The sequence below is a fragment of the Marmota monax genome, unplaced genomic scaffold (genome assembly GCF_021218885.2).
Source record: "Marmota monax isolate L192 unplaced genomic scaffold, Marmota_monax_Labrador192_F-V1.1 WCK01_AAM20220418_F8-fsc00030, whole genome shotgun sequence".
NCBI lineage: Eukaryota > Metazoa > Chordata > Mammalia > Rodentia > Sciuridae > Marmota > Marmota monax.
Genome location: NW_026691988.1, coordinates 4,794,335 through 4,866,423, shown reverse-complemented (window position 1 = coordinate 4,866,423; position 72,089 = coordinate 4,794,335). Strand labels below are relative to the sequence as shown.

The following is a 72,089-nucleotide window of genomic DNA, read 5'->3' as shown; positions in this document are numbered from 1 at the left end:
ATGATTGATTGATGAATGGATAGCAGAAGAAATAAGGGAGGAAACAAAAAATACTTAGAGGTAAATGAGAATAGCAGTACAAGATATCAAAATCTCTGGGAAACTATTAAGGAAGTTCTAAAAAGAAAGTTCACTGCATTGAGCTCATTCATTAAAAGAATAGAAAATTGCTCACAGATCACTTAACATTACATCTTAAAGCTATAGAAAAAGAACAACAAATCAACATGAAAAGCAAAAGACAGGAAATAGTTAAAATCAGAACTGAAATCAATAAAATTGAAATTAAAAAAATTCTATGAAACAAAAAGTTGATTCTTTGGGAAAAAAAAATAAAAGTGATAAGCCCTTGCCAAGATAATGAAGAGAAAGAGAGAGAAAACTCAAAGTACTAAAAATTTATGATGAAAAAAGGGAATGCCACAGTGGACACTAAAGGAATACAAGTGATAATCAGAAACTATTTTGAAAATTTATACTATAATAAAATAGAAATCTTGAAGTCAAATTCCTAGAGACATATGAACTATACAAACTGAATCAGGAGGACACATAAAATTTAAACAGATCAATTTCAAGCAATTAAGTGGAAGACACCATCAAAAGCCCACCAACAAAGAAAAGCCCAGGACCAGATGGATTCTCGGGCGAGTTCTATCAGATCTTCAAAGAAGAATTAACAACAATCCTACTCAATTTATTCCATGAAATAGAAAAGGAGGAAACCCTTCTAAACTCATTCTATGAAGCTAGTATTACTCTGACATCAAAACCAGACAAAGACATATCAAGGAAGGAAAACTTCAGACCAATATCCCTGATGAATATACTAAATACAGAAATCAATAAACATAATTCATCACATCAATAGACTTAAAGACAAGAATTTCAAGAGATGCAGAAAAAGCATTTTACAAAGTTCAGCATCCATTCGTGTTCAAAACACTAGAAAAACTAGGGATAGTAGGAACATACCAACATGGTAAAAGCTATCTATGTATGTTAAACTGAAGGCTGGCAACATACTAAATGGAGAAAAATTGAAATAATTTCTTTTTAAAACTGGAACAAGAAAAGAATGCCCTCTTTCACCACTTCTCTTCAACATAGTCCTGGAAACTCTATCCAGAGCAATTAGACAAAAGAAAGTAAAGGGATATGAATAGGAAAAGAAGAGCTCAAACTATCTCTATTTGCCCATGACATGATTCTATATTTAGAAGAGCCAAAAAAATTCTATCAGAAAACTCCTAGGACTCTTGAATAAGTTCAGCAAAGTAGCAGGATATAAAATTAACAACCACAAATCAATTGAATTTCTATACTTTATTGATGAATCAACTGAAAGAGAATTAGGAAAACTATCCCACTCACAATAGCCTTAAAAAAAAAGTGGGTGGTGGTGGTGGGAATCAATCTAACAAAAGAGGTGAAAGCTCTCTATAGTGAGAACTACAGAATACTAAAGAAGAAATCAAAGAAGACCTTAGAAGATAGAAAGATCTCCCATGTTCTTAGATAGGCAGAATTAATATTGTCAAAATGACCATACTACCCAAAGTATACATATTTAATGCAATTTCTATTAAGTTATAATGAAATTTTTATAGAAATATAAAAAGTAGTAATGAAATTCATTTGTAAAAATAAGAGGCCCAGAATAGCCAAAGCAATGCTTAGCAAGAAAGGTGAAGCAGGAGACATTACAATACCAGACCTTCAAGTATATTATAGAGCTTTAGTAACAAAAACAAAAGCATTGGCCCCAAAACAGACATGTAGACTAATGGTACATAATAGAAGACACAGAGACAAACCCACATAAATACAGTTATCTCATACCAGACAAAGGTGTCAAAAACATACATTGGAGAAGAAATAGCCCCTTCAACAAATGGTGCTGGGAAAAACTGGAAATTCATATGTAATACAATGAAATTAGACCTCTATCTCTCCCTCTGCACAAAACACAAAGTGGATTAAGAATTTAGGCATTAGACCAGATACTCTGTACCTAATAGAAGAAAAAGTAGGCCCAAATCTACATCATATTGGCTTAGGAACTAACTTCTTCAACAAGACTTCTATAGTGTAAGAAGTAAAATCAAGAATCAATAAATGGATGAAATCAAACTAAAAGCTTCTCTACAGCAAAGGAAACAATCAAGAATGAGAAGCGAGAGCCTACAGAATGGGAGAAAATCTTTGCCACCTGCACCTCAGATGCAGCACTAATCTTCATAAAGTACTCAAAAAACTTAATACCAAAACCAAAGCAAAACAAAAACCAAATAACCCAGTCAATAAACAGGCAAAGGAGTGAACAGACCCTTCATAAAAGAAGAAATACAAATGGTCAATAAATACATGAAAAAATGTTCAACATCCCTAGCAATTAGTGAAATATATATTTAAACTACACTAACATTCTATCTTACTCCAGTCAGAATGGCAATTATCAAGACTATAACTAACAATAAATGTTGATGAGGACGTGGGGAAAAGTACATTCATACATTGCTGGTGGGACTGCAATTGGTACAAACACTGTAGAAAGCAGTATGGAGATTCCTCAGAAAACTTGGAATGGAAGCACAGTTTGACCCCTTTATTCCACTCCTTGGTATATACCCAAAGGAATTAAAATCAGCATACAAAAGTGATGTGGCCACATCAATGTTTATAGCATTTCAATGACAGTAGCTAAGTTATGGAACCAACATAGGTGCCCTTCAAAAGATGAATGGATAAAGAAAATGTAGTATACACAACCATAAAGAAGAATGAATTATGGTATTTTCCAGTAAATGGATGGAACTGGAGATTATCATGCTACATGAAATAAGCCAATCCCCAAAAAACCAAAGGTCAAATGTTGTCTCTGATATGCAGATGCTAACACCCAATAAGGTGGGGGAGAAGAAGAAGTTCATTGAATTAGACAAAGAGGAATGAAGAAAAGGAGGAGGGAGGGGAGTAAAAAATAAAAAGTAGAAATGAATCAGATTTTACATTCCCATGTTCATATCTGAATACGTAATACATGACCAGTGTAACTCCACATCATGTAAAACCACAAGAATGAGAAGTTAAATTCCATGTATGTATAAATATCAAGAGTCAAAAGACACTCTACTGTCATGTATAACCAAAAAGAACAAATTTCATAAAAGAGAGAAGGAATATGGTGGTTAAGTCATGCTGTTTGTTTATTTTTGAAAAGAGCTTATATGTTCCTATGTTCAACGTTGGGACACCGATAATGGTAATTTGAAAGTTGTGGTGCATACAGTTCCAATCACGCGATCATCAAAATTGTATGTTCTCGTGTCTTTTCACAACTTTGGATTTGCAAGGTTCTGCTTAAGGAAGTCAGATGTTGTGTAGTGGCTTTGTTGTGTGTATTTGTGACTCTTGAGCAACGATGTCATATCTAGAAGGTTAGAAGCTTACTGGAAGTTAGCAGTTAATCTTGAACCCTTTGATTTGAGTTAGATACAAACAAGGAACTCCTCATAGATTCCACAATACAGTTCTTTTGATCAAAGCTTACATCTGTCAGTGGGGCCTCAACTCGTTAAACAAAATCAAAAACCACCAAATCTCAAGGAAAATAAAGAACACTTATGCTCAATTGTGAAATTGCTCTCACTAAAACTTTTTTTTTTTCTTTTTGCAGTGCTGGACTTAAAATCCAGGCCCACACTCATGCTAGGCAAGTACTTTATCACTGAGCTACACTCAGCTCTCCCACTGCAATATTTTAACCCATGTATCCACAGTGGTTTCACACATGCACATCATATGTTATCAGACAACCCCAGCATGGTTTCATCTGGCCTTAAATTAGGGAAGTGAAATTGTGAAGCAGCCCCTTAGTTTCTAGAGTCTAATGTCACAGTTCAGATTCTTTGATAACTCAGTTTTACTTCCCTTTAAAACTTTGTGTTAGTTCTTAAGCCCCTGAGGTTCTGGGGATCAAAAGCAAAGCATTCCTGTTCGGTTTGTACTAGATCTTTTCCCCGCTTGATGTTCTTTTACAATTTCCTCATTGGCAACCTCCTGCGTGGCTAACCCACATCCTGTGGCAGAATTCTCCTAGGGTTTTCTTCACTCTCCACCTTGCTTCTTTCATTCAGGCAAAGTTTGTGTCCCAAGCCCTAGATACTAGGGCAGTGGTCTGAGCATTCTCTGCTTTCTTTTCCACTCTGTAACTCAGCCCTGTGATGCAATTTCTGCAGTAATTTTTGTGATATACTCAAAGCCATGACCTCTGCCCCTACTTTCTACTTTTGATTCCTTCATTGCATTATTATTAGTATTTTATCTTTTTTTTTTTCAGGGCTTCAGGTTGTTCTACACAGGTAATTTCTAGTGCCATTCTTTCTGTTTTGACTCTTTTTCTAAATTCTGTACTGACCATATCTCCTAGATGTTCCGTAAATAAAAATATTCTAAAAGAATTCGGAAGGCAAATACTAGCTAAAATAAGGTCATCACACACAAGCATGTGCGAACCTATCTCACATAAAGGCATTCCAGAAAGGACATTTGGATATAGAAATAATTGATAGCTGACACCAGTCAGAAGGACTGCTTGAATACACAAGTGGGGGTAGGGAGTACTTGGAATAGGAAAGAAGGTATTTCTTAGAGAGTTTCCAGACCATTTGAATACAAATCAAGAGAGAAAAAAAATGGGAATGAAATTGTATATGTTGATAATAATATGAAATTGTACTTGTCAGATCCAGACAAAATTAGTCTGAAAGCTATGAAGGAGTACCTTCATCCATGCTTTACACACCTTGCAAGTATGCACAGAGTTCTGTAGCCACATGTATCTTTAACGTTCTTTAAGACTGTAGCAATTCAGATAAGATGCTCTGAACAGAACATTTGCCTAGCAACTGTACCTTCATCAATGAGCTGGAGCCCACCCCAGCCTCCAGTCTACTAGACCAATGAACTCTGTATCCAAGTAGCTGAATTAACTTTATATTTTTGCCTTTAAAACTTCACCTTGCCTCAACCTCTTTGAATATGTTCATATTTCATTGTGGCACATGCCATTCCCATCATGATACTCTGCTTCTCCCAAATAAATGTTATTACTCTTTGGAGAATTTTTCTGTTTACTATGCTTGACAAACTGAGTGATTTTGATTTACCTGTCTTCAGGAATATTATGACATTTTGTTTTATGTAAATATGCATTGAACAACTGGTGACAGCTTTGATCAGCTACATGTTATAAATCCTTGTTCCTTCATCATCTATGTACTTTGAATTTTGCAATTCAGAAATTAATTTTATCTTCAAATGATGTACCCGTCATCAATCCCTACTGAATTCTTGAATTTCAGTCCATTGGTTGGAGACTCAGAATGTTTTAATAAGGCATTTTGCATGATAGTTTCAATATCTGCTATTATAAATAATTAGTAAAAAACATTTTAGGAGATTGCCAATTATAAGATTCCTATATATGTTGTTTAAAGATAAAATCTCTAACATATATTTTTTTGTTATTGTCTTTCTTTCTTTCTTTTTTTTTTTTAAAAAATTTTTCCAGTGAGTTTCATCTCTAGTTAAATCATGTTTTGGAGTCCCAAGACAGAGATCACAAAGTACCCAGGTCCTTCTCTATCACTTTGGTAGAAGTACAGAGGCCAGGGGAGAGGTTGGGTGGAGCTGTCTGAGATCTTCTCAGGAAACACACCTCTGTCCATTGGTCGTCTTGGATTGAGACCCTGGTGGTTCTGCCAGCAGTACTTAGACTGGCTTTGACTGAGAAAATGGCTATCAAAAGGGACAGTCTTATAGGGTCTTCTGCCATGGTGCTGAATTCTAAAGATGCCTCTGAAGTAGTGCACAGTTCAATGTCATAAACACTCTTATGTGTGGTGAAGAAAAATGACAGTTCATAGATCTCCTAGAATTAAATGTAAACATTTTGAATATAGTTACCTATAGTGATTAATCAGCCCAAAAGTCTTGATAAATTAAAAGTAGACATAACAGATACCTGGAGTCTGGTAGGCCAAGATGGAGGTGTTCATAGACTATTTTATGAGGATACTCACATGGTTAGGAATTACAGAACAGGATTTCACTGTATTATTTTTGGCATCCAACGTTACATAAGATATGTTTGTCCTTTCATCACGTTATTCATCTACATCTAGCCTGCTCCTCTTATAATCTTCTATAACCAGGCAGTAGACTGTAGCAAATTTTGGGTTACAGAAAAGTTTCCATTTGCTAGAAGTAATCAAGAAAGGCAGAGCTAAAGAAATAAATAATAAAAAAACCACGTGATTATATAGATTCTTATTTGACTTAAAATATAGAAAATACTAGATTTTACAGAAAACAATGTGAAGCCTAAAGTATTTTATTTTCTACAAAATTTTCTATCTATTTTAAATTCCTGTAACTCTTATGGCATTGGTATTAGTGGCCTCATTTTACAGACAAGAACACTGAAGTTCAGAGGTCTGGACAGATTCCCTAAAGATGGATACAACTAATCAGTAGAGAACTACTTATTAACTAATTACTTGACCCTAGCTCAACTGAACCAAAACCCTGGCACCTACTGAAGACAAAGTACTACTACCAAATGAAAAGCAGCTATTTTGTGTTCCTGCCAAATCATCACATTTCATATATTTACCATTAAATTGAGTTTCTTGAGGATATAAATTAAATTTCCTCATCTTTGACAACTTTCTAATGAATAGCTCAGTTCCTGGAGCTGAATGAAGGGAGAAAATCACTAAGAACAGAGGTTTAGGCAGTGCCCAGAATGAATATTGGCTCTGACTTGGGATATAGTAGTTCTATAGACCCAATTAGATGAAATAAAAATCTTTGTTTAAATTATACTTCCAATGTAACCATAGAAGAATTCAAACTTAAGTATTTTAGTGCTCTGTAGAATTTTACTCATGAGTTAGTGAAAGCGCTGTCATTTGGAGTTGACACATACACAATTACTTCAAAGCACTCCTGTTGGGAGACATCTAATCTAACCATACCCTTGATCACATGAAAATGGAAGAAGAAAGCATGTAGTTAGCAGATGTGTGCCTTCCTCTCAAGTCCTGGGTTAGGAACTCATTCATTGGTTAAACATCTCAATGATTTGAGAGTAATCTACATAGATTGGAAAAGATGATAAAGAGTCTAAGAAGTTAAGTGGGAGAATAAAATTTCTAAGAAGGAATGAAAAAAGTGTTAGTAGAATAGATGTTGCTGCAGTCCGGCTGCAGCAGAATAATCAGGGGGTGATGAGGAACTTGTGTAGATTGATACAGCAGGAGTGGGAGCCGTTTATTGCAGGACAGGAGCAGTATTTATACATTCCACACAGCTTATCTAATTAGCATAAACTAGATACATCAGTCAACCAATAAGGAATCTCCACACTTAATGGCTTGCTTTTGTTACTTCTCAAACCACTCCCTCTGGCATTTTGCCAGGCACCATCCAGACTTGTTTACAAACTCTAACATTTCCCCCTTTTGTTTGATTTAAATAACGACCATAGTGATTTTTACAGAAACACCATAAATAACCTGCTACAAACAGAAAGGGAGGATACAAAATGCCACAATACCAAGCCAATTGATGGCTCCATGCAAGAAGCCCTTGGAAAAATTATACCAGCAATGACACTGTTAGCAAAGATACCGAGTTACAATTTGTTATAGATTACAGTTTGTTGTCTCAGTCCAGGTAAAGCAGTGTCTCAATAGATTAACTCACAGTCCAGGTAAATCACAGTCCAGGTAAGTTCTGCAGGCAGCTAGCTTGATCTGAAGTCTCGTCCGGTTCTCAGCAACACTGGAAATTCTTCCACCTTGGTCTTTACCAGCACTGGGACGAAGGCAGGAACTCCGGATGGCTAAAGAAAATCCTATAGCATTCAACTAAGAAAACAACCTTTTGAACAATTTAGTACATTATCTCAAGGTTTTTTTTGCATTTGAAATAAGCATTAATAGTGCTCATTACTCATCAGCTTTCAGGTGTGGGAGAACCATTGTAGCTTAGTTATTGGCATTGAAAATGACCAAACATCAGGGATGCCTGTAGCATCTTCTGCCAGCTGTAGCGTCCTGGGCAGCCCCAGATGGCCCTGGGGAGTGTCCCGAACTCAAACTGCTACTGGGCACAGGGAGCAAGAGCCTGCGAGACTGTGCCTCCAGGTCAGGTCTAGATTTGGGCTCGCGGCAGTGGAAGAGCCAGCTCCCCGGCCAGGAGGCGGGGAAGGGCCAGTCGCCGCTGCCTCTTGGAAAATCCTTGCTGCGCTGTGACCGGCTTGCACACTCGGCAGCCGCCTCTCCTCTTCACGCACCCTCCGGTAACGAAAAGTATTTAGTAATAGCCTTTTGCTGCAACTTTTTTCCTGATAATTCTTCTTCTTCTGAACTTTCTTTTTCTTTCTGACTAGAGTTCCTGGGCTCTTATCAACACATGCCCTAACTATTCTTGGTTCCACTGGGGTGCCTCTTTCCCTTAGTAATTTACTTCTCACCCCTTCCATATTTTCATCACAAAGACAATACAACATTTCAAGACAAAACAAGACACAAACATACTGTATCAATCTTCTCCATTTTCTCGAAATGGCCATTTTTCCTCTCGCCCTATCTGCCTAGGGACGAGCAGATTGCTCCCGTCCTATCTATGGACGGGCAGGTTTTTTTTTTTTCGTCACTTACCCCCGAGTGTCCCGGGGCTCCCCGTAACAGGCCACCATCTGCCACAGTCCGGCTGCAGCAAAATAACCGGGGGGTGATGAATAACTTGTGTACGTTGACACAGCAGGAGTGGGAGCCGTTTATTGCAGGACAGGAGCAGTGTTTATACATTCCACACAGCTTATCTAATTAGCATAAACTAGATACATCAGTCAACCAATAAGGAATCTCCACACTTAATGGCTTGCTTTTGTTACTTCTCAAACCACTCCCTCTGGCATTTTGCCAGGCACCATCCAGACTTGTTTACGAACTCTAACAGATGTGAGGAAAGTTGACAGGCAAGGCAAATTATTCTGCCTGGTTGCATTGATTCTCCTAGGAAGAGAAGGCCGCAATGACCCAGGGAGTCAGGGATTGTACTCAGGAACTCTTACAGCTTCCTGTAGTGAATGCATGTTGTTTCCCCCAGCTGGGCTTCCCTTCTCTCTCTTTCACAAAGGGAGCTTATTACTTGTAGTCTGGTTGTGGATCATACTTCTGGGCTGCAGGGTGTGTGGAATATTGTCCAGGCCTTGCCAATCACAGACCAGGCCCACTACATTCAGAGATTCATGCAAGGCTGAGCACATGTGTGAAGCCAGGTCTGTGAGAATCTTGCTTAAGACTATTGATTTAACAATTGAAAAATAAACACAGTCTTCCTTAACAGAACTTCAAATACACATTTGTTTAAAGTAGTTCTTTTAAAGGAACAATTAATCTGGAGTTCCTAACAGCTATCTTCAGTGCAAATTGAAAAAAGTCCATGTCCAAGGACAACTATAATGGAAAAAGGAGCTCTGAAGATGTCACTTAAATACTGGGGTCCAGACAGGTAAAGTCAGTGTTCACCTGGACTTTCCAGTTCTGTGAGCCACAGAGTGTCATTTTTTTGGTTCAAATTGTTCTGAATTGTATTACCATTACTTGGACAAATGCACTTCCTCATTTTTGTTACCCTTACTTAATAGCAGAGCAAGTTGCACAAAACTTTGAAATGCAAATGCCTCATGAACTTCCTTTCAGGGAGTGGTATTTTGAAGGCCTGTTGCCACTCTTCCATCAGTCCTGAAAATCAGGAATTGATGTCAATATGAAAAAACAGAATTGCATGGCTTTTGTGATATGGAGAAAAAAAAAGGAGAGAGGCCTTATTACCCTTAAAGAAGGATGGCATAGCAATTGTTACTGTCTAGTGGTGCTGGGTGAGTTGTCTCCATTCAGTGAAGAATTGAAGAACAGAGCATAGAGATAGCAAGCAAGAAGTAGGTTTATTGCAAAAGCAACAGAGATGCAGAGATAGATTTCTCAGAAGAGAAGAGGCCCCAGAGCTAGGAATCCAGTGGGGGAGCTTTGGCCTGTTTTTTTTTTTTTTTTTTTTTTTTTATGGTCTCTGGAACTTCCTTATCTTATATCCTATCCACACACTCCTCAATATTATTGATCAGTGTCCCCTCTGTCCATGTGTCTCTTTTATTTTCTCTGTTGGATCCCCCACTTAGGAGCACAAGTGTCTGATTGGGTCTCCGCTTGTGTCCACAAGTGCTTTCGTCAATCAGGAAGTTGAAAAGTGAAAGAAATAAATTCAGAAATCAATAAATGGGATGGATTCAAACTAAAAAGCTTCCTCTTGGCAAATGAAATAATTAATAATATGAAGAGAGCCCACAGAGTGGGAGAAAATCTTTTCCATATGCACCTCAGATAGAACACTAATCTTCAGGATATATAAAGAACTCAAAAAAACTTAACACCCTCCCCTCCCCTCAAAAAAACTCGATCAATAAATGGGCTAATGAACTGAACAAACACTTCTCAGAATAAGATATATAATTGATCAACAAATGTATGAAAAAATTTCAACACCACTAGCAATTAGAGAAATGCCAATCAAAATTACTCTTAAGATTTCATCTCACTCCAGTCAGAATGGCAATTATCAGGAATACAAGCAACAATAAATGTTGGCAAGGATGTGGGGGAAAAGGTAACACTCATACATTGCTGGTGGGACTGCAAATTGGTGCAACCACTCTGGAAAGCAGTCTGGAGATTCCTTAGAAAATTTGGAATGGAACCACCATTTAACCCAGCTATCCTAATCCTTAGTCTATACCCAACAGACTTAAAATCAGTGTACAGTGACACAGTCACATCAATGTTTTTAGCAGCTGAATTCACAGTAGTTAAACTGTGGAACCAACTTAGATGCCCTTCAATAGATAAATGGATAAAGAAACTGTGGTGTATATATTACTTAGCATTAAAAGAGAATAAAATTATGGCATTTTCAGGTAAATGGATGGAGTTGGAGAATATCATGATAAATTAAATAATCCAATCCCCAAAAGCCAAATGATAAATATTTTCTCTGATATGTGGATGCTGATCAATAAAGGGGAGGTGCATGGGAAAAATGGAGGAGCTTTGGATTGGGCAGAGGGGAACCAGGGGAGCAGGGGTATGGTGGTAGGAAAGATGGTGGAATGAGATGGACATTATTACCCTACGTAAATTGGATGAATGATGTGACTCTACAATATGTACAATCAGAGAAAAGTTGTTCTCCATTTGTGTACAATGAATCAAACTTCATTCAGCTGACATGTATAAGTAATTAGAACAAATACAAAAAATACAAAACAAGAATACAGCCATTTCAAAATAAAATGCAAATAGCCATATAAGAAATAGTAGAAAAACAGTCAATTTCATCACCAATCAAGGGAAGGTAAATTAGAATTATGAAAGAGATTTTCTTCCATAAAATATGTATTCATATATTTGGCCTAATATAAAAGACTAATAGCATTAACATTTGTGTTGATGTGGGGAACTAATCTCCATCATAAACTAGGGATCACTATTTTCATTATACACCTATTTTTGAGAAAAATTTGGGCAACATATAATTTTTAAAAATGATTGAATATATGTATATATTATCACATGAGTGACAATATAACACCATGAATGAAATAAACACATGAAAAGCATGTAAAATACAAAAATCTCATTTTTAATATCTTACTAAGTTTTCGTATGCATGTAGTACAGTACAATGATTTAATGTTTAGTACTCAATAAACCATACAGATATCTATGCCAGTGTAACCTCCACATCTGCCGAGAATAGCATATTTCCAACACTCAGAGAAGACTCCTATATGTCACATGGTTGAAAACCATCCAGAGGATCACCATCTATTCTAATTTCTAACAATCTTAATATAATTTCTGTGAGATATACCCATGTCTTTTTGTCAGTATCCTGTTATTTTTATTGCTGTGCAAAGTGCATTTAATAAACACAATGTTTTCACTAAAAAAAAATAAAATAAAAACGCTTCTCCATGCTCATTTGTTCTGGCCCTGCCCTTGACCTCCTCACTTGCCATCTTTCCCTGGTTTCTTAGGCCCTCCTACATTTCCCTCACCATCACTCATGTACCTATTGTGTCCAGCTTATGCAAAAACAATTTCCAAACAAAGCAGAAATCTCTTGTGTCATCTTGTCGTTTTAACTCCCCCTTTCCCTGAGAAAAATCACTATCCTAAGATTTTCATAGATTATTTTATGACTTCTTGGTAATTTATTACATATGCATGTACCCCCTTTTTAGTACAATTTTGGCATCTTTTGAAATGTGAAAATTATACATATTTCGTTTATTTCTTCTTTTTATACCATGGAGAGCAGTGACTTGGATTATGGTCTCTGACTGCCTCATGACTGTGGCTGCACTTGTGCTGGAAACTTTGTGTGCAAAGGTGGATGACAAGGTTGCCCAATTGATATGGTGACACCCTGCCTAAGGGAGCTCTGGGCAAAGGCATTGAACTATATCAGTCTTGACCTTGAGCTCAGACACCAGCTTCTGGGAATAAAGAATTCTGGGCATAATAAGATAACACGATGTCTCAAAACTGCCAAGACCTTCAAATCTGTCTGCTTTGCGGAAACTTTTTCCACAAATTATCTTTTGATGATAAAACCTATGTAATAAAAGTGCTGTTCCAGCTCAGGTCATTTTTCCTCCATCAGAGGATGCTGTCACATCTGGTCTCAGCTTTCTCTTTGTAAATGTTTGTGTGTCTTTCTTTTCTTTTCATTTTTTTTTCATTTCTTTCTTGCCTGGTATTGAACTCAGGGGCACTGTGCCACTGAGCCAAATCCCTAGCTTTATTTTATATTGTATTTAGAGACAGGGTCTCACTGAATTGCATAGCACCTTGCCTTTTCTGAGGCTGGCTTTGAACTTGCGATTCTCCTGCCTCAGCCTCTGGTCTAGTGGGATTACTGGAGTTATCACCAGGCCAGCCTGCTTGTCTTTCTTAATCCTCCATCGTCCCTTTCGAGTTTCTAAAGTTCAGCAGTGCGAGTCGATGCATTATACCCTACCTGAAAGGTCTTCCACTACAAGATGTCTGTTTCTTGACTCAAATTCCAGAATATTTTACAAGCTAATTTCTTTCTTAGAAACCATTCATTCTTCAATAATTTATGTCCCCCCAATACATTTCCTATTTTCTCCTTCTCCAAAGAAAAGATATGAACTGAATCCGTGTGATTAAGTGTTGCTTTATTTCATTCATTGTTCCTTCTCCATAGTGCACAATTATATTGGTGTGCTGACTGTTAAGCTACTGTTTCTCATTTCCAAACCCACTCTTCTGTATGTAAAATTATTTCTTGTGATCTAAAATTATTTCTCCCTTGATGGTTGAATTCCTAAATTCTGTTTGCGTTAGCAAAACAACAATGGCTAGAAGAAGAAAGGACTTGTTCCTCCGCTCACCTAACAGAGTCTTCTTCCCATCAAGGAATTGTGCATGGCGCCACAATTTGTGCCATTAGAAGTTGATTCTAGTCAATAGTTTTCCCCCAGCATCGTTACTAGTCTCCAAACTGCTGGCATAAGCCAGTGTCCTGAGAAGAGGTTTGAATTCCAGTCTGAGCTCCTTGGGGGCCTCATAGCGCAACCCTCAGCACCAGCTGCAGAATGTACCTCCTCCAAGGTGGGAGTCTCACCTCCTCAGGGTCAATCCTCAGGCAAGTTGCTAGCTTCCAGCAGTTACTTTCTTTGTTATCTGGTGTTCATATGTTGCCCCTCATTCATCAAACAATGTTTAGCCAAATCTGTATATTGAATTTTCTTAAAATAACTGACGTAGAGTCTGGTTTCTTGATTCCATTTTACTCAACACAGTGGTTAACACTTTAGGATGGAGGCTCAGAAAATGATGCCCCATAAATATAGGGTTGTTTTTTTTTTTTTTTTATGCTGAGAAATTTGATCTAAAGGAAATTGAAGACCTTAAAAAGAAGTTCAGAATCAATATCCTCTCATCCTGTATTGCTTCTCCCCATCCAAGTGTAGGTGGAGACTCTCCCTGGATTGCCTGCATTAAGACCAGACTGCAAAAGGAAACACTCTTGCCTTCTATCCCACTTTATCTCAGAAAAGGAAACTGAAATATAATAACCACACCTGACTGGTCTTCCATTACAAGATGATATCTGTTCTTTTGACTCTGTCAAATTTCAAAGAGAACTATTGTACAAGTTCATTTCTCTCTTGGGGACCCTAATAAATAATTCGCAATCCTTCCAAATTGTCTTCATTTCCCACTTCCTCCCTCCCATGAAGTAAAGGCGTGTATAAGCTCCTGAACTGTGTTGGGCATGTGGCTAATTACACTAGGTGACTGGTTCCATTCATGTAAATTTGTGTGTATTTTCTCCAGTTAATTTGTCTCTGCCAGTTTATTTTAACAAGACTTCAGAGGGTGAAGAAATTGTTTCCTTTTCCCTTGCACCTCATTCATTTGTTATTATCTGTGCACCTGTATGGCACCTGTATTCATTTTCCTATTAATACAAGTGGCAAGTATGTCCAGTCTTGTTGCATGGATATTGTGGGTAGACTGGATGATGTAGCAAACAAAGTGTGGATGTATTTGACCTTGATATTGCGGTGGACCAAGGGATATTCTTGGCCCCTAGACCAGCCATCAATAAAAGGACTGAAAACCCTTGTCAGACTTTCTATGCCCTGGAATGTCTTCACGTGTTGAAGCCATGAAATTTGGGTGTGCCTCTGTGAAAGCACAGACTTGTCGGCTACTTGTATCCTTGAACTTAAACGTAAACTTGGTGATGCTTCTGTGATTTCCTGGTTATAAGCTGAACCAAGAAGCAAGGGTCACTGATTCTGAGTTATCATCTTTAACAGCCTTTGTCCCTGTACCTGCTTACGTGGTTTGATCTAGTTCAATAGATATTTAGGTTTTCTACTTTTTTTTGTTGCCTATAATTATTTTTACTATTATTACCTATTATAAAGCTTCTTGGAGCAGAAGCATGCTGGTATGTGCCTCTTTCTGCATCTTAAGAAGTCAGCTGACTTTTGGGATGCCAACTTGAGCTCAGGCCCTGTGCCAAATGGTGATGGTAGACAAAAGTTCAGTTTCTTAAGGTCTCAGCCTAGAAGAGGAAACAGAGCATCTCTACCATCACATCATTAATAAACATTTAAGAACATACCTCCCTCTGCACTAAGAATTTTGAAACATCTCAGTTAATGCATAAAATAAAAGTTTTGGAATGTGATAGTGCTGTGATCAGTACAAGAACCAGGAATGGAGCAATTCCATTTTGGTAGACAGGAAAAAATATTGTAGACAGCCAGATAATTGAATCAGGAGATTTTTGGTGGACATGGAAGAGGAGCATGCTTCAAGCAGAGTCCAATATATTGAGGAGGGGGAGGATGCAAGAAGGCAGCCTAGGGAGGGACGGTGTAAAAAAGAAACTGGAGAGATAGGCAGGGACCAGATCACTGAAGTACAGGTTAACTCTGGACTTTCTCCTGGAGCTCAGAGAAAGACCTGTTGAAGAGTTTTAGAATCAAGTAGACATGAAGGACTCAATAGTTAAGAATGCATAAACTTGATGGTAATTTGAAGGATGGAGTGGAAGAAGGAATTTTAAAGGAAAATGGTCCGGGACTAAACAATTGTAATGGTCCCCGCAGGTAGTGAAAACAGAAGAGCACCTGGGAACGTACTTGAGGAACAGCAAATAGGTCAACACAACCGGAGCAAAATGTACATGGGAAAAAGCAGTAGGACCTGTTGGAAGTTACGGAATCAGTAGGCTCTATAAGCAATTGGCTTCTTGATTTGAGTGGAATAAGAAGCCCCTGAAACATTTTGAGCACAGCAGTGACCAATGGGTCTTAGGTTTTAATGGGCTCAGTCACTGACTGATGTTGTGTAAAAGTAAAAGTAAAAGTAAAATACAAAAACCAGGTGGGAGGGTAGTGGAGTAATCCAGGCCAGAGATCATGGTGACTTGCACCAGAGATGCAGGAGGGACAGAACACCTGATTTAACATATGTAGAGTGAGAGATAATGAGAGAGGGCAAGGCTAACTCCAAGGACTTGGGTGCAAGCAACTCCAATATTACAGAAATCATTAACTAAGATAGGGAAGGCTGCAGGTCCAAGGGCACCAGGAAGAGAATGTCAGGATTTCTGCTTTGTTCATGTTGTTTGATATGACTTTCTACTCCCAGCAGACTGTTGTGGGACACAGGAGCCTAGAGCTCAGGGAGAAGTCTGAGCTGGAGATATAAATCTGTGAGTCACTAATGTAGAGACAGACGGTATATAAAGTCATAGATAAAATCACCTAGGGGATAAGTGTAAATAGGAGCAAGATTTCCATAACTGGGCCCCACAGCACATACACTGATGTGTGTAAAAAGTTAGGGTTGGTGATAAGAAATCAGAACCCCCTCGCCCCACCCCCCCAAAAAATATAGTAAAAAGCAGAACAAAATTCGAAACGAGGAAAGAGGAAAGTCAAGAAATTGTGGGGAAAAAAAAACTGCATCAAGAATGGGTTAGTAGCAGTTTATCAAAAGCTGCCAGGATATCATGTAAGATGGCACTGGGAATCAATTACTGGATATAGTAATGAGGCGATCAGTGGTGACATTAACAAGGCAGTGAAGTTGTGGGGTAAATCCTGTTGAGAGGAAAGGACGTGACACAGGGATCATATAAACTTCTGTAAAGGAGTTTTACTGTGAAATCAAAGTGAGAATTAGGACAGGAACTGGAAGATGATGTCAGATTCAGAGAGTTCTTTGTATTTTGTATATTTGTATTTTGTATTCATTTCAATACAGAAAGAAAAATTAATTATAACAAGCCTTAAGAACAGACTTCTAGAGCAATGTCTTTGGGATCCAGTGCACAAAGAAAGGAGATAGACTTATGTAGCACATGGGTAGTTATTTGTAATGTGACAATGAGAGAAAATGACAGGTGCTGGCAGCTGTGTTGAAGCTTGTGGGAGCTTATAGAAGGTCTCTATCTAGGTCTTTAGCTGAAGCTAAAGTCAGAGATAGTAGTTATATGTTTGTGGATATGAGGAAGAAAAAGATCTGCCAAGTGGGAAAGAAAGTAGAGTAGGAATTTAAAGACAACAAAACAGCTGCAGACCATAAGTCCATTAAGAGCTCAGAGAAAGGAACAGAAGTGGCAAGGCCCTTGAGCCAGAAGGACAGGATTTGGTAAGGAATCATTCCATATTCGAGCAGTACATATCAGAGCAGAGAAAGAAGCATCATCAATGGCGCTAGAATCATTTTGTTAGTCAACTGTTACTGTACCAAAATATCTGAGATAATTAACTCAAAAGGAGAAAAAGGTGAATTTTGACTCACAGTTTTGAAGATTTTAGTCCATGGTCAGTTGCCCCATTGCTTTGGAGCCTGTAGGGATGGAGCATATCATGGTGAGAGTATAAGGTGGTGCAAGCTGCTCACCACATAGCAGATGGGAAGCCAGAGAGGAATAGTAGGGGCGCTGGTAGCTGTGTTGAAGCTGCCAGGATCCCATGATCCCCTAAGGGGACATGCTCCAAATGGCTGAAGCCACCAACTGGGCTCCATATTTAAGAGATTCCACACCTCCCAGCATCTCCACTGTGGAGACCAAGCCTTGTAACATGGGCCTTGGGGAAACATCCAAGATTCATATCACAAGACTGCTCATGTTAAAATACAGTAAGAAAAGTGGTTTTAGTTAAAAGTAGGGAACATAAAATAAAACACAGTAAAAGAAGGTTTAATTGTCTGTCCTGGCTCTGCATGCACAGTGGAAGTATCTTAATTAATGGAAGCAAAGACTAAGGCAACTTAAATGGTTTACAGTGTCGATTTAATGCTATTGAATGCTAGGACAAGAGAACGGACCCAGAAACTGTAGGAGCAATTCTTGCTCACAGAGTCAAGATCCTGATAATGGGAATGGAGAGGAGGTTTTACAATAAATAATAGAAACAAAGATGAGGGGGACTATTAGAGATTTTATTCCAAGATTTCTTATCTCCTTTAAAAATTTCCTCTACATATTTAAAAGAAAAAAAGTTATATTAGTTTTAATACAAAACATCAGACTCTCAACCTTCTAATCCTGCAATGATTCCAAACTGTCATTTAGATTACATACAAATACCTTGTTTCAAATAATTTTATCTGCAATTCTGCTTCCTGATAGGTATATGAAGCAAAGGTACTAACCACACCTGATAACAAAATGTTTAATTTCTATTGATTTCAACATAATGAAAGGTTGGTACCTTTCCTGGAATTAGGGACTGGGAAAATGAAGGGGAATTCCCAAATGCTTCCTTTTGATTCTGCTGGGAGCCATTAGCCAAGTAAGTAGGTATGACAATTTCCTTGCCAGCGTACTCCATGTTGCAGTGACATTGAATGTACGTGACCTTGCTCAAGGACCAAGGCAGATTAGGGTGTTCCCGGTTTTAAGATAATAGTGTTTAGGGCGTTCCCAGTTTAGGTTCCAGGTTTAAGGTTTAAGATTATTCCTGCTGGGAATAGGGCGTATCCTGCTGCCTGAGTTCCCCTTGAATGGTCCTGGCTATACCTCTACCTCTTTTAAACAATTTTGCTCATCATTTGGTATTACTCATATAACAGGAATCCCATACAATCCACAGGGACAAGGCATAGTTGAAAGAGCTCATCAAACTATTAAAACATACTTATTAAAGCAAAAAGAGGGAATTGGAAAGGGGAATATATCCCCCAAAGATAAACTTAAAATAACGCTTTTTACTCTAAACTTTTTAAATTTGGATTCATCAGGACTTAGTGCTGCGGAAAGACATATGTATCCAAAAAATGTACATAAGCCTAAAGTACTTTGGAAAGATATTCTAACAGGACAATGGAAAGGTCCTGACCCAGTGATTGTCTGGAGTCGGGGGTCTGTTTGTGTTTTTCCACAGGGAGAACAGCAGCCCATTTGGATTCCAGAGAGATTAACTAAAACAGTTTCTACAGATGGAAAAGAAGATGATTTGACTCAAATCCATAACAGCTGATATCCAGAGCTCCAGCTTGGCCATTCTTACATCTGCGACAGTGATTAACCAGGATGCTTTTTTTCAATAGCTATTTTATTATTGCATTTTTCTACATCATAAGGTTCTATTTTTATTTTTTGAGCTCATACAAACCTAGGTTAATGTTTTTCTGATCAGTTTTATTTTTTGACTGTGGAGTTTTTAAACATTGCAATGGAGATTTCACCTAGGTAAAGCTACAAGGCCTTTACTATTTTCTTATGTGTTGTACGTTTGTGTACACTCTTGTGTTTTGTGTTGTATGTCTGTATGTGCGTATGTCCGTATTTATTATATGAGGAGCGCTCATGAAAAAATGGATCCGAATTATTATTATTTTTTTTATTCACGTGATTTAAATGGTTTAATTTAAATTATGTAAACAGCTGTTAAGGATTGTTTTTAAAGGTGGTTAACAGATCTGTTTGTTTACTAGTTTAAATTAGGTAAAAGGCTGTTAAGGATTGTTTTTAAAGTAGGTTAACAGATCTGTTTGTTTACTTTCACCTTTCCTTTTCATTATATTTAATAATTCTTTTCAGGATAATGTCTCTTTAGCATCATTGCCAGAATTCCTATCTCCATCCCAGTGCCGGTGAAGAACTCAACAAGTAATGCTCAATCAAAGAGTCAACTTACTTTGGGAGGAAACGGATTTTGGGAGGAAATGGACATATTGATAGATTCCTCTGCTTTGAACTGCTTGCAGAACTTGCCTGGACTATGTAACTATCGTTTGGTGCAGCGAATTGTGGTAATGCTGGCATATCTTTGCTGATGGTGTCACTAGTGATGCAATTTTTATTTCCTTGCCAGCACACCCATGTTAATTGTGGTAGTGCTGACATATCTTTGCTGATGGTGTCACCAGTGATGCAATTTTTCCCAAGGAGCCGTCAATTGGCTTGGTGTCGTGGCATTTCTGTATCCTCCTCCCTTCTGCTAGTGATGGTCTAAAATTTGGGGGCCAATGGCTTATGCTGGACCGGTAGTCAGTGACGGGTATGATCCAATTGCAGTGGTATCAACCTAAGACAGGAGGCTGACGCCTAAAGGTCAGTTTTCCGATGACGGGTAAGAACCATATGTTGAATTGGACAACCTACCAGGCACGGTCCTTAAGCCACATTGCTTGTTGTTTAATTAATCAGAAGGGGGGAGATGCTGGGAGCCATTAGCCAAGTAAGTAGGTATGACAATTTCCTTGCCAGAGTACCCCATGTTGCAGTGACATTGAATGTTCGTGACCTTGCTCAAGGACCAAGGCAGATTAGGGTGTTCCCGGTTTTAAGATAATCGTGTTTAGGGCGTTCCCAGTTTAGGTTCCAGGTTTAAGGTTTAATAAGATTATTCCTGCTGGGAATAGGGCGTATCCTGCTGCCTGAGTTCCCCTTGAGTTCTCACGGGATTCAGACAGTATATTTTGGAGATAGAAGCCCAGTGGAGGTGGATTTGGGCAGAGAACGTGGATTTGGGAAGAGAACGTGGATTTCCCCAGAACGTGATTGTAGACGGCTGGTGTGAGTTCGGGAATAAAGAGTTGCTGTTTGAATCTACAAGCTGTGTGGTGGCTCGTGATTGTGTGCCCAGCCAGACTTCGGCATTTGTGCCCAGCCAGACTGCGGCAGATTCTATTCCGAAAGTTAGGTGAACCAATACAAGTTAGAGTGACAAACAGAAATAAAAGTTTCCTTATTCTCTTTGTAAAAGAAGACTGTTTTATCCAGTCTTCTTATTGTCTTCAGATAACTTTTTTTTCCTGAAATAAATTCATATCTGATAGATGTCCTTTCAGCATAAGAATGTGAAAACACATACATACCAGAGGCCCTGGGAGAAGGCATATTCAGACAGTAGAAATGTTTATTGGAACCAAGGGATTTTGAATTGTAGAAGCAATCCAAACAACAAAATGACCCAAATCTCCATAATCTGTCCCTAGATCAGACAAAGATTTGAAAGTATTCCAAGAGAAAGAAGTATCATCAATGGCGCTAGAATCAGTCATTCATTCAACTCATGAATGTGAGTTGAAAGTTAAATTTCTCTCAAGGTTTAGAATCAATTAACAAATGTCCTTCAGGTTCATTCATATTGGTATAAATGACAAGATTTTGTTACTTTTATGGGTGAATAATATTCCATGTTGTATATTTATAACGTTTTCTCTATCCATTAATTTATTGATAGTCACCTAGATTGATTCCACATCTTACCAGTTGTGACTAGTGGATGTAATAAACATGGAATGAAGACTTTTTTTTTTACATACTTTTGGATATATACCAATAGTGGAGTTGCTGGATTATATGGTGGTTCTACTTGTGAGAGAAACACCATGTTGTTTTTCTGTAATAGCTCTACTATTACATTCCCACCAAGAGCATATGAGAGTTACTCTTTCTCCACATTCTTGCCAACATTTTTATTATTATTTCCTTGTCCTTTTGATAATAGACATTCTAACTTGGGTGAAATGATATTTCAGTATGGTTCTGATTTGCATTTCTCTGATAAAACATTCTTTCACTTATTGGCCATTTGTATATCTTCTTTTGAGAAGTGACTATTCAGTTCATCTGCCCATTTTAAAAATCTGATTGTTTTCTTTTTTATTGTTAAAGCTTTTGAGATCCTTATATATTTTGGATGCTATGCTCATGTCAGATGAATAGTTTACAAATATTTTTTTTTTCCATTCTATAGGTCATCTCTTCAATCTGTTGTTACCTTTACTCTGCAGAAGTTTCTTAGTTTAATATAATACCATTTATCTATTTTTGTTGTTGCCTGAGCTTTTGAGGTTCTTACTCCATACCACCAAATCTTTTCTCATACCAATGTTTTAGAGTATTTCTCACAGTTTTTTTTTTTTTAACGTTTCATGTCTTACACTTAGGTCTTTGATCTATTTTGAGTTGTTATAGTGGTTGTCATTTATGATGAAAAATGGAGGTCTACTTTCATTCCTCTGCACGTGGATATTCAGATTTCCTAGCACCTTAATCTCTTTAAGAAGACAATACATAAATATAAAAAATTATGTATAAGATATAAATTAAAGATCAAAAGAATATCAAGCAGTGAGAGACATTAAATAGCACTGAAAAAATGCTATAAAAATTCAGAAATATTGGGGCTGAGGTTGTGGCTCAGTGGTAGAGGGCTTGCCTACCATGTATGAGGCACTGAATTTGATCCTCGGCACCACATAAAAATAAATAAATAAAATAAAGGTTAAAAAATAAATAATTCAGAAATATCACCTGGGCTAGAGTGCATTTGTGAGAATTACAGGAGGAGCTGAAACTTAGATAAAGAGCAATGGCTTTCCAGAGAGAAATGGGCCTATAATTGTCTAAGCAGATGAGTGCATAGAATACTGATTGAACAGGGAAAGATTTTCCATCACTGAACAGAGTGTATATAGAAAAATTGAAGAAGTAAATCCAGAGCATTTCCCAAATTTCAGCCAATCATGTCAGGTCATTTTCATGATTTTTGCATTAACTATGCACCAGTTTTTATTTACTTGATTTTTTTCTCCTCTTTTCTTTCTTTTTCTTCCTACAGTGCAGGGGATTGAACTCAGGGCCCTTCACATATTAGGCTAGTGCTTTAACCCTGAGTCATGCCCCTAGCTCTACTTATTTTTAAATTTTAAAAAGATGTTTGATAAACATCTTTTATATTTCTTCATCCCAAACTCTACTAACTGTGAGTTTGATGAAAGATTTATATATTTTTTCCCCAATAAAAATATTCAGCCTCTGACATTTTGTTATAGTAGCCAAAACAGATAATACATCTGGGAAATCAGCATTTTTAACTAATAGAGAATCATTGATTGTTTTGGAATATAAGGGATGTAATATGAGTTGTAATTCAGAAGGAAATTTTCTGGTAGTTATGTGTGAAATGGGCACCTTCATTGTGGAGATAAGAAGATAAGTAAAAAAAAATCTGACAGCTAGCTTAGTATAATAAATTAAAATAGACAAGTTTAAAGGAAATATTATGAGGAATTGGATGAGGGAGTAGAGGGAAAGGAAGATATTAGAGACTCTGGTTAAATAACCAGACAACATTAAGGTAGGACCAATCTACATCTAATGTCTTAAAATTGTTTAGCTTACTCAAAGATACAGAAATAACCTCCTGAAAATGGACTTTTGAGTTATATAATAGTGCACATATTTAGGGAAGAGGGCTTTATTAAAAATATAAACATTTTATAAATAAAAAGATAATGTATACTGCTGAAATCTTGTCTCCTCAGTTTTCTACACATAAATTTCAGATCTCTCCAGGTTCAGGAGAGACCCAGAGACTCAGCCTTATTCATGTCACAAACCATCCAGGTTTTCACAAAGTACTCAGCTTAAGTTTTTCATATTTCAGACTATTAGGCAGTCTTCTTGAGCAACTATTGATTTTTAAGATATGTGCCAATAGCACAAAAACTATGTCCAACCTTGATTTTCTGCAATTTCCTTAACAATTGGTGTAGACACATTTTTAATATAACAAACATGGTTAATTGTGTTTTAGCAAGCAAGAAAGTTGCACTATCTAGGACTTATGTTGTCAGATATAAGTGAGTTGATCATCTGTGAACAACTTTGCCCTTCATAGGAATGGTAAAAAGGAGAGTGAGTCTATATTTCCAAAGGGTGATGCTGTCACTGTGATTTACAGCATAACTAACAAGGTGAATGGAAATTGCATGAGACTTGAAGCAGGAAGCACTCTTTCTCTTTTTTTAGTGGGGTGGGGGTACCAGGGATTGAACTCAGGGCACTTGACCACTGAGCCACATCCCCAGCTTTATTTTGTATTTTATTTAGAGACAGGGTCTCACTGAGTTGCTTCATGCATTGCTTTTGCTGAGGCTGGCTTTGAATTTGGGATCCTCCTGCCTCAGCTTCCTGAGCCACTGGGATTATAGGTGTGTGCCATGGCGCCCTGCAGGAAGCACTGTTTCTGATTCCACATTTTACTGTCTCCTATGCTGAGTGATGTGAGGTGTATAACCTAAATGCTTGGCATTTCTGTTCTTTTCTTTATTTGTAAAAAGTACACACAAAAAATTGTAAAAACCACACAAAAAAATTGGGTAATAAAATTTCTTCTCTACTTCTTTTACAGAATAGACAAGAGTTTCAAATGAAGTGACACACAGGGGACCTGTGCACTACAGTGCTCTCTTCAATGTCAGCTATACCATAGCGTTTTTTTTTCCTAAACAAAAGGAACTGAATCCAAACTTTTGTAGTTTGTCCTGATTAATAGTTGTGGTTTAGGCATAATTTTCTTAAAAGAAAATATGTACATTGAATAAGAAATATTTATGGAAAAGTATATATTAGGTGTAGTTGTTTACTTCTAAAATGGTTCCTATGTAATTTCTTTAAATGGTAAAATTTCAAAAGTAATTTCATTTGATAATTCTAAATTTACATGCACATATATGCATAAAAAGAGGAATTTAATAATTTTGACCACATGGAATCAATGGGAGGGCAAATCCCTCCCATTGCTATGATGCCCAATCTCCCATGTGGGTCAAGCCTCAGGATTTCCACTACTGAGAAGATATTCTGTAAACATGACATACTTTGTGTTTACAGAAACTATGTAACTATGATTCACATCTACTTGCCTATGAGACTTTCAAAGCAGAAAGCAGTTGCTATTTGTCATAATTCAAAAGGCTTATATTTGACTAGTCTAGACTGGTAAAACTAATTTTCCTAAGAGAAAGATGGCTGCCGCGTCCGGCCAAGGGAGCCGAGTCCGGCGAGGGACGGCGAGGTTAAAAGACACACAGGACACCAAGGTTCTTCATCCAGGAGTCAATAATAATCTTTATTGTTAACACACCTTTTTTTATACCCCAAGCAGCAGAAGTGGAAAACTACCCAAAAGCAGGAGGGAGGGGGGAGAAATTTAGTTTCAACATCTATTATTGTCAGGTACCGAAACCTCCCTTAACAATAAGTCCATCAGACCAGAAAAGGTCAAGGCATTCCCGTGGGATACATATGTCTCAGACGGATAAGCAGGAACAGAAAAACCGCAAGTTCGCCATGGCCTTGTGAGCTGGCCACACTGGCATGCAGAACAAACTAGTGGAGGTAGGGCTCCAGGGGCCAAGGTGGACCTGTTGCCAACAAGTCCCCCTCTTTTGTTTTTTGCATGCCAGTGGGAATCAAGTAGCCCCTGTCTTAGGTCGTTCACAGCCCTTGCGATGCTTACCCGTCTCTGGGAAGGCCCCGATTCCCTGTCTTAGGTCGCACAGCAAGCGTGAAAGTTGCCCGTCACTGGGTACTACAAGATCAGCTCAAGGTGTTATGACCTATCAAGACATTATTGCGGTAAACGCTTAACCGTCTCCACCCACGGGACCCATGACCATCACCACCGAATGGCAGATGTGATTGGACCGAGAGATTAGACAGCAAAGATCCTAGTACAGGAAAGCAAGAGGGAGAGGTATGCATAGAGAAAAGATATGGCAGGAGTTCTTCTTTTAAGGAGGACACTCATCTTCGGATAGGTCTGAAGTATATCTCAGAGAGGCGATCATCCATCTTCAAGCGTTGATAGTGAACCTGTATTGGCTTAGAGGCTAAGATATTAATTTGATCCTTAATGAATTGTACTATCTTATTTATAATGCAGGGTCCTATTGCCACTACTAGAAGGAGGCCTAACAATGGTCCCAATAAGGGAAGAAGATAAGGCAAAAATCCATTAAGTCCAGTCCAGAGAGGGTTCTCAAATAATTCCCTCCTCCTTTTTTCTAGGTCTTCTTGGAGTTGTTTAATTTTTGTGCGAACTATGCCAGACTTGTTAGCATAAAAACAGCACCTCTCCCCAAGGGCTAAACAAATTCCCCCTTGATTGGCAGTAAGCAAGTCTAAACCCCGCCTGTTCTGAAGAACTACTTCTGCTAGAGAGTCTATCTGGTCTTGTAGGTCCTGAAGAAGTCTCCACTTCCCAGACCCCTTTTGTATAACAAAAATAGGGGTATTCCGAGGGGAGGTAGAGGGCACCACATGTCCTAACTTAAGCTGGTCTTGAACTAAAATAGGGAAGCGGCCTGTAATTTGTCCTTAGTTAGGGGCCACTGTTCTACCCACACAGGGTCATCTGATAACCAAGTAATGGACAGTGGAGGTGGCCGCACTTCAGTGGCCCCTAGGATAAATTTCCCAGTCCTCTCCGGTCTCTTCCCCGCCGGGTAACCTGTTCTGCTGGATCCACGGGTGATATTCTGCCCTCATGTCTCTTTCCTAGTCCCCTTCCAGGGATCCATCCCATGTCTAGCATTACATCATTAACAAAGTCATTATTTTCTTTCAAAGTCTGGGTAGTGAGAATAGCCCCCATTTGATGAAGCAAGTCCCTCCCCCAAAGGTTCGTGGGGAGTCCAGTCACTACATAGGGCTGGAAATGGCCACTATGTCCTTCACCATCTCTCCATTTTAAAAAGGAAGCACTTCTTTTTGGTCGGGTCTGTCCTATCCCCTGTAATATGGCCGAGGGACTCTGGAGGGGCCAGGCAGGTGGCCATTGTTTTTCAGAAATGACAGAGACATCCGCCCCTGTATCTAGTATTCCCTTGAAAGCCTTGTCCTGTATCTCAATGGTCAGGTTGGGACGCGAATCCAAATGAGCTACCCAAAAGGCCTGGGGAGTTCCAGTGGAGCCAAAGCTGCCATCGCCCCGGGACCCACGGAGGGCGTGCCCAGGAATGGAAGCTAAGGGTAGCAGCAGCAATTGAGCTATACGCTCCCCGGGGGGAAGAATAACAATTCCTTGGGTAGCTTCTACTACTATTTTTATTTCTCCCTGATAATCAGCATCAACAACCCCCGTAAGAATCTTCAAGCCCCACTGAGTTGCGCTACCTCGTCCCAACACTAGTCCCACCGTCCTCTCTGGCAGGGGTCCAAAAACCCCAGTAGGCAGCGTCTGAGGTCCCATTTGGGGAGTTAATACTGCTCGGGAGGTGGAACTGAGGTCCAGTCCTGCGCTTCCTGGTGTTCCCCTGGGGAGTTCCCAGATAGAAAGGGGTTGGTCAGTGGGAGGCGGCGGCGGAGACGCCCACTCCCTGGGGCACTGTTTCGTTCCTGCATTGCCCCGTACACTTTTGCTTCCGGGGCCCGGGGCGGGCCCCTGCTCCCGTTGTGTATTGGGTTACCCTGGATGTCAAATTTTGATCTGCACTCACTGCTCCAATGATTTCCTTTATGACATCTAGGACAAATTCCAGGCATCCCTCTGCCAGCACCCTCGCTCCTCTCCGGGCAGTTTCTCTTTATATGTCCCTCTTTCCCACACTTAAAACACCCCTTAGAGCGGGTTCCCCTGTTATCAGCTTTTTGCATTCCAGTCTTAAGGGCAGCAGCCAAAACCTGACCAGTAATATGAGGCCCATCTATATCTTTGCATGCTCGAATCATGTCATCTATACTTTTGGCCCGGGAGGACTTAATAGCATTTTGGCAGTAAGTGTTAGCGTTTTCATATGCCAGTTGTCTAATAAGTGGCATAGCCTGTTCCAGATTAGGGAATATTTTTCCAGCAGCCTGCATTAGGCGGGCTATAAAGTCTGAATAAGGTTCAGAGGGTCCTTGAGAGATCTTGGAAATTTTTGCTTCAGTCTTAGAAATGGGCAGGGCTTTCCAGGCATGGACTGCAGCTGAGGCTATCTGAGCATAAACACCTGGGTCGTAATTAATTTGTTGGCCTATGGTGGCATACTGCCCAGTTCCTGTCAACATTTCAGCATTTCGCCGTTGATGGCCCGCATTCAGGTTAATCTGAGCCAGCTCGCGGCACCTTTCATGATATTCACTTTTCCACAATAAGAAATCCCCTCCAGATAACACAGCCCTGCAAAGTTGCTGCCAATCATTGGGTATCAGTTGACTGGCTGAGAAGGACTCGAAGAGGGTCAATGTGAAAGGGGCATGAGGTCCATAATTAATGACCGCCTCCTTAAGCTGTTTTATGTCCTTGAAGGCTAGGGGGACATGGGCTCTGGCCGGCTGTCCATCAGCATCGGCGTTTTCAATCATTGGAAAAACCTGAGCCGCTCTAGAACCCCAGTGGACCCCCGCCCGTCTAGTAGGGGCGTCCTCATTCCAATCAGGATTATAGGGAGGAGGTGCGGCAATTGAGGGGGCCCTAGGCACCCTCACATTTGCCCTTTTAAGGCGATGTTCTAGTTCCTCTATCTCCCTTTCTAATCCCTCCTCTTCCTCAGAGAGAGAACTGAGGTCCTCAGGATCCTTTTTGGGCTTAGAAATCTGGAGGCGTTTCCTACCCTCCGAGCCTGAGTCCTCAAGGGGACCCTCATCCTTTAAGGATTCTGCCATTTGCTCCTCCTGCACCTGATTAAGGATCTGTTCACATTCAGCAAGCTGATCCTTGATCTTTACTTTATCTGTTAATAAAGCATCCTTTACCAACCTCCATAAGGAAAAGGTGGCAACTGGGACACTGTCCGAGCCCCGGTCCCTCAATAATTTCTGAAGGTCATGCCTCACCAGTTCCCAGTCACTATTATTAAGAAATCCTCCTGTCAGAAACCAAGGACAAGCCTGGGCAATAATTTCAACGAATTCGGTTGCAGTCTTAGTTTTTATTCCTGTTCCTTGTGTATTTAACAGCTCTTTCAGTTCGTTGGCCAGACGAACCTTCGCTGTTGAGTTACCCATGGTAAGTACCCTGTCTCTTTAAAATATCTTTAAACCAATCCTCCCCCTTCCTTCTTAGAAGGTGAGCCCCGTCCGCTTACCCCTGCTTTCCGGATCTCGGTGAGAACCTCCAATTGCCGCGTCCGGCCAAGGGAGCCGAGTCCGGCGAGGGACGGCGAGGTTAAAAGACACACAGGACACCAAGGTTCTTCATCCAGGAGTCAATAATAATCTTTATTGTTAACACACCTTTTTTTATACCCCAAGCAGCAGAAGTGGAAAACTACCCAAAAGCAGGAGGGAGGGGGGAGAAATTTAGTTTCAACATCTATTATTGTCAGGTACCGAAACCTCCCTTAACAATAAGTCCATCAGACCAGAAAAGGTCAAGGCATTCCCGTGGGATACATATGTCTCAGACGGATAAGCAGGAACAGAAAAACCGCAAGTTCGCCATGGCCTTGTGAGCTGGCCACACTGGCATGCAGAACAAACTAGTGGAGGTAGGGCTCCAGGGGCCAAGGTGGACCTGTTGCCAACAGATGGCCATTAGACTGGGAGTGTTAGACGATTATTTTAACTTGAGAAGGTAAATGACCAATGACACTTTAGCAAGTCCAGTGGACAAGCTCATAGTCTGTGTTTTAAATAAGGAGAAACCTAGTGTTTAATATAATGATAACACTGGAAAAGAAAGGCACAGTTTTTTCCCTGGTAATGTTTATCCCTGATAAAGGGCAATGTGATCATGCTTATGAATTTAAATACTATTACTTAAAATGGTGACATGTCCAACGTTTTCTTGGGCATTTTTGCCAACAAAAGAAAAATTAAACAAAGTATGGACTTATTAAAGATTTTAATGAACATAAATATTTATAATATTTCCTGATTTTTCCCCAAAGGAAGAAAAGAAAAGGTCTAAATCAATAAGTCATTAATCTGTACCTTTCAGAGGGGCTGAGAAATCCTGGAGAGATTGTGCACAGCCTCAGAAGGCATAAAGCCATTACTTTGCTAGATCTCCTTCTTATAATTAGTTTATTACTGTAATTTATTTAGTGAGCACTTCCAGATGCTGTCTCTGTTGTACTGTGTATCTTCAATTTATCACTAGTGATATGAGGTATCACTCTGCATTTTAACTACAAGAAAAAAAAAAGAGGCTTAAGGCCTTGTATATGATAATTATATCAGTGGGAATTCAAATATCCACTTGGATTAAGCCATACTGGGTGCCTGATTGCACCTTGTTATGCTGAAATTTTGAGTGACTAGTGGAATCCATTATTCACCCGCAGTGGTCTGGTTTCCAAACATTTATTATCTCATTTTCTACTGAAATCTATCCCCTTTATGACTTCCTTTGGTCTTTGTATATTGTATATTACATTCATATACATGACCCATATCCCTGAATGAGAGCCCTTTAAATATTTAAAGCTAGCTGTCACCTCACCACATTCCCTTCTTATTTCTAGGATAAACATCTCCAAATATGGATGAATTTAGCATTACTCTGAAAAGCCATTTCATGGTCTATATTTTTCTCATGAGTGCTAAGATAAGTCTCATTTGTCATATTTGACAAATAAGAAAACTGAGCCAGCACTGTGAAGTGTTGTTTGTTTACATTTCCCCCACATAATGCTGCATTGGTTCTCTATAGAAGATGGCCCCCACAGGACCAACTATTTCCTGTCATCTGGTACTTGTGTCTCTTGCCCCACTTCCTATCAGCAAATGGGTAGGATTATGGTTTATACATGAGGTCATTCACACAGAAGAATCTGCTAAATTTCAAACCCTTCCCTTGCCTTCCCGGGTGCACTTATAAGAGACAGTGGTGTTTCTCCTCCTCCAGTGCCTCCTCCATCCCTTCTGTGCTTCAGTTTTTCACTGAAACCTGGAGTCTGGCACATTCAAAAAGTTAACTTTCATGAAGATGAGCACTATATTGCCTGTGAGTTTTAAAATCTCTTCTGTTGATTCTTGACCTACAGCTCAAAAGAAAAGCAGGAAAATAAAGTATCATTTGGTATTCTGGAAATCACTAAAATATAGTAATAGGCAATGTTTTTTGAATTATTCCACACATCAATGCAAGAGAGACTCAGTTGCCTCGCCAAGGACAACTCTATCTATGTTGTGGCAAATATTGGGGACAAGAAACCTTGCAATGCCAGTGACCCTCAGTATCCCCTTGATGGCAGTTACCAATACAATGCTGATGTGATGTTTGATTCTGAGGGTAGTCTGGTAGCCCACTACCATTAAGTGAGAATTACTTTTGCCTTAGATAAACCTGACTGACTTTTTTTCTTGTCAGTCAAGATATACATGCATGTTTGTTTGTTGAATGTTGGCAAGATAACGGTTATGGATGCATCTTATAATCATTACTCATTTTAGCTGGAAAGGGGATTTAATTTATTTCAATCCAAAAGAAGGATTCCATGTTTGATTTAGCCATAAAATAGAATATGGCAGAATACGAAAGCACATGTGATAATAGCCTCACAAATATTTTAATATTCTCTGAGAAAGGAGAAATAGCCTTTTCATCCATGATTTAGTGTCAGAGTTAGTATTTTTTTTGGCCCATTTTGTTAATATTTTATACTAAGCTCCCATCTATTTCATTAGGACTTATTTGATTGCCAAGAAATTGGCTTTTAAAAAAGAGGAGAATTTCTCTGCTTAGGTACCTGTGCTAACTAATTTTGTCACTGTGGCAAAATACCTGAGAAAATCAACTTAAGGGATAAAAGATGTATTTTGGCTCATAGTTTCTGAGGTTTCAGTTTGTGGTCACTTGGCTCCCTTGCTTTGTGCCTTTGGAGAGGCAAAATATCTTGAAGAAGAGCACATGGTGAAGCAGAGCTGCTCACCTCATGAGGGCAAGTAAACAAAGAGAAAGAGAGAGACCGGTGGGGATGTTGCTCAGTGGTGGAGTGCTTACCCAGCATGTGCAAAGTCCTGGGTTCAACCCCCAGGACTACAGAAAAGAGAGAGAGAGAGGGAACAAGGAAGGAGCTAGAGACAAGAGATACTCTTTCAGAGAACACCTTAATAACCTACTTCTTCCAACTAGTCCTCACCTCCCACATTTCCCCCCACCTCCCAATGGTCCATTCAGTTATGAACCCACTGATTCAGTCAGAGCCCTCATGATAAAATCACTTTCCCAAAGCTCCACATCTGAACATTGCTGCTTTGGAAACCAAGCCTTCAACACATGAACCTTTGGAGAACATTCCAGGTCCAAACCAAAACAGCACCTGAACAAATAGTGTCATGATGAGGGTAGATCTTCTTTCAGGTGCAGTTTGCCACTCAATGAGTCAAACCATATCATCTGTCCCTTTAGCCCTTTTTGCTTTTGTTAACAGCTGTTGACAGGGTGACTTTCCTTTTAGAAGCCACAGAGTACAGCAACACCAAGTTCATACCTATTATTATTATTATTATTATTATTAATTATGACAAGTACACATAACACAAAATGTATCATCTTAGCTATTTTAAGTGGTATCAGTATTCAAATTGTTACACAACCATCACTTTCATCATCTTTGTCGAGAATTCTTTTCATCTTGCACATCTGAAACTTTATGCCCATTAAGCAGTAACTCCTATTGCCCCACCACCCAGCCCCTGGCAACCACCATTCCACTTTTTGTCTCTATTTCAAAATCATTCAAGCAAGAGGGCTTGAAGACTGGCTGGCATGGGCCCACTAGGGATTATGCTCAATTCCTTGAACTTTTCTTTCTAGAAAACCCCATTTATTGTCTCCAGATTGAAAACTCCTATTGATCTTCCCCACTTAAGCCTGTGACTTTTTTGGAGCACAGAGTTCACATCCTTGTGAATAAAATCCAAGGGGAGAATATCCATAGTCTCATCATTCCTTGATTTAAGGAGGAAGAATGCACTACCACCTGGGGGTGAATGAAGGAACTAGATATGTCCAGTAGGAGTGGAGAAATAGCTCATGACAGAGCTCACCTACGCATACATCAGGCAAATAAAATCCCAAACCAAGCATATGCTGAACTCCTGAGCCGAGATTAAGTGGACTTTTGGACCAATAATCAGGTGGAAAAATAATTACTAATGGCTTACTAATTAACAAGATTTAGTTATTGCATTGTCTAAATTAATTTTAAATCTATCTCACTTGTTAGCAGTATCACAGGGAGACATGACAAAGTTTATTTTATTAACATGCATTAGACTTTACATATGGAGTGGTGTTGATATTTAAAGAATACAGAAAATAACCTGAAAATGATAAGATTCAAGATTTCATCCTGTGATTTTTAAGGCAGAAATATTCACATCTTAAATATCACTTGTAGATATAATTTCATTCATTGGTCAGAGAAAAGTGAAGTTTTTTGATTAATGTCACAGTGAAAAATCCTCATTGGTATAATGGTGGGCATGAGTCATGCAAATCCATGTGTAACAGTTTTAAATGAGCAATTCAACATACATAGGAGGAAAGATTTTTTTTAATGGATGTTGACCACATCTTTTGTCAGTTTGCTTTGTACTTATTTTCCCCTTCTCTGCTTTTTGATAACAATACAATCTTCTTGCCCCTGAAATTCAATTTGACTTCCCTAAGGATGCAGAATTTGTGACTTTTGACACGCCCTTTGGGAAGTTTGGCACCTTCACTTGTTTTGACATTTTTTTTTTCTTACAACCAGGCTATGGTGGTGGTGAAGGAGTTTCAAGTTGACAGTGTTCTGTATCCCAGGACCTGGTACAACACACTGCCCCTCCTCTCTGCTGTCCTGTTCCATCCTGCAAGGGCTAGAGCCATGGGAGTCAACCTGCTTGCTGCGAATACCCACAACACCAGCATGCACATGACAGGTCACTCATGCCAGTCATGCACATAGTGGCAGTGACAGTCTTGGCAACTCTTTACTGATTTTCAAGCCACACTTCCCCCTCCCTTCCCCCTCCCATCCCTTCCCTTCCCCTCCCTTCTATCTCCTCCCCTGTCCTCCCATCTCTTCTCCTCTCCTCCCCTTCCCTTCCCTTTCCTAATAGTATTTATCATCCCCCAGTCAAACCCTGAGCCAACCACTTTCCCAGACTGTATGGAGAGATTTAGGAAAAGGAAGATACAGGGCAGAGGAGTCATGAGAGACAGGAGCACCTACTGGTAGGGGAAGTAGTGCCTTCACTTGGCGAAGAGGATGAGAAAGAGCACCATCAGGCAAAAGAGCCCATGGCCTCCTAGGGTCAAACTCCAGAGTAGTGTACAAGAGCTGTTTGTTCAGAGAAGGATCCTAGCATAACTAGTGGTGAGGCTCCCAAGCACAAACTAATTCCAGCCCCAGAGCAGCCACCCCAAATGCGGCAGCCCCAGCCCCAATGAGCTTGGCTGTTACATTGACATCTCTTGAAATGGCAGTGATTTGAAAGCTAGTGACAAGTGAGATCAGGGGACTCTGGACTGCCAAGCTGCTGAGGCTCTCATCTGGCATTGGTCCCGATCAAAGAGTGAGAGGAGATAGACTTGGAGCAGGCATACATTTTCAGAGGGGAGGAATGGCAACAGGAGAGCTACCCACTACACAGAGAAGACAGAGAGGCAAAGGGCAGGAACTGTAAGAAAGAAGCCACAATTTTCTTTAATGATTAATGCATGTATTAATTCTGTCATCACAAAATTAATAACAATACTGGTTTCTACTTAAGGACATCATTCTTGTAAATAAAAGAAGCAAACATTATCTCAATCTTATATGAGGGGAAGAGAGAAGTCAAAATAAGTAAAAAGTCAGAGCCAGTCTAAGAAATATCCCAGCCGGGGCCAGAGTTGTGGCTCTGAGGTAGAGCACTCGCTTAGTACGTGTGAGGCCCTGGGTTCGATCCTCAGCACCACATAAAAATAAATAAATAAAATAAAGGTATTGTGTCCATCTACAGCTAAAAAAAATAAATATTTTTTTAAAAGAAATATCCCAGCCAACATCTATTGTTATCATGAAATAAATCTTATTCTGATGATAAAATCATTTTCAACTTCTCAGGTTTTTAGAGTTTATCCTTTAAAGTATCCAAGTTCAAGGTAATGCATGCTCCCCTCTTATCCTCCTGACTACTTGTTTGTTGATGAAAATAAGGAATCCCAGACAAAAATAAATTAACTAGATCAGTGGAGAGCTGAAATTATCTTTCATATTTGGGAGAATGTTCTATTTTTTTTGTTGGATTTGCTCAGAAAAGGGAAGAATAAGAAAAATAAATGAGAATTTCACAGCTCAATATAACAGCCATCTCCCTAACTGTCTTGAAAATGCTTATGACTTAATTTTAATTTCACAAGGGATTAGTCTAGTAGCATGTCACCCTAAAAATTTGAGGTGGTAGAGCATTTGGCTGACCCGTACAAGGCCCTGCCTGGGTTCCATCTCCAGCAACACACACACACACACACACTAAATAAATAAATAAAATTGAAATTAATATTTGCATTTGTTGTTGTTGTTGGCCATAGGGAGTAGGATCTATGCCCCAGAAGCGCTCAGTGTGTATCATTATGACATGGAAACAGAGAGTGGCCAATTGATGCTATCAGAACAGAAGTCTTGGCCTCTCAGCAATCCCACCTACCCTGCAGCCCTTGACTGGAGTGCTTATGCCAAAAGTGTCAAGTTCTTCCCTTCTGAGCAGCAGGATTTTCTGGGGATGGTTTATTTTGATGAATTCACCTTCACTGAACTTAAGGAAATTACAGTTTTCCAGAAGGATCTGTTTGTCATTTATCTTACAAGATGTCTGAGAAGCGAGTAGATGAGGTCTATGCTCTGGGAGCTTTTGATGGACTGCACACAGTAGAAGGCCAATATTACTTATAGGTAAACATGCATAAGTGTGTTTATTGCATTACTAATAATTATTAGTTTTTCTTCCAGTTCATCATTACCTTTCTTTAAAAATTATGCTAGAGTCAGTAAAAATTGGTAAAATGTTACATTAATCTTTTTTTTTTCACCCAGAACACTCAATTTGTTTCATCATAGCAAGAATGAGTTAATTTTCTTGGCAAGGTAAAAACATAAAGTAGATTGATTAGTTCTTAGCAGGTCAAGTTTAAGTTTAAAAAGATGAAACTTCTGTGCATTTTTTTTTCCACCAGGTCAAATAGTGTTTTTCAAATCATCTTCAACTGAGGTCTCCTGTTTTCAATTGTGACCCAGTTTAGCCACATGGCCATATCTCTAAAAGAGATATTTAATTAAACAGTTTATGAAATAATCAAATTAGAATTTGAAATAGCTATGATTATGTGAAATACACTCTGATTTTAAAAATTTGTTTCTATTCCATTTGTCTTCTCTAAAAACATAAAATCTGGATTCACTAAATTGGCATTAGAATTCACAAGTAAGTTGTAATTGAAATTAAACAACATTGCTTAAAAGGCAACTAAAACATTCCTCTATTCTGAAATAGAATAATTCAGCTGAGAGAATATTTTCAAATTTTTATGACTACTTTTATTTTCTGTATAGATATGCATATTACTGAAATGCCAAACCACAGCCCTGAGAACTTGTGGGAGCCCCATGGGTTCAACTTTTACCAAGTTTGAGGAGTTCTCCCTCAGCATCACATTTGCAACAAGCTATGTTTTCCCACAGATTGTCCTAAGTAGGAGTCACTTGTCCCTGAAAGACAGTACAAGGTAGGAGGTTTTCAAGATGATGACTTTCTTTGTGCAGATGTGGTAGAACAGCATAATGATAATCTTTAAAGTAAAGGGACAATATGGAAGCATTATCATTCACATTCTATGAGACACACCTTAAAGACATATGGAAGGAATGAGAGGAATGAAAGTTATGGTTCTACATTATCTTTGTGCTGTGATAGAGGAGTTGGGATCCTTTTTTTGTTTTTTTTAGAAGTGTGATGTTGAAATGCAAGGCAACAGTGAAGTCACAGAGAAATGAAAATTGATGCATTGACTGCTGATAATGGCAACTAATGTCCTGTACCTTTGCATGGTATAGAATGTTCAAGTTAAAAATGGTACATCTATGATTTATTTCTTGAGTGTTTTAGTTTGAGAATTTGTTGTAATGATAGTAAGAGTTAATACTTTGTATAGTGTTTCATGAGCTTAGAGAGCACTTTTTTAAAAAATGCATTATCTTATTTGATCACCTGTGAAATGGATTTATTTGCCGCACTTTCACCCAAAGTTCCTCTATTATTGGACCCAAAATAAGAGGCTGAATCTTTGGATACCAAATCCTGCTGACTTTTTACAACCTTGTGTTGCATTAGGAGGAATGCTGTGAAACAAAGCTCCTGGGCTGGAAACCAAGCTCTGCATTGGAATTAATCCTTTGCTTTCTTTGATTAGGTTTCAAGAGATGGATGTCTAAGGAGCCAAAGTGGAGTCCCTTTGTCTGTCTTAGTTATGGCTCTCTATGGAGGAGTGTTTGAAAAGATCCTTTGCGCTTAGGACAGGGACCTGGGAATTTGTAATGGTCCCCTTCACCAGGGTCTTGCAGGATTAGTTGGACAAAGAGACAGGGGAAAGACAGAGAGAGAGAGAGCCCTTGGTGTCCGGTCAGAATACATGCCATAAACTTATTGGAACAGCAAATAAACTAAAGAAGACTTAAAATAGCAATGGGTATGCTATGATTTGAATATGGTTTTCCCCTCCAACAATTAATTAATTAATTTAATTAAAATTAATTTTAATTTAATTAAAAAATTTAATTGCCACTGTGAAGTATTGAGAAGGTGGAAAATCAGGCCTTTGAGAGGTGATAAGAATTAGATAAGACCATGGGATCGGAGCCTCCATGATAAACTCCTGGTGGCTTAATGAGAAGAGGAGACCAGTACACATAGGCACACATGTTCTCTGTCTCAAACCATGTGATGCCCTGCACCTCTCAGTAAGAAGTCCATCACCAGATGTAGGTCCTTGGCCTTGCACTATGAGCCCAAATAAATCTCTCTTCTTTAAAATTTATCCAGGCTTTGGTGATGTTATTAGCAATAGAAAAAGACTATGACAGTGTGTGTGTTATTTGATGCAGCAAAAACTCATTTCATGTATGTGTACCTGTAAGTCTGTGTATGTATAGTTGAACATATATTCAAGTGGGAGGAGGGCCTAGAAAAATTCTTTTGTAGCAACTTTTCTAATGTAGGCAAATATTGCTTCCATCCAATGATGGTTAATTTTATGTGTTAACTTTACTGGATGTAGCTGGCTAGACATTATTTCTCTCTTTATATGCCAGGGTGTCTTGAAAATAGATTAGCATTAGAATTGGTGGACTGAGTCAAGCAGATGGCCCTACCCAATGTGAGTGGGCATCAATGAATCCCTTGAAGGCCTGAGTAGAACAGAAAGGCAGACGAAGGTTTTGCTGATTTTCTGCCCGAATGCTTCAGTTAGAATGTAGATCTTCTGGCTTCTGGTGCTCAGGCCTTCAAATTGCATTGGAATTGGCATCATCTATTCTCCATCTCTCAGGCCTTCAAACTATTGCCCCAGCCTTCCTGGGTCCCCAGCTTGCAGATAGATGTCAGCTCCTGAGATGTCTCAGTCTCTATAATTGTGAAAAACAGTATCATATATGTCCTAATTATTATAATCAATATAATAAATAATATAAGACATAGGATATCTGTCCTATCACTTTATTTACATACATCAAATATAGGCTATCATTTTATCCTATCATTATATATCTCCTATCGTTTTCATTGCTCCTATAAACCCCAATTAATACATGTCACTTGTCGTTACACAGGGTGGACTTTGAATATCAAATAAAAAATCAGGGCATCTCTTCAAGTAATTATGAACAATTTTGTAGCTAATTAGAATTGTTCCACTATCTTTTTTTTATCGTAGTTTACTTGATTCTTATGATCTATTTGCAAGAAAATTAGACACTTGGAATGCAAATAAAAATAAATTATCTCCTTCAGACTACATCTTGACTTTTTTCTCCTTAGGATCTACCCAATTCTGATTAAGCCCTCTTGAAGTACTCAGAGATTTGTTGCAGCATGTGCAAGGCCAGGAGCTTTCTTAGAAAGGGCCACCCTGTCCTCTCTTCCCCTAATAACTTTTGGTGCATTTCTCCGAGTTCTTTGAGTCCTTTACCTGGCTGGTCATTGATTACCTCTGGGAAGAGACTCACATGAGAGCACATGGATTCTCTGGAGTCCTTGCGGGTGGTTGAGGATCATTGAGTTAAGAGATACTTTTTACCCCTACAAAATGTATGATAATTGCATTTCTAGACTTCTCCTAGGGATTTATTCCCACCCAATATAATTTAATCCAGTACCAGGAAGCCAGAGATGTTCTAAGCAGCAGAAAATGTATTTGGTATCCCCATTTCCATCTTTCTTAGATTCTTGTTATAGGAACCATGACCCTTAGATCCTAGATGACACTGCATTGTGGCAGGATTTCTTCTGTCCATGTGGGATATGGGTACATTCTCTCTTTATGGCCTTACACTGCTTCCTTCTTAGGCTTGTTTCTCATAAACCACCATTGGAAGGTGGTTATGCATAATGGCCCCAGCTTTTTCACCAACCTTTATTTCATGTGGTCTTATCTAAGCAGACTTCTGCACTCTTTTTATCAAAGAAAGTTTCAAAAATCAGATCTCATGGTCATTTCTCAGCCCTTACTTTCCATGAGAAAACAACTGAACTACTCCTCCTGAAGTTGGTTTACCTCATATCTTTTAATACCCACTCATGCTTTTTATTTTCTTTCACCTCTGGCTTTCCTCCCTTCCTCTCCTCATTTCCTATTTAATTTACCATGACTTATAAGTCATACTAAACTCAACGTTCACAGACATGACTCCCTTCCTTTGTCTCTTTCTTTGGAGACTAAAGCCACTCATGGCTTCATCTAGTATTTCTGATAGGAAGAATATAACTCCTTGGTTAGCAAAACAAACAAGCAACCAAACAAATTCCTGAGAGCCAATTTAGGCTGTTAAATAGAAATTACAAGAAACCATTGTTTTGGACTAAACTCCTGCCCTGGACCCCAATAGAACAGGCAAAAAAAATCAAAATGGAATCACTTATTACTAAAGTTCAGTGTCACCAAATGGAATTATACTGTTTATCTGACCCTCGGAAAAAATCAGAATCAGAGCAATAACAACCAAATTTCTCAAACAGACCAGTTTCAGTTGGTAGTATAATAAAGATCTCTCTGCTTTAATCTTTACACAAAAGAAGTGACCTGAAATAACTGGATCTTAACCAGTTAGTTATTTTTATATTGTTCTGTCTCACTTTACAAGGAAAGTAACTTTGAAATGACAGGCCCATTTTTTTTTGTCCTTTTGTTTCTTTCTTCAGCCTTCTGTGTCTATAAAACCAGCTTATTTTGCTCAGGTCACAGGAACACTTGTTCTGTTTTATGGAATGAAGTTTTGCCCAAATCTGGAATTTAAAGTAAAAGCAATCAAGATCTTTAAGCTAAATTGTTGTAATTTTGTCTTGTGACAAGGCCACCAATAATGTTAAGGAGCTTCATTCAAAAATGCAAAAATAGTTTTATTAAGTCCTATGTCAAGAATATATATTCTGACCACATAATCAACTTATCAGGCAAATTAAGGTCAATCGGGAAATTGACGTGGAGTTCCAATGACTAATTATCTACAAATAAATACATGATTATATATTTTATAAATTTTTTGTATAATATATACTTATATATTTTATATATATTTTAGCAACAACACAGAGGCAGACTTCTAATCTTTCACCACATATACAGGTGCACCAGTGTGTACATGGCTTTTCAGATGTCACCAGGCAAAGTGCAAGAGGCAGTGTTAATCCACTCAGTCTGTTCTCAGCTCCTTCTCTTGGTTCTGGTTCTCCCTGCTTGAACTGGCAGGACTTGCTTCTGAGTTCCTTCTGGGACCTGCTGCTCTGTCCGCAAAGTTCAGACAGAGTGGGTCTTCCCTCTGTCTAGGCAGTGAGCTGTCCATTTTCCATTCAAGAGGCAGTTGATTTCATTGGCTCTTGGTGCTTCCTGTTCTCAGGTCCTGTGTGGGACATGGTGTTGCAAGAAGTGCAGTGTTTCATCTGGAGTCTCCTATACGACAGGTAAGTTAGAAACGGATTGATAGCATGGTAATCCTCAGGGACAGGGAAAGTGTCCTATGGTACTATGATTGGTCTCATTCTTCTAGTGAGCCTGTACCCAGCCAGGGCTGTAACCTTACTTCACAATTGCATCTAAGCTTTTTTCTTCTATCCTTAGGAGGATCGTGAACCAGGTAGAGGCAGCTGGGGCTGAGATTTTATCCTCCCTTGTGGAAGGGTAAAAGGAGATAGATTTGAAGTAGGTAGATTAGGCCCTGGTAATATGCTTTCCTTTAAGGGCAGGCTTTTGCTAAGGAGAAGAGAAGAGAGTGTTCTGGATATATTTCACAACCATCTTATTTTCCCTCTCCTCCGCAGGAAGCACAGTGAGATTTTTACCCTAATATTTATCCATTTTCCCTGAGAATCTGGTAGGGTTTCTAGAGGTAAAACTCACACAAAAAGAGAGAGAGAGAGATTCCATAACCCCATTCAAGAGTTTTAACTGTCAATATTGCCCAGTATTGCTGAGTTTCTAGCAATTCATCCACTGCAGGTCAGAGCACTTGCTCCACATCAGACTCTTGTCCTTTAATTTTTTGTCTTCTGTATTTGCCTGTCTCTCCAATTATAAGGGCGACAATTTGTCCTATGACCTCAATTCTCTGATGCTTCTAAGAAAAGTTTGTTGATTTTCTAGTAGTTTGGCTTTTTTCTTGTGATGAAGATGAGAGAGATGATTGCTAAGTTTTTTACATATTGGATTGGAAACTCATTGGGAGGTCTTCATTTAATATTTTTAATCGAAGAAGTTCAAATTAGTATTTTTTAACCTCTTATTGACTCATACAAAGATTCCTTTTATCCATTGTTATGTAACCATTACATCTCCTTCCAAAGTATCTAGCCTTTCTTGCTCACCTGGATGGGTGGCAGGTCCAAAGGAGGCCAACAAGCAGAGGGAGCTGGTGTTTATTGTGTGACTCAGGAGGCCTGGAACTCAAGTGCTCACACGAAGAAAGTAATGTTGAAGTCCAGTGCCTCTGAATGTGACCTTATTTGGAAACAGTGTTGGGAGACAATTTATTAAGATGGAGTCATTCTGGAATCAGGTAGACATTAAATTGAATGACTGATGCCAATATGAAAAAGGGGAAATTTACAGGGACAACACCATCTGAAGAGACATAGGGAAAAGATAGCCAGGGACAGAGGTCTGGAACACATCTTTTCCTCAGAACCTGAATAGGAACCAATCCTGCTGACACCTTCCCTGAACTTCTAACCTCAAGAATGATGAGACAAAGCATTTTTATTATCTATACCACCCAGATTGTGATATATTGTAGTCCTGGCAAACTAATATGAATATATTTCCTTATTTGCTCTTCCCTAATCATTGCTGCAAAAAGGATGAAAAGGTCTTTTGTTGCCTAAGGATAATATGAAGGCACAAAGTTTTCTTAAAATTAGTCTTTGCACTTAGTTTTTAAAGTACTAAGTCCCAGGAACCATGTGACCACTTGTGTTTTCGTCTATAAATAGTAAGACACACTCTGTTTTGCAATACTCTTTGGACTTCAGCATGACTACTACTCAGTTTCTGGCTTATGCGGCAATTTCGGTTTTCTGTGTCTTAAAAGTCAACTCCTTGGATACTTTTATCGCAGCTGTTTATGAACATGCGGTGAGACTGCCTGATGACCCCCTAACCTTAGTGTCTCCTGAAGAAGCATTGGCATTCATGAACAGGAATATTGATGTTTTGGAAGGAGCGATCACGTTAGCTGCAAATCAGGTACCATCTCTGCCATCTCTCCAGTGTGCTAGATTCTATGAGAAAGATAGGGTCCCAGGGGAGAGATGTTGTCAGGGTCAGTTACAATTTTGGGTGATGTATGTATCAGGATAGCCAAGATCCTTTGTTTTACAGTTAGAATCCCACTTTACTCTCAAAATCAACAGAGTAAGGACACTCTTACACTCCCAACAAAGAGAGCAAAGCTAAGAAAGGAATGGTTTGGTCATCATTAAGAAATAGCAGACCTTTGAGGAACTTGCTATAAATTTAACATATTCTTTTTTTCTGCTACAGATGGGCGTGGAGGATAGATGGGTCAGGGAACAGGTACTATCAGAGTATTCATGGCCTCAGTGTCCTCTTGTGTCCTTAAGAGTTTGCAGGTTTTCAGGTAAATTTATAATCTGAAAACATGATTCAAGTTAACAAATGACTTGCAAGTGTGTATTATATACTACAAGCTTCATTCAAATTATAGGATAAAAGTATATGTATTATTGAACAGTAAGTCCTGGAGTTAAATGAAGACGTAAGTTTGAAGCAAAGCACATGCAGTTTAAATGTGTGGTTTGGACAAATAAGATTTAAATAAGATATTCATAGGTCAGGTATAGATCAGAAATAAGTGAGGAAGTTTATAGGCACATACATATTATACCATCTGTTGATGTATATATATTTTTTAAAATATATTTTTAGTTGTTGATAGACCTTTATTTATTTATATGTGGTGCTAAGAATCGAACCCATTTGCCTCACATGTGCCAGGCAAGTGTGCTACTGCTGAGCCCCAGTATATTCTTATGTATATTAAAACATGAGGTTATCAGGAGATCTGATGCTCTTTCTCAATTAGTCCAATTATGTCTTTTAAGATCACAGCGACCTTCAAGGTGACCCTCCAATCCAAAAGTGCTCATGTTAGCTCAGGCAGTATTTCTAACCTTAGCACAATTCAGGTAACTGTTGTGTGACTCTCTTCCTTCATTGGAGCAGGAATCCGGTTTTCAGGGTGCCATGCAGAGGAAAGCTAGAGCAGAAGATAAAGTAAACAAAGAATTTGAGTTATAAATCAATCCTGGCACAGTAGTCACAATAATTGTCCAAAGTTCGGGGAGGAATTGATTTCAGGAGAGGTAGTTATATAATTCATGACTGCAGAGAATGGTCTGGAAAAATTATTAACATCTTTGAGAGAATGAAAAAACTATCTAGAACAGCAATGGCAGGATTAGAAGATTAAAGAATTTGGAAAAAGAAAACAAATTAGATCAATGTAGAAAACAAACAAATAAGATTGAAAGGGGAAGAAAAGACCCAAATGGATGTTAGCCATTCAGTTTCTCTTGCATCTCTACCCCTTGCAATTTTTCCCTATTTGAGAAATGTTTTAATTAACTATATATTTTTTTAAACAGGGAGCACATATAATTGTGACTCCAGAAGATGGTATTTATGGTTACAATTTCAGCAGGGAATCTATTTACCCATACTTGGAGGATATCCCAGACCCTCAAGTGAACTGGATCCCCTGTAATAATCCTAACAGGTAAAGAAAGAGAATGTGAAAAAGTCAATCATGAACATCAACTTCTTTTGCCTGGGAAAACTTTGCATAGATGTGTTGTGAACTCTACGCTTCAAAATACTTTGTTTTTCATTATTATGGATGTATTGATCAGAAATGTGAATTGTGAAATCACAGAAATTAGTGTTAGAAAATGGCTTAGAAATCATCACATTTCAGCCAGATGTCGTGGCACACAATGTAATGTCAGTGACTTGGGAGGCTGAGGAAGGAGGTATTTAGGGAGTGAAACAAGACCCAAATCTTAGTCTCTAAATTCTTGCCTGTGAAAAGAAAAATATTTTCCTGTGCACATTTGTAATTTGAAACTGTATGAGCAGATCACAAAAGAGAGGTATGTGTCCATTTGGAATGAATGATTTTCCTATTTCATTGGTCAAATAGTTGATGAGGCTAATGTGTTAAAACCCTTAAAGCTTAGGCTGATTTTTAAAATTGATTTTTAATAAATAAATAAATAATAAATAACAGTGGAATGCATTACAATTCTTATTACACATATACAGTGTTAGGGTCTATAAACAATTCAAGATGGCGCCTGGCATTTTGCCAGAGGGAGTGGTTTGTGAAGTAACGTCAGGGAGACATTAAGTGTGGAGATTTCTTATTGGTTAACTGCTATATCTAGTTTATGTTAATTAAGATAAGCTGTGTGTAACGTATATGTACCCCTCCTGTCCTACAATAAACGGCTCCCACTCCTGCTGTATCAGTGTACACAAGTTGCTCGTCACCCCCCGGTTATTTTGCTGCAGCCGGACTGCAGCAATACAGCACAATTTTTCATATCTCTGGTTGTATATAAAGTATGTTGACAACCCAATTTTTGTCTTCATACATGTACTTTGAATAATGATGTCCATCACATTCCACCACCCTTGCTAATCCCTTGCCCCCTTCCTTTCCCTCCCATCCCTCTGCCCTATCTAGAATTCATCTATTCCTCCCATGCTCCCCGTCCCTAGCCCACTATGAGTCAGCCTTCTTATATCAGAGAAAACATTCAGCATTTGTTTTTATGGGATTGGCTAACTTCACTTAACATTATCTTCTCCAACGCCCTCCATTTACCTGCAAATGCCATGATTTTATTCTCTTTTATTGCTGAGTAAAATTCCATTGTGTATGTATGCCACATTTTAGTTATACATGAAAATAGAATATATTTTGACAAATTATACATACATGGAGTACAACTCCCCATTTTTCTGGTTGTATAGGCTGATTTTAACCTAGGAGGTGATCTAGCAGAATTGTGCATATTGCTTAAATCTGGAATAGACTAAAGAAACATTAAAATAGCACTTTTAATATTAATGTAGAAAGCCAATATTTTACATACCTGGGAGAATCATGTTAGTGAAAACACTTCTTTCTGAATGCACCATGGCTAACATTGTTTTAGGAATTCCTGTTTTGAATCAGCTCTCAAAACCACACAAACCAAATACTATAGCTACTGATAGAGTCACCTTGATTTTGACAAAGTTCAGTACTACTTATCTTAATCAATCACTTTATTCTCATTCCATTGTATCATAATTATTTCTTATATAACCATCTCCCATGCCAGACCTTCAGTGTCTTAAAGACCAGAATTCTATTATTACTTTCATTATGAATTGAATTGATTTTGCTTCTGAATGGCATTTCCCTTCTCTATGAGTTTGACTACTCTAGGAATTTTACATAATGGAATCATATAGTATTTGTCTTTTTGTGATTGGCTGATTTTACTTAATGTTCTCAATCATCCTTGTTGAATTTCTTTTTTTTTTTAAAGGCTGAATGATGTCTGCATGCATGTGTGTGTGTGTGTGCACGCCATATTTTGCTTATTTATTCATCCATAGACCCTTTCTTGTTTTGCTCTATGAACATGGGTATATGAACATCTCTTTGATATCTTTCTATTTTAACACTTTTGGGTTTATATTCCAAAATGAAATTGGAATAGTTTTTTATTATTATTTTTTTAAGAAACTAATAAACTGCTTTCTATAATGGCAGGTACTTTACCACCAGTATGCAGGGTTCCAATTTTTCCACATTCTCACAAACTCTTGCTATTATTATTAATTATTATTTACTGGAAGTAGCCATCCTGATGGGGTGTAAAGTTGGTATGTCATTGTGGTTTCGATTTGCATTTCATTAATGATTAGTCATGCTTGGCATCTTTTCATGTGTTTATTGGTCATTTGTGCATTTTCTTTGGAGAAATATCTATTCAACCCTTTTGCTCACTTTTGAATCATTGTTGTTACTGTTGACTTTTAGGAGAGCTATATGTATTCTGGATATTAATATTAGTACATATTTTTCTTTGTACCTTGTAACTTTTTTTGACTTAAAGTCTATTTTGTCTGATAATAAGAATGGTGCTCCTTGATTTTTGATGGGATTATGTCATGATTAAATAAAATGTTATACGTGAAAAATGCTTTTAGTGGGCCAGATTTACTGAACATTGTATCTTAGTCTAGACTACATAAATGTGCTCAAAACATTTGCATTAACCTATGGTTGGGCAAAATCATCTAATATAAAGACTATTTTGTAATATAGTGTTGAATATCCCGTGTAATTTACTAAATACTGTACTGACAATAAAAAACAGAATGTGTGAGTATGCATTTGCACCATTGTAAATTGAGAAATTGTACAACTACACATTATCGATAGTGGATCATCTGTATAGTCATCCTCATAACCATTTGCATAAAATATCTTTTTCCATCCTTTCACTTTCAACCTATTTATTTCTTTGGAGTTAAAGGAACTTTGGGGACAGCGTGGAGTTGAATTATATTTTTTTGAAGTTTCATTCTGTCAATCTGATATTTTATTGGAGAGTTTAATGCATTTACATATAATGTGATTAAAGACAAGGAGGGACTTATCTCTGTCAATTTGGTGTTTTCTGTGTCATTTTGTTTTCAATATCCCTTATAGCTTTTTGTTTCTCATTTCCTGCATTACTGTTTTATTTTGTATTCAGTTGATTTTTATGATACATTTAAATTCCCTTCTCATTTTCTTTTGTGTCTATCTGTACCTGTTTTCTTTGTAGTTGCCATAGGGATTATATTTAGCATCATAAGGTTATAATACTCTAATTTGAATTTATTTAACTTCAAGAACATAAAAATTGCTCTTATACATATCTTTTTCTATTTCAGTTATTAACTTCACATATTTCTGTCATCATACATTGTGTGCCCCAAAACATACTCATAATTTTTAATTATTAATTTTTAATTTTAACACATTTCTACCACTGAGCTACATTCTCTGGCCTTGATGTTGTAATCCACTGCCTCAGTCTCCTGAGCAGCTGGGATTATAGGTGTGCACCACCATGCCATCAAGACAACTGTTTTAAAGTCTTTTACTAGTAGGTCTGACTCTGATCTTTTTCAGGGGTAGTTTCTCTTGGTTTATTGTGTTTGTTTTTGGTATTTTTATTTTCTTCTTCTTCATTATTGCAGACCTTTGTTGAGGATCAGCTTGAAGTATAAACATAAGATCTTCTCAGTCTCTTCTATACCTGTGCCTTTTCCTGAGTTTGGGTGGCAACTTTCTAAATTCCCATATATGTTGGTCTGATTCTGTTTGTCTTAGTTCTTAACTGTATGGCTCCTAAAAAAGGGAAAAATGAAAGGATATTTGAGAAGGCCCTTTGAATACCTTGGCAGTCACTTTGGTCCTAGAGGAAGCAGTTGCATCCATGAGTTGAATGCATGTATATGTGCGCAACAATGCTGCTTGCCTCTGTGTCTGTAACTCCATACTCTGAAGCAACCAGGACTGATCAGAAAACATATCCCTGATCCTAGAGGACTGAGTTTTAATGCTCACCCTGATCCTGCAAGCTGCCTGCAAACTTCTCCAGGAACACACTTGCAGCATCCTATCACAGGGCTTGGAGTGGGATGGGAAACCACTGCTGAGCTTAGGGGGGAAATTGACTAAAATTAAGCACCATTTACCTTCCAAACTTCCACTGGAAGTTGCAGTCTTTGAATGTAGTTCAGAGTTTCAAACTACTGTATTAGATGGTTTCTACCAGTGTAGTTGTTATCTAGTTGGGTAGTTAGATCCCTGGTGCTTTCTGCTTTCTACTCCACCATCTTTCCAGGATCCTCCTTGTTACAAGTTTTGGTTCACTCATTCAAAATATTTTGTAATGCTTCTTTGCTGCTGTCAGGCATGGGTTAAATATTCAGGGTATGCAGGTCTTTGCCTCAATTATCTATAGGATACTACAGACATTGAAAGATGAACACATAAATGGACATGTGATTATAGGTTATAATCCATGCTGTGAAAAAAAATACATGGCTTAGAGTTTTACACTGGAGTAGTTTTCTACAGCCAAATTTTCTCTAAACCCTTTTCTTGTCTAAATATGTCTCTTCTACCTATTGATATTAAGAACATTTTTGTATATATCAAATGATAGGTTCAGACAACTGTCATTATGAATTTTTTAAAAAGCAAAATTAAGTTGAAAATATCATAAAAAACTAAACTTGATTAATTTTTTTTCTTTCAATGAACGTATACCAGATTTGGCTACAACCCAGTACAAGAAAGACTCAGCTGCCTGGCCAAGAATAACTCTATCTATGTGGTGGCAAATATAGGGGACAAGAAGTCATGCAATGCCAGTGAGCCCCAATGTCCTCCTGATGGTCGTTACCAATACAATACTAACGTGGTGTTTGATTCTCAGGGAAAACTGGTGGCACGCTACCATAAGGTAAATTTAATTTGCAAATAATTGAGTTATTGAATGCTTAATGAATTACAGTGAACAAGACAAAACCCCTCTTACTATTGATAATAAGTGTACATGGAAAGTAATGATTAGGTTTGGTAAGTTCTTATAATTTGCTGTACATTTGGGAGCACATGAGTTTGTTGTAGGTGTATGTAAGAGTCAGCAGGAGTTACCTACATTGAAATATAAGGTTAATTTTTAGGCTTTGTTCTTTTAAAGATCTGCCCTCTTGATGAGTCAAAGAATGAAAAACTCCTTATCAGATAAACTCGGTCTTGACAATGGACAAAATAAAGCTCTTGGCTCACAGGCAATAGTTAAGTGTTCTTGGCAAACAGAGATGATCTATTTTACTTCTTTACCTTGTGAAATTCAAGATGGTCTTTGCAGATGAGAATACACATACAAATAGCTGTAATGGGAAGATGGAGCCAAAGGCTCTATTTCACTGGAGTGGCCTCAAGTTCTCCAAAGCACTGCTCTTCCCATGAAGGCAGCCATGATAGGTGAAACTGGCAATGTTAAATTGATGTGAGCTTGCATTTTTTCAGGTACACTGATATCCAGGCCCACATCTTAAAAGAATTTCATTTCCCTTCATCTTCTGTTTTTCACAGCAAAACCTTTTCATGGGTGAAGACCAATTCAATGCACCCAAAGAGCCTGAGATGGTGACATTTAACACAACCTTTGGAAAGTTTGGCATTTTCACTTGCTTTGATATTCTCTTCCATGATCCTGCTGTTGCCCTGGTGAAAGATCTCCACGTGGACACCATACTCTTCCCAACAGCTTGGATGAATGTCCTGCCACATTTGTCAGCGGTTGAGTTCCACTCAGCTTGGGCTATGGGCATGGGAGTCAATTTCCTTGCATCTAATTTACATAACCCCTCAAATAGAATGACAGGTAACATGTGCTCTTTAAGATATATAGGCGTTGGATTCTACCAATAAGTATGCAAATTATAATACACCAAAAAACATATCGAAAAGATTTTTAAACTTGATATAATCAGAAAAACGAAAATTGTTTTTTTGAACACTAACATGACTAACATTTACTCCTTAATACAATTGTTTTCCAATTCTTAGATTTTGAACATTTAGCTGGTGACACACTTCAGGATCAATCTCAATCTAAACTGTTTTACAGATTTATTTTATTTTATTTATTTGATCTTATTTCCTGAATGCATGCATACTTTTTATTTTTTTTTCAAAATTCATCACTTCTACATCCTTCTTGATTTCTCATTTTCACATTTTATTGGATCCTCTCATCTCTGCCCCCTCATCAGTGTATTTTATTGAAATTAATTAAATACATAGGTTGGCTTGAACTGATGAGTTTAAAATGAGCATTATGAAACCTTTCTCCACTTTCCTAATTTAAATGGCATCTCCAACTGATTACTTTCAGGAAGTGGTATTTATGCACCTGATTTTCCTAGAGCATTTCATTATGATATGAAGACACCAGAGGGAAAACTTATCATCTCAACACTGGATTCCCACCCATCCCATTCCATAGTGAATTGGTCTTCTTACGCCAGCAGTATACATGCATTCCCAACAGGAAACCAAGAATTCAAGGGCACTGTCTTTTTTGATGAATTCACCTTTGTGGAGCTCACAGAAATCGCAGGAAATTACACAGTTTGTCAGAAAGAGCTCTGCTGTCATTTAAGCTACGAGATGTCTGAAAAGAGATCAGATGAAGTTTATGCCTTAGGAGCATTTGATGGACTGCACGTTGTTGAAGGGCGCTATTACCTACAGGTAATTTTTGGTGTCAGAAATTGCAAGGTCAAATACAAACACTCAGGTAAATTTAAGTGTAAGATAAACAGTGAATGATTTCTTAGTATTGTTTAAGTATGTTTCATTTTTTTGAACAGATATTTTCTAAAAATAATTCTTTATTGGAAATTCAAATTTGGTTGGGCAGTCTCACTTTATTTTTTAAATCTTGCAATTTTAGTTGTCAGTACAATTTTAAATAGATTGGATCAAAGTAGAACATTATTTGTAGTGCCAACATTAAAAATTATTCAGATTGCAGATAAAAATGGATAATTAAATACTTATGATATATCCTACCTGAACAAATTTAGACATTTTCCCTATATGTTCACTTATCCTATCCTGTTTATAACAAAGTTGACTTTTAAGTATGTACTGGAAACAGACGAAGCTGTTGTCTGAGATTTTTCAGTAGAATGGTTTATTCCTTCAAAAATCAGATATTTCACAATCCTCAACATTTAAAAAAGAGGGGCTATTATAATTTGGTAAGATGGAATCCCAAAGAACAAGTGACCTCTATGTTCCTCTCATTCTGCTCTTTTCTTTCTTGGTCTGGCCCCCATCCTATCTCACTCAAATTATTGCAATAGTCTTCTAACACAGCTTTCTGTAGACAGTCTCAGATCCATTCACTCCATTTTCAGTGCTACAATCACAAAAATTATAAAATGCCATTTCTGATTTTATTACTCTCCTGCTTAAAATTCCTCACTGACTACAAATTGACAACTAAGTTCCCAAGCAGAACAGACTCTCAGTCTTGATGTTCGGTCCTTTCTGTTTCTCTATCCTCTTCTTTCACTTGTACCCACATGTGCCTTAAGCTTCTGTAATATGAAGACATTTTTCCCATCTCCAATTTGAAAAGTGTGTGGGGCCTTTGTGCATTTGCAGTTTATTTCCTTTGTCTGTGGTGACCCACATCTAATAATTTCTCATAGAACATTCCTGTTGTTATCTCCACTAAGTAATTTTACCTGACACTTCTGTAGTACCACAGCCATGCCCCAGCTGGGTTGGGTACCTCTTTCATGTCCTCCCAGAACACCCTATGCTTAACTTATCAAAGTCACATCATGTCATATTATTCACATACTTGTTTGAGACTGAGCCCCTGAATGCTGGAACTACGCCTATTGCAAACATTTTATTTACTCTGCCATTGGTGCTATACCAGTGATTATTCATTTTCATAAACATTTATTGAGTTCCTACCATATACTGGGTACCTATTCATTGCTAATTATAGGAAGATGAATAATATTGACCTGCCCTTGAGGAATTTAGTCTCTTGGTAGAGGAGAAACACATGTGTCTTTTGCAGTTTTTTATTTAAAAAAATATTATTTTAAAACAAGCATTCTTTTGTTCATTTTGTGCCCCAAACACTGGAACACTTCTCTACTTCTCTGTATAGTCTCCTTTGCAATGTCATTCTCTCTTGCACAGCTTATCCTCCAGTTTCTCAAAAACAGTGTTTCTAAATCTAATATTTCTTAAGCATCAGACCCATACAGTCAATAAATATTTAGAAAACTGAACTCAGTGGTTAATTTAATGTGGAACAGGAATGTACTTCATACATTCAATAGCCTCTCTGGTGGTTACAGTTGAGTGGCCCATAACTTCATGACCAGCAGATCCCTAACTGCATATTATGGAGTACATTATAGTAATACAATACAAGTACACAATATGCATTAATCATATTGGGTAATAAGCATTTCCACCTCTTCAATCATTTATCATTTTTATATATTGGAAATTTCATAGTCTTCTTTCCTAGTTATTTTGAAATATATTATAGGTTGTTCTGCCCAATGGTTACCCTACTTTGCTAAAGAAAAACCAGGAGTGATCCCTTTAATTAGTGTTGTAAGTACCTCTCATTGAATTTCAGGATATACATTTGGATAGATAACTGCAGTGCAGGTTTACAGGTGAGAGAACATAGAAGGCACACCTTGCTGGTAGAAGTGCTAAGGAGCTGAACTTAGTCTAATTAGGGATCCAGGGAAGTTTCTAGAGATGATGCTAGTATCCAGGTGAAGAAGAGTGGGAGGGAATTCTCAGTGGAGTGAAGTGCATGAATAAGGAATTGGATGTGTGAAAAAGCAGGGTGTGTAGAGAGAGCAAGGTATTTGCTGTTACCAAGGAATAATAGGAGAAGCAAGAATAGGTAGGGGAAATCCTTGAAGGAATATCACATCCTGAAAGATTGAACCTGACACATTTAATAGCAATTCATCTCTTCTTTTGTTTCCTTTACTTTCTGTGGTGTTGGAGAACAAACCTGAACCTCAGCACTGGGTAGGGCAAGTGCTCTATCATTGAGCTACATATCCAGCCCCTCCATGGCACACTTTTATTCTGTAGGTGTTGGTCAGCTCTTGGGAAGGTGTTCAGCAAAGAAATAAAATGGTCAGATCTACTTGGAGTAGATTTTTTTTGGCATACTCTGCACAATGAAACTAAGATAAAAAAAAGATGAGATAGATTATTAAAATAGTTTTTTTTAAAAATTCCTGAACCAAGGTTATGTTAGTAGGAATAAGGAAAAAGTATACAGTCAATAAATATTTACAAAACTGAACTCAATGGTTAATTTAATGTGAAACAGGAAAGTGGAATGATGGGTCTAGAAAACTACTGGTTTCTGGAAATAGTGGCTGGGTGGTTGTGATGCTTCTGACAGATCAGGATGCAAGAGGAGCAGATTGGATGGAAATGGGAAGATGCTGAGTTCAGTTAGGGATCTGCTGGTCTTGAAGTTATTATGGGCCACTCAACTGTAACCACCAGCGAGGCTATTGAATGTATGGGTCTGATGCTTAGGAAATATTAGATTTAGAAACACTGTTTTTGAGAAACAGGAGAAGCCCTGCAAGAGAGAATGACTTTACAAAGGAGACTATACAGAGAAGTACTCAAAAATACTAAACAAATGGAGCTTTCTGAAGCTCCAGTGTTTGGGGCACAGAATGAACAAAAAAATAGGAACTTGCAGATAAGATTGAGCAATGAAAGAGAATTAAAAAAAACAAAAAACAAAAACAAAAAAAAAAAACCTCTAATGGATACCAAGGATGTAGAAACTCTTCAAAGCGGGAAACTGTGAGGCATATTTGTGTTCTATTTTTACAGATGGGCATTAATAGGTACAGTCTTGGTGGAATTTTCTCTGTTCATAATGAGAGTAAAGGACAGATTATAGTGGTTGAGAAGTTAAAGGGTAGTAAGGATATAGAGAAGGAGGGTGAATAATTTTACTTCAGAAAGAAACCTTGTCTGAGAAACTAGTCAGGGGCTGAACAGAGACTTATGGTCAGGGAAAAAAATTTTTTTTTTCTTCTAGTAGATGAGAAAGCCTTGATTATCTGTATAGGTCTAAGGCAGAGAACAGCAAAAGAAGAAAATGATGAAAATACAGGAGGAACCAATACTCCTAATCAGTTCTTTAAGGTTCTAGAGGAAAGGGAAAAAATAGTATTGTGAATATAAGTATAAAATGTACAACAATTGAAAATGAGATGAACAAACTATATTATAGAATAATATTTATTGCCATGTATTATATAGTATCTTAACATATTAAGTTAGATATGAAGCATATATATGGTACTGTATAGTCATATAAAATTTTTAAGTTAAAAAATAGTGGGGTTTTTTTTTTGTGTGATGTATTTTTAAAGTAAAAAGCCAGCACCATGCAAGACAGCAGTCTCTCAACTCTCCGTCTTCCCTTTCAGTCTTGTTCTATCTTTCTGCCTCTCTCAGTCTCAGGTTCATTCAAGGAGAGAATCAGGAAGTGCCCTCTTTTTTCAAATTTTTAAAATTTTACTTTGCCATATATCACAGCAGAATGCATTACAATTCATATTACACATATAGAATATGATTTTTCATCTCTCTGGTTGTATACAAAGTATATTCACGCCATTCATATCTTCATACATGTACTTAGGGTAATGATTTCATCTCAGTCCACTGTCTTTTCTACTCTCATGTCCCCTCCCTTCTTGTCCCTGCCCTTTGCCCAATCTAGAGTTCATCTAATCTTCCCATGATCCTCCTCCCAACTTCACTATGAATGCCATGATTTTATTCTCTTTTATTGCTGAGTAATATTCCAGTGTGTATATATACCCCATTTTCATTATCTATTCATCTACTGAAGGGCATATAGGTTGGTTCCACAGTTTAGCTTCTGTGCATTGTGCTGCTATAAACATTGATGTGGCTGTGTTCCTGTAGTATGGTGTTTTTAAGTCCTTTGGGTATAGACTGAGGAGTGGAATAGCTGGGTCAAATGGTGGTTCCATTTTTAACTTTCCAAGGAATCTCCGTACTGCTTTCCATGTTGGCTGCACCAATTTGCAGTCCGACCAGCAATGTATGAGTGTGCCTTTTTCCACACATTCTCGCCAACACTTATTGTTGTTTGTATTCTTAATAGCTGCCATTCTGACTGGAGTAAGATGAAATCAGAGTAGTTTTGATTTGTATTTCTCTAATTGCTGGAGATGTTGAACATTTTTTCACATATTTGTTGATTATATATCATCTTCTGAGAAGTGTCTCTTTAGTTCCTTGGCCCATTTATTAATTGGGTTATTTGGGTTTTTTTTTTTTTTTGTGAGTGTGTGTGTGTGTATGTGTGTTTAGCTTTTTGAGTTCTTTATTTACCCTAGAAATAAGTGCTCTATCTGATGTGTGAGTGGTAAAAATTTGTTCCCAAGATGTAGGCTCTCTATTCACCTTACAGATTGTTTCTTTTGCTGAGAAGAAACTTTTTAGTTTGAGTCCATCCCATTTATTGATTTTTAAATTTATAATTCTTGCACTATAGGAGTCTTATTAAGGAAGTAGGGCCCTAATCTGACATGATGGAGATTTGGGCGTACTTTTTCTTCTATTAGGCCCAGGGTCTCTGGTTTAATTCCTAGGTCCTTGATCCACTTTGATTTGAGTTTTGTGCATGGTGAGAGATAGGGGTTTAATTTCATTTTGTTGCATATTGATTTCCAGCACCATTTGTTGAAGAGGCTATCTTTTCTCCAATGTATGTTTTTGGAGCCTTTTCCTAATATAACTGTAATTATGTGGGTTAGTCTCTGTGTATTCTTTTCTGTACCATTGGTCTACCCATATATTTTGCTGCCAATACCATGATGTTTTTGCTACTATTTCTCTGTAGTATTGTTTAAGGTCTGGTATAGCGATGCCACTTGCTTCACTCTCCTTGCTTAGGATTGCTTTGGCTATTCTGGGTCTCTTATTTTTCCAGATGAATTTCATGACTGCCTTTTCTATTTCTATGAGGAATGTCATTGGGATTTTGATTGAATTTGCATTGAATCTTTATAATGCTTTTGATAGAATGGTAATTTTGACAATATTAATGCTGCCTATCCAAGAACAAGGGAGATCTTTCCATCTTCTAAGGTCTTCTTTCATTTCTTTCTTTAGTGTTCTGTAGTTTTTATTGTAGAGGTCTCTCACCTCTTTTGTTAGGTTGATTCCCAAGTATTTTATTTTATTGAGGTTATTGCAAATGGGATAGTTTTCCCCATTTGCCTTTCAGAGGATTTGTCACTGATAAACAGAAAATGCCTTTGATTTACCGGTGTTGATTTTATATACTGCTACTTTTCTCAATTCATTTTCTAGTTCTGAAAGCTTTGTGGTGGAATGTTTTGGGTCTTCTAGGTATAGCATCATATTGTCAACAAATAGTGGTAATTTGAGTTCTTCTTTTCCTATCTGAATCCGTTTAATTTCTTTTTTCTGTCTAATTGCTCTGGCCAGTGTTTCAAAAACTATGTTAAATAGAAGTGGTGAAAGAAGGCATCCCTGTCTTGTTCCAGTTTTTAGAGGGAATACTTCAAATTTTTCTCCATTTAGAATGATGTTGGCCTGGAGCTTAGCATAGATAGCTTTTATGATGTTCAGATATTCTCCTGTAATCCCTAGATTTTTAGTGTTTTGAACATGAAAAGGTGCTGTATTTTATCAAATGCTTTTTCTGCATCTATTGAGATGATCATATGGATCTTATCTTTTAGTCAATTGATGTGATGAATTACATTTATTGATTTCCATATGTTGAACTGACATTGTATCCCTGGGATGAATTTCACTTGATCATGGTGCACTATCTTTTTGATATGTTTTTGTATTTGATTTGCCAGAATTTTTTGAGAATTGTTGCATCTGTGTTCATTAGAGATATTGGTCTGAGTTTTCTTTCTTTGATGTGTCTTTGCCTGGTTTTGGAATCAGGGTGATATTGGCCTCATAGAATGAGTTTGGAAGTGCTCCCTCTTTTTCTATTTCCTAAAATAAATTAAAGAGTATTCATATTAGTTCAGCTTTAAATGTCTTGTAGAAATTGGCTGTGTATCCATCATGCCCTGGGCTTTTCTTGGTTGTTAGGCTTCTGATGACATCTTCTATTTCATTGCTTGAAATTGATCTTTTTGAATTATGTATATCATCCTGATTTAATTTGGGCAAGTCATATGACTCTAGAAATTTGTCAATGCCTTCAATATTTTCTATTTTATTGGAGTACAAGTTTTCAAAATAATTTCTAATTATCTTCTGTATTTATGTAATGTCTGTTGGGATATTTCCTTTTTCATCATGTATGTTAGTAATTTCAGTTTTCTCTCTCCTTTTCTTCATTAGCATGGGTAAGTTTTGTCAATTCTATTTATCTTTTTGAAGAACCAACTTTTTGTTTTTTCAACTTATTTTGGTTTTATTGATTTTATCTCTGATTTTAATTATTTCCTGTCTTCTGCTTTTGGTGTTGATTTGTTTTTTCCTTTTCTAGGGCTTTGAGATTTAGTGTTAAGTCATTTATCTGTTGGCTTTTTTTCCTTTTAAGGAATGAACTCCATGCAATGAACTTTACTCTTAGTGCTGCCTTCATAGTGTCCCAGAGATTTCAACATGTTGTATCAGTGTTCTCATTTGCCTCTAAGAATTTTTTAACCTTGTCCTTGATGTCTTTTGCAACCCATTGTTCATTCAGTACCATATTATGTAGTTTCCAGGTGTTGGAGTAGCTTTTATGTTTTATTTTGTCATTGATTTCTAATTTCATTCCATTATGATCTGATAAAATGCAGAGTACTATCTCTACTTTTTTGTATTTGCTAAGAATTGTTTTCTGGCATAATATATGGTCTATTTTAGAGAAGGATCCATGGGCTGTTGAGAAGAAAGTATATTCGCTTGTTGAAGGATGAAATATTCTATATATGTCAGTTAAGTCTAAGTTATTGGTTTTATTATTGAGTTCTATAGTTTCTTTTTTCAACTTATGTTTGAAAGATCTATCCAGTTGTGAAAGAGGTGTGTTAAAGTCACCCAAAATTATTGTGTTGTGGTCAATTTGACTCTTGAATTGAGAAGAATTTGCTCCCTTATTTGGGGCATATATATTTATAATTGTCATGTTTTGTTGGTGTCTGGTTCTGTTGAGCAGTATGAAATGTCCTTCTTTATCCCTTTTGGTTAACTTTAACTTGAAGTCTACTTTATTTGATATGAGGATGGAAATCCCTGCTTGCTTTTGCAGTCCATGTGAGTGGTATGATTTTTTCCCAACCTTTCACCTTCAGTCTGTGGATGTATTTTCCTATGAGATGAGTCCCCTGAAGGTAGCATATTGTGGGTCTTCTTTAAAATCCAATCTGCTAGTCTATGTCTTTTGATTGGTGAGTTTAGGCCATTAACATTCAGGGTTATTATTGAGACATGATTTGTATTCCCAGCCATTTTTGTTATTTAACTTGACTTGGTTGCTCATTTGATTACTTTTTCCTTTTGTGTAGTACCTCCCTCTGTTGATTGTCATTGTTGTTTTTTATTTCCTCTTCATGGAATATTTTGCTAAGGATATTCTGTAGTGCAGGTTTTCTAGATGTAAATTCTTTTAACTTTTGTTTTTCATTGAAGGTTTTTATTTCTTATCAAATCTAAAGTGTAATTTTGCTGGATATAAGATTCTTGGTTGGCATCCATTTTCTTTCAGGGCTTAATATATGTTTTCCCAGGATTTTGTACCTTTCAGGGTCTGGTTTGAAAAACCTGTACATTATCTAATTGTTCTCCAACTATATGTAATCTGGTTCCTTTCTCTCGTGGCTTTTAATATTCTCTCCTTATTCTGTATGTTAGGTATTTTCATTATAATGCATCTTGGTGTGGATCTGTTGTGATTTTGTACATTTGGTGTTCTGTAAGCCTCTTGAATTTGGTTTTCCAATTCATTCTTCATGTTTGGAAAATTTTCTGATATTATTTTATTGAATAAATTGTTCATTTTTTGGTTTGGAACTCTATGCTTTCTTCTATCCCAATAATTCTTAAATTTGGTCTTTTATGCTATCCCATATTTCTTGAATGTTCTGCTCATGATTTCTTACTATTTTCACTGTGTGGTCTACATTCTTTTCAAGATTATACATTTTGTCTTCATTGTCTGAGGTCCTGTCTTCCAAGTGGTCTAATCTGTTGGTAATGCTTTTAATTTGAACTTTTAATTTGGTTTATTTTCTTTCATTTTAAGGATTTCGGTTTGTTTATTTTTAGAACCTCTATCTCCCCATTGAAGTAATATTTTGCTTCCTGTATTTATTTATGTAGCTCTTTGTCAAGATCATCTTTTGCTGCCTGTATTTGCTCTCTTATGTCATCCTTTAATTCACAGAACTTTTTAATTATGTACATCCTGAACTCCTTCTTTGTAATTTCTTGTGTTATTCTGGCCATGGATTCTAATAATGTGGTATTTTGATTTATTTGGTGCACTTTCTTACCTTGTCTTTTCATATTTCTTTTATGTCTTCCCTTCTAGTACTGTGAATCTGAGCCATTACCATTTTTACCCTACAGGCTTATAGTGTCTCAGTGGGGCTCCAATACTTATCCTTTGAGGTGAAGGACAGTGTTAACAAATTCCAATATAATCAATATACAGCCTTAGAAACAATTAGTTGCTATAAATATGTTTACAGTTGGGTCACAATGTACAGAAATGGTGAATTCAATTATTATCTACAATATAATCAGTAGGTTTGTAAAAGTGTTTACAGTTTCTGATGGTAGACAAAGAATGGGGAGCAATATGTAGGATGATATGCTGAGGAGGTAGGAGGTGAGGTTATAGAGTTATTGTATCTTAGGAAGTGTGGAAGAGAAATGTAAAGAAGAAGGTTAGTAATTATCATGGATAGCTAGGAAGCACTAATAACAACATTTTTTAAAGTGAAAAAAAAAGAAGAAGGTTAGTAGAAGAGAATAGAGAGGAAGTAATTTTGGGTAGACAAGAAAGAAGGAAGACAGTATAGTACATAAAACAAACACAGATATATATTCAGAAAAAAAAGTTAAAATAGTAAAAATTGGTGGGGGAAAAAACAAGAATATACAACACAACTGTAATATACTATTCAGAAGTCCCAGACCTCAAAATCCTAATTCATGCAAAGTACTTGGTTTCACATGTGTTGGGGGTATGAATGTGGGATAACAGGAAAGGAGAAGAAAAAAAAGAAAAAAAATCTCAAAGAAACAAGGCTTGATTTGGTTGAAGATCAGTATCTTTCCTGCTTCCCCTTTCATCCAGTAGGTGGGGTCATCTGTTGTTAGCTGGTATCTCTGCCCTCAGGGTGGTGAAGGTAACCAAGGTGTCACTGTGCCAGGTTAGCAGCTGCTGGGGAGCGGGGGCGGGGGGGGGGGATGCCAAATGTCTTCTTTGATATAAGGAGAGTAACTAAGAACAGAGTAGGGACGAAGAGCATGAGAAGAAGATTAACATTAAACAGGGATGAGAGGTGGGAGGGAAAGGGAGAGAGAAGGGAAATTGCATGGAAATGGAAGGAGACCCTCAGGGTTATACAAAAGTACATACAAGAGGAAGTGAGGGGAAAGGGGAAAATAATACAAGGGGGAGAAATGAATGACAGTAGAGGGGGTAGAGAGAGAAGAGGGGAGGGGAGGGGAGAGGAGGGGGGATAGTAGAGGATAGGAAAGGCAGCAGAACACAACAGACACTAGTATGGCAATATGTAAATCAATGGATGTGTAACTGATGTGATTCTGCAACCTGTATATGGGGTAAAAATGGGAGTTCATAACCCACTTGAATCAAAGCGTGAAATATGATATATCAAGAAATATGTAATGTTTTGAACAACCAACAATAACAAAAAAAAAAAAGAAAGAAAAGAAACTGGGTACCTGCCAAGGCAGAGTTACAAACTGGGAGTTGCTCCCACTAAAGACGGTGATGATGGTGCTCCAAGATGGAGGCATCTGCTTTCAGTGATGGGGTGTCAGGTGGGATGGGGGTATCCCAGTGATAGCGTTGGACATGGACGATGTGTTCAGAGAGAGCTCCGTGGCATGCAGTGTGTGGTTTCAGCTGTGTGAAGAGCCTATGTGAAGTTCTTTGGTGCAGGCAGGCCAAGGCACCGCTTGTAGGGGACTATCTCTGTTGCTGCAGAGTCCCAAGATGGAGGCCACTGGGGGAGCCCCACATTGGTAGATGAGGGTCCACACAGGAGTGGCGGCCAGAGTTCTTGCACGTGGGTAGCTGCTGGGTATCCTGCGTAGAAGTGGCATCTGGGATTTTTGTTCAGGTGTGTGGCCAAAAGTTCTGCATGGGTGCTGATGCCTATGGTCCTGCTTGGGCACTTGGTAGTCCAGCATGGGCAAGTAGTTGGGAGACCTACTCTGACGTTGAGGCCTGGAGCCCTGCATGGGAATGGTGACTGTGATTCCTGAGAGGGAGCAGGAATATCACTCATAGAGAAATAGTATTCTCACTGGTTGAGTCCCAGGTCACAGAGCGGCACAGAATGCTGCCTCCCTCTGGTCTATAATCTTGGATCATCAAGAAATCCCTTCTTAATGTTGGGTAATGGGTTGGCTCTGTCAAGTAAAACTGAGCTCTCTGTTGTTATTGCTGGGTAGCTACCTCTGCTGGTACCACACATTTTGGAATTTGGAAATTTCTAATTTCACAAAGACTATTTCTTGTGAACATATAGCCAACGGAGTCTGGGACAATACCCAGCATCAAGCATATAAGTTTAGCTGTTGGAAAACATGGTAATATTCACCTTAAATAGCCTCAATAACTAGATTATAGAGTTTAATTAATTCCACTTTGGTTTTAATGCCAAATGGTTTATTAAAAATTCTTATTTTCAAAAAATTTTGGATATTGGTGTTGAAGATAAGGAACTTTGGTATTGTGTGATATTGATAATCTTTCATAGTCTGCGATGCTATATTATGCTAGGAAAAAATCTCTGGTATTACTAAAAACTACTTCCTAACTAAGGGAAAGAAGAAAAAGACAAAGAGGTAAGCATGAAATAAACCCCCATATTGCCTCACAAATTTTCTATGTATTCTTTGGTAAATACACACAATTTCGTAAGACTTAAGGATGTGGGCAGAAAAGGAAGTGGTGGCATTCTAAAGAAGAATTCTAAAGTGGTAAAAGGTTGGATAAACGACTTGAAGAAGTCTTTGAAGGAAGAAAAGATTTGGAGCAGTTGCTAGAAAAGAGTGGGAGAGGGAGCAGCCTACATATTTTAAAGAATTATTTAGCAATTCAATGAAAAAGGAATAGGCAAATGAAAGAAATTAATTACCTTTACCAAGGGAGTTTTTCCTCTTTAAATTATTATCTGTACCCTCCCTCTATAACCTCCCTCCACTGTGACAGTCCTCCAACAGTGTAAGGAATTAGGGACCAAGAACTCTGCTAAAAAACAAAACTAAAATGCATAAGTTTGATTAGCAAATTGAGAATATAGATTTTGGTATCAGAATCCTGGGTGAGTGAGGTGTGGTGGTACACGTGTAATCCCAGTGGCTTGGGAGCCTGAGGCAGGAGGAAGTTCAAAGTCAGCCTCAGTAGTTTAGCAAGGCCCTAAGCAACTTAGTGAGACCTTGTCTTAAAAAGAAAAATAAAGAGGACTGGGAATATGGTTCAGTGGTTCAGGACCCCTGGGTTTAATCCTCAGTACTTAAAAATAAAAAAAGGAGGAGAAAAAGAAGGAGAAGGAAGAATGGAAAAGAAAAAATGAAGTAAAATCCTGGGTGATCTCTGACTCACTACATTGTAGCCACCTGGCTTCGAGCCAACTCTTCAACTTCCTTAAGTCTCTAGCTATTCACCTATAATATGTGGACTCACTGTCTTCAACCAAATTCTTATGCAATGCCTGCTATATTTAGGCACTTGCTAGAGGATGGGGATGTTAAGAAGAGTAAGAGGGCTGTAATCCCCTTAAGCCTAAGGGGAGCCAGTCATTGCACAGAAAATAAAGAAAATTACTAATTAGTTTTAGTTGTGACAAATGCTGCAAAGGAAAAGTACCTGCAAACTTAGAGTACACTACTGCGGAACCTCTCCTAGTCCTGCAGAAAGGATGACAAAACAGCATATTCTCTGGATCTTTCTTGGGTCTCTCAGCACCTTCTGCCTTTAGTCCTCATATGGTGTTTTTTTTCTGAGACAATTCTTTATAGGGTTTTGAGGAAGTTTGATTTAATAAATTCATGTTATGCATTAAGATCAGCATGTAAAAAGTCCTTAATAAATGTTTATTTTATTAGTAGTATTACCAATAAAAATAACCGCAACCTATCCTTTCCATCACCAGAGCAACACCACCAGGTTTCAATACCAACCACATTGCAAGTAGCTGCCTATTCAATTTCTTTCCTCCCTTAGTCCTTTTCATATGCCGGATGTCCTGTCCCTTTTTATTTCCTGGATTGGTTCTAGCCCTCCCTACCTCACTAATTTTAATCAAAGTAATTCATGGGCATAATTAAAAAGACAAATAGCACTGGAGGTTTATGAAACTCTAGTTCACTTTTGAGTCTGCCTCCTCCCCCTTTCAGGGGGCAAATACTTGTCAATATTTTAGCTGTTGTTTTTTCTGGAATTTACTCTTCTCTATATTTCTATACACCACTGCTATGTTTTATTCATAAATTTTAGTCCTAATTAAATGAAGGAATAAATTCTGTTATCCCTTCATTTCTTCCCATATCTAAGTCTTTCTATGTCTTACTTCCAAAATGATTATTTTTTGTTGTTGTTGTTTTGGTACTGGTGATTGAACCTGGGGCATTTAACCACTCAGTCACATCCCCAGCCCTTTTTGTAAAATTTTGAGACAGTGTCTTACTAAGTTGCTTAGGGCCTTGCTAAGTTGTTGAGGTTGGTCATGAACTTGTGATCCTCCTGCCTCAGCCTCCCAAGTTGCTGGGATTATAGGCGTCTGCCACTGCACCTGGCCACGTGGATTCATTCTCTTTTCTTTTTTCATTTATCTTCAAGAAAGTACTGCATGCACATAGTTAAGAAGATGAAGAGCACTAAAAAAATGTGATAAAACAATTGTGTCATCCATAATCCACCTAGCTCCCTTTTTCAGAGAGAAGTTGACTCATTTTTTTTATTACAATCCAATTCATGTTTCCTAATAGTACTTATGTTCTTTAAAATTCACCATTTTTAGCTATTATCTTTTATATTCTGCTCTGGTAGATGAACACTTAGCTTTGCTACATCATTCTACCTGCATCCCATTTGCCATCCTTCCACTATACTTTTATTTGCATTACTATGACTATGCAAATATTCAGAGGGAAGCGTTGGCTGCATATTATTTTCCTCTTTGTTTCTCCTGAAATTAATAATTGCATTGGAGCCATCTCAAGGAAATGACTTTGCAAGGTGTTTGTGGGGAATGGCTGAGGGAGATGTTTCAAATATTCACTGTGATTCATTCATATAATCCCTTTTAACCACATCTTTCATACCTCCCTGTAAAAACCATCTGCTTTATCTCTCTGAAAATAAATTCCCAAACTTTTACCAGAGTAGGGGAGGGAATGTGGCCTATCTTAGTATCTAAGGCATTCTTCACAACTTGCTACTAATTTTCCTTAATTTGGCCCCCACAACTTTATGCACACTTGAGGTACCTAGTACCTAGGTTCCAGTGATACAATCTATTGGGCATTCTGAAGTGAAGATGGTTGATTCTTGCCTTTCGCCACTGGCCAGTTTAGGATGTGGCTTTCAGAGGTCTGTTGAGTCAGTTAGTAACCACTTTTTGCATCAAATGCAGATTCTAAAGCTATACTATGGTCAGTCCTCCTGTTTTCTATACTTCCTTCCTTTTGTTTCTTTTTAAAAAATTAATGTTGGTTTTATAGGATTTCAAAGGATTTTCTTGTTTTTAAAAAATTAGTGTTTTTTTTAATAGGATTTTAAGGGAACAAAATAGAAGTGTGTTTTCATTCTCCCATACTTGAAAATTATTTGTCTCTCATCTTAACATGAAAGACACTTAACACTTGCTTTGAAGTGCTTGCCTTCTATCTGCCAAAATGCAAATTAGGGAGACCAGTTAGAGACTAATGCTTCAGTCAGGCAAGAAATGATATTGGTTTGGAAGATGCTGCAGATAGAGTTAAGTGACTGTGAATCCCCCTAGAGGGAATGTTCCCTCTGCATGGTGAAATTAGTTATATAGTTAGATTTTTACATTGAAATGACCATGTCATATAGTGGGAGAAGAACTTAACTGACTTTTTCAGTCTGTGTTCGGAAATAAAAGACATGACATTTCTGGATTATGGAGGTTGTCTCTAGATCAACTTTGCAGCTCATTACAACCCTATTTTTTTTTTCATCATGTGAAATAAGCAATAAGAAGCTTCACTAGTGTTGAGATTAAATATTTTTAAAATATGGAACATTCTTGATAATTGAAAACATTGCTAACTTGAAGAATAAAGATATAGTTGTTCATGGTCAAAGATTTGATTTTCGTATTATGTGGTTATCTGTTCAACAGCAAATTTCAGGAAGCACTGGAACCTAAAGTCCTTATCTTATTGATGGGTACATTAGCTATTCATTATTCAGAAATAAACATGACAACTCTATGAGGAAACACATTATTTTTGCCAACTAAGGGGGCACAGTTATTTTTGAAGTACAGAGTATTTCAAATGACTTTCTTATGACTTTTTATTTTTAGTGCAGCTAGCATTAAACTAACCAATTCATTTAAAATTTTTTCTGCTTCTATATTAAAATGTGACTAACATGTAAGCATTGTGTGGTGTATAACATGATGTTTCAGCATTGTGCAATGATTAGAGAAAGCTAATTACATGTGCATCACGACTTTCTATAACCTCTTGATTTGCATTACTTCTCTAGATTTGTACTCTGCTGAAATGTGAAACCACTGACTTGCACACCTGTGGTGGTTCAGTTGACACAGCTTCCACTAGGTTTGAATCGTTCTCCCTCAGTGGCACTTTCGGAACCCAGTATGTCTTCCCTGAGGTATTGCTGAGTGACGTTCAGCTTGCACCTAAAGAATTTCAGGTAACAATCTTTGCTTGATATTGCCAATTAATTTCATGTAAGAGGAAGTACTTTTTGACCTCAAAACCCCCAAGTGCCTCCAAAAACCATAAAAGTCTCCATTTGAAAAAGGTATGGTTATTTGGGGGATCACAAAGGATACTGAGCGGGCTGAATTTCTTACCTGGAAGTTCTTAATGTAATAATGTGTGTCCTTGAAAATAAAGAAAGAAATCTCATTTGAGGAGTTCTAGGGAAAAAAAACTGGACTATTTAAGCTCTGTTGATTAGGAAGAATATTCAACAAGAAGAGTGCAGGACCAGTCCTACCACAGGTCCCTTTGGATCTCTGGGGACTGATGGCCTAGGGAAGTTTAAGGGAATCTTTCCAGTTGTATGGGTCAAGATCTGGTGTGACAATAGGCAGAAAGGAAAGAAAAAAAGCTGAAGAAGAGAGAATTCATCAGTGGCTGATGTTGGCAAGGAAGCAAAAATTTTAAAATTTATAAAAAATTGCTTGCTTTGCCAGTGTTCTTCTCAGCCACATTATTCCATTGATGCTTCCTATAGGTTCCCGTCTCACTCCCCTTTCTAGGCAGAAACAACTTCTAGGGTGAGGGAGGACCATACAGAGGCTAGGAGACTGTGATAAGTGGCAGGGGATGATTGATGTTCATTTCAAACTTCCCATGGGTCAATCACTACTGACCATTTGCAACAATCTTTATTTTGTTGGAGAGGACTAGATCTGTCTCTTACATACTACCAAATCCATTGTTTTATGTTTATTAACTCACAAATACTTCCTCAGGTAAGTTAATTTTAACAAATTGAAATAGACATTTCAATAATAAATGAACGAGTGCCAGTTTCATAGCTTCCATTTATTTATGTTTAACAAACAACATTTCAAATATTTCTAAGGTTTCTTCTTATTTATTTATTTATTTATTTATTTATTTATTTTTGTGGTGCTTGAGATTGAACCCAGGGCCTCACACATGCTGCACACGTACTCTACCAGGGAGCTACACCCCAGGCCTTCAAATATTTCTAATGAAACAAAATTCAGCCAGTATTTAAAAAAAAATTTCTTCATTCAGTTGTACTGTATTTTAGAAGTGTTGTGGAATTATATGACTTAAAGGTTGACCTTGTGTGCTATTCTGTTTTCATTAGGTGTCAAGTGATGGACGTTTGTTTAGCCTGAAGCCAACATCTGGACCTCTGTTAACGGTCACTCTCTTTGGGAGGGTGTACGAGAAGGATTTGGCATCAAATGGGTCACCTGACCTCTCAACATATTCAGTAAAAATAATGTTAGTAGTTATAATACCTATTGTGTTCTCATTATGTTGGTAGAATTTTCTCTTTTATTTGGGATAATTTTAAAAATAGCTTTTGCTAACAGTGGTCTCTGGTATAAGTAAATGACTAATATTTCTCTTTATTTAGACAAACACACACAGCAGATTATGTAAGATTAATATAATATCTATTAATATCTACCTATAAAATTTGTCTGTATTTAAATTTTGGTCTTTCTAGGAACTGGATTGTTTGTGCCAAATGAATATCATGAATGTTTTATGCAAAAGAAATAAAAATTATGGTTAAAAAACACAACAAGGGCTGGGGTTATAGCTCGGTGATAGAGCACTTGCCTAGCATGTGTGCGGCACTGGGTTCGATTCTCAGTACCACATATAAATAAAGGTCCATTGGCAACTAAAAAAAATATTTTAAAAAAACCAAACCCACAATAAAACCATTACAAAATTATCTTGCCACTTTTATTATAACATATCTCTTACTCAGTTCTGCTTAAGATTTTCAATGGTTTTATTTGTTTGCTGTGTTTATTATTTACATAAACATCAAATTTCAGTTTTCTTATGGGCTAAATATGTCACCAAAAATTCATAAATTGAAGTCATTAACACCTCATATCTGAGAATGTGATTGTGTTTGTAAATATGGTCTTAAAAGAGGTAAAATGAGATCATTAAGGTGGACCCCAATCCAATATGACTCATTTTCATATTAGAAGAGTCAATAAGGACACAGACATGCACAGGTGAAGACTGTGAACACCTGAAAGCCAAGGAGAGCGTTAGGAGAAACCACACCTACTAACACATTGATCTTCAACTTCTAAGCCACAGAATCATAAGAAAATAAATTTCTGTTGCTTAAATCACCCAGTCTGTGGTTGTTTGTTGTGGCAGTCCTACCACAATAATACGTCCCATCCTCCCTCTCTGCCTGTCCCCCACCATATGGTGCAAAATGGTGGGACGTAGGGGCAGAAAAGAAAGGCAGATAGGGCTTTGCATTACTTTGCTTGGGACACTGATCAAGGGACCTGCCACCTCTCCAAACAGAGGGGGATGTGAGCTTTATTGATTTGATTTGCCTTAGTGGGCTAAAGCCTGGGCATTTTTCCATTAGTCAGAGGCATGGTTCCAAGAGATGTTTCTTCTTTTGTGAGACTCAGATCACTGGGTGTGACAGGATTCAGATGTGAGCAGTGGAAACATGAAGGTAGCGGGATATTTCTATAAACTGGCCACTGCGCCTACCCCGACATGCTTTCTTTTAAAAAAACAATTTACCTGCAGCCCTGTCTGGCTTACATCAATAGAATGTTATATTCCTTTAATAACAACCTGTTATCTGCTGAAGAAATGCAGGCCAGAAATGGCAATAAGAACAACAGAAATTATCTTTGGGAGATGTTTGTGATCCTTACAAAGACCAGGTTCCAGAATGCCAGGAGACAAGGATAATTCCTCTAATCATAAAATCTGTCAGAACAGGTTTCAATTAGAACTGGTCAGCATGGGACAAAATGACCTAGAGTTCCATCAGACATTTACTGTGTACAGCAGAGACTTGGAAGTCTAATGCAATCCTGTTGTCAGTCAAAAGTCAAGAGATGGACCTGGGCAGGATTCTCTGGAAACTTCCCTGGGACCCCCAATAAAACTAGAGGGCAGAAGGGGCATGCTTTCATTATGGTTTAGATATTAGGTGCTCCCCTAAAGTTCATATGTGAGACAATGCAGAAAGTTTAGATGTGAAATGATTGGGTTATGAGAGTCTTAACTTAATCAGTGTGTTAATCCCTTGGTAGGAATTAACTGGGTGGTTACTGTAGGCAGTTAGGGAGTGGATGAAGGAGGGGGGGCGGCCCATTAGGGCATGCCTTTGTGGTTTATATTTTTTTTTCATGGTGAGGGGAGCTCACTCTCTCTCTTTCTTCTTCCTAGTGTGACATTCTGAAACAATTTTCTCTGCCGCACTGTTCTGCCATGATGTTCTACTTCACCTCAGGCCCAGAGCAATGGAGTTGGCCTTCTATGAACCGAGACCTCTTCTGTGTGCCCCCAAATAAGCCTTTTTTTTCCTCTCTTCTAAAACTATTCTTTTAGTCACAGTGGGGAAAAAAAAAACACACACAAACAAACAAACCAAAAAGCTGACTAAAACATCATACTTCTCGTTTCTGAGAGGACCGACAATGTCCCTTGAGTGTGTCCCCATTTTCCCATTTCCTATCCCTTCTAATAAACTTTGCTCCTCTTTTACTCAGTCTTGTGTCTTTCCTGTAATCCTCTCAAGCAAGAACATAAGAATCCAGGGTAGGAATCACCATGGCTGCCTCACTCTGACTTGGGACTCCTTGGTTTCCTTGAGCTCCTCAGGTTCCTCAGTGGGTCCACTCACAGCAGGCGGTAAGTCAACTTGTCCTGAGAATTTCTTAGTTCCTTTGCCAGCTGGTGCCATCATCCTGGGCAAACATCCTGGCATTGTGGCTGGATATGGGTCTTATAATGGGGCTGAAAAACTTTGGGTGCTTGGGCTGATATATCTACTAAAAAAATCCCACAAAGCTGGGGTAGTAAAATCCATACCAGCCCCCAAGAGCAATCGACATATCTACATGCAAAGCCAAGTAGAATCTGATCAAAAAGTTATGGCACCATTGATTTACATATTGGTGATTCTGCAATCTGTATATGGGGTAAAAATGGGAGCTCATAACCCACTTGAATCAAAGTGTGAAATATGATATATCAAGAACTATGTAATGTTTTGAACAGCCAACAATAAAAAATTAAAAAAAAAAAGTTATGGCACCAAAGGGAACAAACTTCACATGAAGACAGGCCAAACGTTTTCATCCCATTTGAGTTGCCCATCAAACATCTGCAGGCCCAAAGGAAGAGTCTGTGTTTTTCAGCAAAAGTGGACTTCAATTCCTTGAGACATAACCTCCACAACCATTATTATGAAAACACACACATCACAGGTGCTATCTGTAGCAAAGAACGAGGGAAATTAATAATAATGTATTTCCCAGCTGTCTGTGTGGCCTCCCAAATTAGTGATTTTGGCGGGGCATAGGAGATTGAATCCAGGGTCATTTTCCCACTGAACGACATCCCCATTTCTTTTGGTTTTTCATTTTGAGATAGGGTCTCCCAAATTTGCTTAGGGCCTTGCTAAATTGTGGAAACAGAATTCAAACTTGCAATCCTCTTGCCTCAGCCTCCTGAGTCTCTGGTTTACAGGCATGAGCTACAGTAGATAAAAATAGTAAGAGCCTAGAGCGGTGGGGCATGCCTGTAATCCCAGTGGCTTGGGAGGCTGAGGCAGAAGGATGGAGTTCAATGCCAACCTCAGCAAAAGCGAGGTGCTAAGCAACTCAGTGAGACCCTGTCTCTAAATAAAATACAAAATAGGGCTGGAGATGTGACTTAGTGGCCAAGTGCTCCTGAGTTCAATCTCTGCTACCCACCTCCTCTGACCCCAAAATATAATAAGTAAGACTAGGACCTAGTAAATGTAAATAGCACTTTACATTTGAAGACAGTTACCATCAAAACTAAAAATTTGAACAAAGTAACCCCAAAATTAATAGTGTTTCAGAATAGTGCAGTTACTGTATATATCATTTTTATCAGAATTCTTGGTGAAACTAAAAGTAAAAAAGGGCTAATTTCTACAATGTAGAAAGGGAAGGGGTAAAGAAAAAGGAAGGGGAAGAAAACCCATGAGAGTGCTCCAAAATCCAATAAAAACAGCATTTTTTTAAAATCTAAAAGACAGAGCTTCTTAAAATGGCAATGCAAAAGACCACCTGCTTACTGATACATGCACACATAAGTATGTCCACACCCTGATGACCACACACCTGCAAAGCACAAGTGGGGACTGTCGTGATTTAGATCTGAAATGTCCCACAAAGGCACATGTGTTGAAGCTTTGCTCCCCAATGCAGTAGTGTTCATAGGTAGACTTTGGGGGACTGATTGTATCTCGAGGACTCTGGCTTCATCTGTGGATTAGTCCTTTAATAGCTGAATGGATTACTGGGAGAGGGCAAAAGCTGCAGGCAGTGGGGCATGGTTGGAGAAAGTAGGTTACTGTGGATGTGCCTTTGAGAAATATATCATTTAAGAGGTCCTCCCTCTCACACCCCTGCCCTCTTCCTGGCTGCTATGAATTAAGCAGCTTTGCTCTGCCACACCTTTTCACCATGATATTTTGCCTCACCACAAGACCAAAGCCAGCTGACCACGGACTGAGTCTCAGAAACTGTGAGCCAAAATAAATCTTTC

At 38.0% G+C, this 72,089-nt stretch overlaps 1 protein-coding gene, 2 long non-coding RNA genes and 1 pseudogene across 4 annotated transcripts; 2 read left to right on the top strand and 2 right to left on the bottom strand.

Annotated features, from left to right (window-relative positions):
* Window positions 1-3,196: 3,196 nt before the first annotated feature.
* Window positions 3,197-8,829, bottom strand: LOC131424354 (uncharacterized). Its single transcript, XR_009227216.1, has 3 exons — window positions 8,733-8,829; window positions 7,774-7,937; window positions 3,197-6,289 (listed from the first exon to the last, which is right to left on the bottom strand). It is a non-coding gene; the product is annotated as an uncharacterized LOC131424354 (long non-coding RNA).
* Window positions 8,830-30,981: 22,152 nt separating this feature from the next.
* On the top strand, window positions 30,982-37,434 carry LOC124095725 (vascular non-inflammatory molecule 3-like; annotated as a pseudogene).
* A 3,296-nt stretch (window positions 37,435-40,730) lies between these two features.
* Window positions 40,731-43,873, bottom strand: LOC124096137 (uncharacterized). The gene is made up of 3 exons (XR_006852788.1): window positions 43,795-43,873; window positions 41,971-42,103; window positions 40,731-41,059 (listed from the first exon to the last, which is right to left on the bottom strand). It is a non-coding gene; the product is annotated as an uncharacterized LOC124096137 (long non-coding RNA).
* On the top strand, window positions 42,607-70,052 carry Vnn1 (vanin 1). Of its 2 annotated transcripts, XM_046449688.2 has the most exons (8): window positions 42,607-42,847; window positions 44,269-44,399; window positions 49,011-49,203; window positions 49,842-50,133; window positions 50,647-51,005; window positions 66,313-66,483; window positions 67,642-67,781; window positions 69,735-70,052. In XM_046449688.2, exons 1-8 carry the CDS (start codon window positions 42,635-42,637, stop codon window positions 69,745-69,747), a joined length of 1,512 nt encoding a protein of 503 aa, XP_046305644.1. In that variant the 5' UTR covers window positions 42,607-42,634; the 3' UTR covers window positions 69,748-70,052. The 2 variants fall into 2 exon arrangements, with proteins under 2 accessions (XP_046305644.1, XP_046305637.1); XM_046449681.2 differs by lacking the exon at window positions 69,735-70,052 and having other exon boundaries at window positions 67,642-68,662.
* Window positions 70,053-72,089: the final 2,037 nt, after the last annotated feature.

Bases quoted from the DNA above. Each gene is read 5' to 3' on its own strand.
- Vnn1 (XM_046449681.2), top strand. From the start codon at position 42,635: ATGACTACTACTCAGTTTCTGGCTTATGCGGCAATTTCGGTTTTCTGT. The intron at 42,848-44,268 runs GTACCATCTCTG...TTTTTTAAACAG, and splicing joins TCACGTTAGCTGCAAATCAG to GGAGCACATATAATTGTGAC. The intron at 66,484-67,641 runs GTAACAATCTTT...TGTTTTCATTAG, and splicing joins TTGCACCTAAAGAATTTCAG to GTGTCAAGTGATGGACGTTT.